We start from the raw sequence: 72,089 nt of genomic DNA, 5'->3' as shown, positions 1-72,089 counted from the left end.
TTTAGGTATTTATCGATGCAGCAGTCCTCCTTAGCCACCAATAAATCTCAACGCTGCTCTAACTTGATCTGGAATGTTATCCTTTGCTTCATTCTCCCTGACCATCAGCATCTGGACCATTAGTCGCTTCCTGAGACTTTGTGGATCCTTCAAATTAAGCATAAAAAAGTCAGAAGATATATTTAGCAAATATATGAAAGCTGTAACCTCATTACAAATGCACTTACATCAGTCCTAGGCATGTTATGAACGATGTCATTCCCGATAGTTTCATACAGATGGGCCATCTCCTGTAAAACTTTGAATCCGGAGTCCATGCTGTCACAAAAAAACACAATATTGTAATAGCTATATCAGAACACACACTAATACCTAAGACAAATTTAAAACAGTACCGCCGAGGTGAAACATGAATATTCTCTTGTTCGGGCCATTCCAGAAGTTGGTTGTTCCTATCAGGGGCCTCCTGTTGCAAGACAAAGCTCAATTCTTGCTTCACTAAAAGGGCTTCCCTTTGAAGTTCAGTGTCATGGAAGTCCTCCTCAAACTGAAATAAAGCCTGGTTTGAACAATCAATAATGATAGTCCTCTCCATTTCCATTTTCACTGCTAAAAGACCGTATGATGAATCCATGTGTGCTAGTGGGAGAATACACTGCATTTGGTAGACAAAGGTAAATGGCAAGCAAAATAACCAAACTAATTACTAACAATGAGAAAACTTACAATTGTAAGGGTGTGAAACACGTCGTATCTTGGAAAAGGTTCAAGCACGACATTGTTAATCAGCGCATTGGTGCACTGTTCTTGGCTTAACCAAGTCTGCCTTAGCGCTCGTGCTTGCCCATGGAATCCTAAATTGAAAAAATGTGTCTTTCCAACAGAGCTGGTGCCTGCGCTCCTCCCCGCTGCGTCGGTAGTAATCCTACGCACGGCAAGATTGAAGCACAACGGATGGACAACTCCATCTCCTCTGATGGTGTCTCGGATGATCCGTAGGCTAATCTCGACAGGGAATGGGCGTGGGCTATTAATCCAGATTGTGTTGTAAAAAGGAAGAACAAGGTTCATAATAGTCATAAGTTTAAATAAACGTAAACTCAAGCAATCCAACTGTGTTGGTGTCTATAACATATGACTAATTTAACGATAGTACATATCACATCAAATGACCTAATTTTTTTTTCAATCTCTACGTAAGTTTAGTATTTTTATATTATGAATGAGCAAAAACTTAAACAGATTGCAGTGTTTTCATAGTAGTTTATCACTTGTTCAATATTTTTGGGAGTGACTAGGGTGGACTTATACGATAACTTGTATAAAAATTATACATGTAAAGGGCAGTGGACCTAGACGATGAAGTGCAAACAAGATTAGATATTTAGGGCTGTAAGAACTTACTCTAGTTGTTCTTCGTCTGAGGAAAGCGTGATGAAATCGTACATGAATTCGACTGCGTGTCGCACTCCCCCCAAAATCGGCATTGCTTCATTACTGGGGCAAAACATCTGTCGTAGCACTGGAAAAGCGACGAGGGATCAGTGGACGACGATGAAGTCAAGACCCGTAGGATTTTATATTGAGTAGAGATGATGGCCGTAGGAAAGGTGCCCCTTAACGTTCCTTATTTGCATGTTTCCGTAAGAAAAAACTATCATAAATTAAGGCAAGATCTTTATTTTGATTGCACTATGCAGATAAATCAGAGACATATTAAATGTTTCCTAATATATGCCTCCCTTTCCCCATAACTTTCCCAATCGAAAAATAGAAAGAAACATGATTTACTCTTTCGCGAGCGATAGCTGCAACGCTCGATGCCCACACGGAAAGCGATCGCTGCACCCCCATCATTTAACCGGTGGGTCCTGATGTCTTTCCCTAATAAATCTTAATATTAGTTTTCAAACAGTGTGGCCTAGTGGCTTTCCTCTAATAAATCTTTCCCCCTCTGGATTCAACCGTTGGGCTCCGTGGGCATTATAAACCTTAATTTTTTGAACTAGAAAACTAATATTAACTTCCTCAAGTTGCCGAGCAAGATCGGTGGCAACAAAACCCTGGGTAAAGGTAGGGACAGCACCCGGCCATGGGTATGGGGTACCTGTCCCATTTTGGACCCGAACAGCGCTAGAGCATCTGCGACATTATTACATGCCAGAGGGCAATGTTCAATTTAGAAGGAACTAAACTCCAAAGAGAAAAAGTTTTAATCTCCCTAAAGAGCAATCCATTTGGAATTTTTGATAGCTTGGACCAGTTGCATTGAAGCCTTCTCACAATCCACTAAATTTTGATTACTGAGTCCATTGCATGATGGCAATAGGGGCCAGCTCCACTTTAATTTGCATGCAAGCATGCAACACATAAGCCTTTAACATGAGGTATTTACTTTCCATCAGCCTATGACGTATTTACCACATCTACTTTTTTTAGAGCTGATGTTGATCAGCAGGCATTGCCAAATATAATTCATGACTTTACAGTTAATTTGACATATCCTGGTTTGACTTACAAAAGTGTCGGCCCATGCTAGGAAGCATGTAGTATACTTCAACTTATAGAAGTATGAATGTTCTACACGATGATAGCGTGTGTAAAATTCAATGGTAGAGGAAGTGATAGGGGATTTATATGAATGTTCCGCTTTGTACATCTTCGAGGTAAAGATAGTAGCTGCAGAAACAGGTAGTGGAACAATGCTGCCGCCGAAGGATGTAAATATCCTGTGCACGCACATGCATTTGCCTAGTATAGGAAAAACACTAAAACCCTGGCGACTCATCTCATCTTGCGTCAAACCCTATTAGCCCTATACAGCTTCCCAAATGGGGCTCACTGCTCATTCATGGCAGACAAACGAATGATTCGTTCGTGACGTTCCAACAAAATCAATTAATAAACCAACAATATGGTAGAAAAACCAAACTTCAGTAATACCAAAACACCATAAAGTTTGGATAGTTTGATAATACCAAAACATCATAAATTTTTAAAACGTACGTGTATAGAAGACCCCATAAATTTATTATCAAACTATTCATATCAAAAATAAATTATTATCAAATCGATCCCTAACAAAGCTGACGTATAGGAAAATATTTTCAGCATAGCTGTATGCATCAGTCCATCTTCAGTTGCTTAAAACCCTCAAGGCCAATCTAATCCCTGACGGGATGTTTGCAGCTGCTTCATTGTCTTTGACCATTAGCATCTGGACCGTAACTTGGTGTCTGAGCTATATTGGATCCTAGGAAAGGTGCAAAAACTCAATCATTTAATAAATGATTGGATAATATTTAGCACACATCAACTCATCATATATGTACTTATGCTAGTGTTCATCCAGCCCATGCTACGCAAACGACCAATCTGGTGGGCCATCTCTTGTAGGACAAAAAGCCAGAGTGTTTGCTGCCACACAAAAAATGAAATATTAAACATTATAACGGTCTGCATTTATGTATGCGATCAATTTAGTAGATTACCCACGACCAGCAGAGGACATGGTATCTTGTTCCCAATCCATGATTTGGGTATTCCAACCAGGGATCCTAGTCTGCAACACATTGTTGAATTCTTCCTTCAGCAATGTGATTTCCTTCCTCATCAATATGTTATGAGTGATATCTTCAGGATCAAACGTGTTGAAGGATGGATCCATCATGACAACCCTCCTCCTCAGCCGGTTAACTACAAGTAACCCGTACGAGGAATCCGAAAGTTTCAACGGTAGTAGATACTGTGGCAGGTCGAGACATGTCAATTGCTATTATAATAAGTATAACTAACTTTAAGAACGAGCTTCTCTTACAATTATAGAGTTGAACACATCATGTTTAGGAAGAGGCTGGACCACAACATAGTTAATCAGCGTCGTGATGCGCTCTCCTTGCGTCATCCAGGAGTACCTCAGGGCCTGTGACTGAGCATGAAAATGCAAGTCAAAATAATGTTTGCTTCCAACCCAGTTGGTGCCTGCGGTCCTCTCTACTTCAGCGTTAGCAAGCTTATAAACAACAAGGTTGAAGCATTCAGGATGAAGTTTTTTATGAAAAAAAGGGTGTCCTGGATCATTCGGAGGCTGATTTCGATCTGGTACGGCTGGGCCCTTCTTATCCATATTGAGCTGCCAAAAATGCAAAACAACATTTAGCAAAGGACATTAATGGTCCTCTTCTAGTTTAACTTTATTCGGCATGTCATATTTGGAATTTTTTAATGAGAACCTCGTCTCCTTGCTTACCCGCCTGGCCATCGGAAGGAATTAATTACCTTGGTCAGTCAGCGAAAGAAAGAATTGATCCAGTTCATCATCCCAATCCTTCCTATTAGTTTCATTAAATAATTCAGCCCAGAGTGTTGGCAATCAAGGGCCAAGAAATAATCCCAAGTCTATCCTATCTCGCCACGGTCGAAAGCACAATCCCTGTCTCTTCCTAAACCGAAATCATCGTTTCATAGTCTATACTAACCTATAAACCGAATTCATGGTTAGATTGCATGACATTGCACGAGGTCAGAATGTCCTCACCTAGATGTATCCACACGTATCAAATCTAGAACCTTAATTCATGGCCTTTGCATGACATTGTTCATGTATAAGGATTCAACTAAAAAACGTATACATGTACCTATCTTAGTTTGTTGTGTACCAGAGTGTTCCTACATGATTTGTATATAGCAAAAGAATGTATAATAAGACAACTTACTTTAATGTATCTTGGTCTCGAACGCCCATGATAAAGTGAAATATGTATTGGAGTGCATCTTCCACGACATGCATTGGTGGGGGGAGAAGATCCATGGGCACAGGCACATCCTCCTGGCGCACAGGAACATCCTCCTGGTGCGCGGGCGCACCCTCTTGGGGTGCGGGCACAACGTTCCCAATTCTCGCCTCCATGGGATAGAAAATTCGTTATTGATCGGAAATTGATGATGGGATATCTGTGAAGTTGGGTGGGTGGTGAAATAGGACACTGGTGGAATTTATCAAATTGTTACCGTGACATCTAATTGTTTGGAGAGTTAATATTGCCTTCCAAATGATGAACATCGTTTAATTAAATATGTTATTCATTTCCTTGTACAAATTATTTCCAATCGTGTTAGGATCAGATCTTTCTCCCAGTATTAGATAATATCTTCCCAATCCCATTATATTCAGCCATCAAAAGGTTTATTCCCTACATATATATAACCCATAGGCAACTGCCCGTGCGTTGCAACGGGGTATATATATTTAGCTGTTCAACACCTATATCACATAATATAACCTATAACATATGGAATAATCTATAGCTTCAATTATGCAAATAATGCCAACTGCTTTTACATGCACTGTTCCATATTCTGGTCGTTGGTATATCTCCCTGGATTTCAGTTATAAAATACGTTTTTGCTAACATGTGGAATAATCTATAATAACATGTGGAATAATCTATAGCTTCAATATGAGTTATAAAATACGTTTTTGGTAATGCACATCTGGATGTGCTTTAAGTATTATTGCACATCTAAATCACATGTCATTGTTTGTTCATCAAGATTGATGTGGGTAGCTTTTTTCTTTATTTTTATGTGTGAGTGGTTCATATAAATGTGCAATAACTAAGACACATCTAGTTATGCCCTAGACATACTCATTTCACGCATTCTTGAAAGAAATATCAAGATTTATCAATAAAATACATCAGTAGTGAGTATTGTCATAAAATATTAGTGCATGAAGCACCTAACATTAGCATTTTATTCCCGCAAATCTGCAAAGTTCAAGTAAGAGTTTATAATGCTCATATTATTGCGAAAACTAAGATTAGTAAGTGAAAAATAATGCACGTATTGTTTGATATATTTTCCAATTGGAACAATATCCTTCCATGCGCGCCATGGGCGCACCATCGTGTTAGGATCAAGGACCAGAGGACTCGGGCGGATGGGGGCAAGCATGCAGCAGCGGAGGCGTGGGTGCGCGTGTGTTCTCCCCGGATCATGCCTGCATCGGGATCGCACGAGGGAAAGAAGGATTAGTTAGTTTTTCTAAAAAAATATACTGCGTGCGTGTCCTGATTCCTTTTCTGGCTCGCATAAATAAAGGAAGGGTGGGGAGAGACGGACAAAGGACGATGACATAAGAAGAAATACGGAACACTACGTTTTTTAAGGTAATGTAGATGTAGATGTAGAATTCTCAATTCGATCCCTAACAAAACTGTAGTAGCCATTTATTTGCGATATTTCAATATGCATCAGTAGATAGTCAGCCGTCCAAAACCCTCAAGGCCTCTCTAATTTCATCTGGGATGCTTCTAGCGTCCATTGTTCCTAGATTGAACCACACCATTGACGTATGCACGTGTTTCATCAAGTGTCATGAGGCTGGCTTCATGGATATCTATGAGAAAAATCAGTGTTATATAGTAGTGACATAGTATTAAAGAAAAAAATACATTCAAAACAAATTTAAAATAGAACGCAGCCCCTACCTTGTAGATAATGATGACCATCATTAATGTTAGGAGAGAAGATGAATGTGCTCTCCCTCATAGTTTGCAAGCTTCGCTGCCTCTGATTTACCTGTATGTAAGTAACAACAAGCTTCTCGAACAGATTGTCGGTGCATTGCAAATGGCAGAAGTGAGGCCCAACTTGCTCTTCACGTACACGTAAGAAAATTATCTGCCGTGTACAAACAAATACAATTGTGAGTCTATCATTGCAACAATAAAATTACAAAAATAAGCATATGAAAATCTCAAATTATAAAATGGTGCTTACTGAAAGTTCATGAGGCCAATCTCGAGGGAAGGGACGTGGCGTTTATATATTGAATCCCACTTATATTCTATCTGACCAACGTATGCAAGGATAGCAACCACATCTGCAAATTTGAAATCACAATGAGACTCTGAGTTTTACAAAGTAATATGCAATAACAAATTTAAAGATGATGCACCAGTGATGGTTTTGTCCCGTAGCTCAAATATTTCTCCAAACTGTGGGAAGCACGGTGGGCAAATTGTCGACAGTATCTGCTGTGCCGACATCCAAACATCGGTCATAGAACTTAGTGTGGTGACAAAGTCCATGGCTAGGTACCAGAAATGCCCATCTGGCATTTATGTGGGGCTAAACCCGACGCAATTGAAATCATAGGTCCTACCAATTTGTAGCATGCTGTTGAAATGGATTGCCTGGCTGTTGTACGCAATCGCTTCCATCTTTGTTCCCTAATATATTTTTATGAATCATACAAACAATGAGTAAAAAAACATGTTTATAAAAATTATATTTTGAAAATGCGGGCTATAAAGTAGATGATTAATGCCTTACATGCCGATCGAGTAGTATCCATTGAAGGTACAAGTTTCCCATGCCATTCTCTTTGATGTGAGCCTTCCACATGACCTTAGCTTCAATAATCCAGTAGTTCTGATATATGTGAACCATTTCGACTCGATGAAAATTCAAGTTCCTATGCGTAGAATAAAACAAAAGGATGAGGTAAAATTATTTTGCAAGGGAAGCATAAAATTAAACAGACAAGGAGCATAATATTCTAGTGGCTGCTACCTCTTGAGCTTGCGTTGGATTTCCCCGAAGAGGAAGGGATGATGCAGCAGAGTAGCGTAAGTATTTCCCTCAGTTTTTGAGAACCAAGGTATCAATCCAGTAGGAGGCCACGCTCAAGTCCCTCGTACCTGCACAAAACGATAGCTACTCGCAACCAACGCGATTAGGGGTTGTCAATCCCTTCACGGTCACTTACGAGAGTGAGATCTAATAGATATAATATTTTTGGTATTTTTGGTATAAAGATGCAAAGTGAAAGGTAAAAAGCAAATTAAAAAAAGCAACGCAAGATTAAAGTGATGGAGATTGATATGATGAGAATAGACCCCGGGGCCATAGGTTTCACTAGTGGCTTCTCTCAAGAGCATAAGTATTCTACGGGGGGTGAACAAATTATTGTTGAGCAATTGACAGAATTGAGCGTAGTTATGAGAATATCTAGGCATGATCATGTATATAGGCATCACGTCCGTGACAAGTAGACCGAAACGATTCTGCATCTACTACTACTACTCCACTAATCGACCGCTATCCAACATGCATCTAGAGTATTAAGTTAAAAATAGAGTAACGCTTTAAGGAAGATGACATGATGTAGAGAGATAAATTCATGCAATATGAAATAAACCCCATCTTGTTATCCTCGATGGCAATGATGCAATACGTGCCTTGCTGCCCCTTCTGTCACTGGGAAAGGACACCGCAAGATCGAACCCAAAGCTAAGCACTTCTCCCATGGCAAGAAATACCAATCTAGTTGGCCAAACCAAACAGATAATTCGGAGAGACTTGCAAAGATAACTAATCATACATAAAAGCATTCAGAGAAGATTCAAATATTATTCATATATAGACTTGATCATAAACCCACAATTCATCGGTCTCAACAAACACACCGCAAAAAGAAGATTACATCGAATAGATCTCCATAAGAGAGGGGGAGAACTTTGTATTAAGATTCAAAGAGAGAGAAGAAGCCATCTAGCTACTAACTATGGACCCGAAGGTCTGAGGTAAACTACTCACACTTCATCGGAGAGGCTATGATGATGTAGAAGCCCTCCGTGATGATGGCCCTCTCCGGCGGAGCTCCGGAACAGGCCCCAAGATGGGATCTCGTGGATAAAGAAAGTTGCGGCGGTGGAATTAGGTTTTTGGCTCCTGTTCTGGTCGTTTGGGGGTACGTAGGTATATATAGGAGGAAGGAGTACGTCGGTGGAGCTCCGAGGGGCCCACGAGGTAGGGGCGTGCCCTAGGGGGGGCGCCCCCCAGCCTCGTGACCGCCTCTTTGACACCTTGGAGTAGGGTCCAAGTCTACTGGATCACGTTCGGTGAGAAAATCACGTTCCCGAAGGTTTTATTCCGTTTGGACTCCGTTTGATATTCTGTTTCTCCGAAACACTGAAATAGGCAAAAAACAGCAATTCTGGGCTGGGCCTCCGGTTAATAGGTTAGTCCCAAAAATAATATAAAAAAGTGGAAAATAAAGCCCAATATAGTCCAAAACAGTAGATAATGTAGCATGGAGCAATAAAAAATTATAGATACGTTGGAGACGTATCAGGCATCCCCAAGCTTAATTCCTGCTCGTCCCCAAGTAGGTAAATGATGAAAAGAGAATTTTTGATGCGGAGTGCTGCTTGGCATAATTTCAATGCAAATCTTCTTAATTGTGATATGAATATTCAGATTCGAAAGATTCAAGACAAAAGTTTATATTGACATAAAAAATAATAATACTTCAAGCATACTAACAAAGCAATTATGTCTTCTCAAAATAACATGGCCAAAGAAAGTTATCCCTACAAAATCATATAGTCTGGCTATGCTCTATCTTCACCACACAAAGTATTCAAATCATGCACAACCCCGATGACAAGCCAAGCAATTGTTTCATACTCTAACTTTTTCAATCTTCACGCAATACATGAGCGTGAGCCATGGATATAGCACTATAGGTGGAATAGAATGGTGGTTGTGGAGAAGACAAAAAGGAGAAGATAGTCTCACATCAACTAGGCGTATCAACGGGCTATGGAGATGCCGATCAATAGATATCAATGTGAGTGAGTAGGGATTGCCATGCAACGGATGCACTAGAGCTATAAGTATATGAAAGCTCAAAAAGAAACTAGGTGGGTGTGCATCCAACTTGCTTGCTCGTGAAGACCTAGGGAAATTTGAGGAAGCTCATCATTGGAATATACAAGCCAAGTTCTATAATGAAAGATTCCCACTAGTATATGAAAGTTATAACATGAGAGACTCTCTACTATGAAGATCATGGTGCTACTTTGAAGCACAAGTGTGGTAAGAGGATAGTAACATTGTCCCTTCTCTCTTTTTCTCTCATCTTTTTATTTCGGCCTTTTCTCTTTTTTGGCCTCTTTTTATTTGGGCTTCTTTTGCCTCTTTTATTTGTTTTTCGTCCGGAGTCTCATCCTGACTTGTGGGGGAATCATAGTCTCCATCATTCTTTCCTCACTGGGACAATGCTCTAATAATGATGATCATCACACTTTTACTTTTCTTACAAGTCAACAATTACAACTCAATACTTAGAACAAAATATGACTCTATATGAATGCCTCCGGTGGTGTACCGGGATATGCAATATGACAATGATGAATGTGTCATGATAAACAGAACGGTGGAAAGTTGCATGGCAATATATCTTGGAATGTCTATGGAAATGCCATAATAGGTAGGTATGGTGGATGTTTTGAGGAAGGTATATGTTAGGTGTATGATACCTGCGAAAAGTGTGCGGTATTAGAGAGGCTAGCAAAGGTGGAAGGGTGAGAGTGCGTATAATCTATGGACTCGACATTAGTCATTAAGAACTCATATACTTATTGCAAAAATATAGAAGTTATCAAAGCAAAGTATTATGCGCATGCTCCTAGGGGGATAGATTGGTAGGAAAAGACCATCGCTCGTCCCCGACCGCCACTCATAAGGAAGACAATCAATAAATAAATCATGCTCCGACTTCATCACATAATGGTTCACCATACGTGCATGCTACGGGAATCACAAACGTTAACACAAGTATTCTTTAAATTCACAACTACTCAACTAGCATGACTTTAATATTATCACCTCCATATCTCAAAACAATTATCATGCTTCAATATTTTCTTAGTATTCAACACACTCAAAAGAAAGTTTCACAAATCTTGAATACCAAGCATATTATTATTAAGCAAATTACCATGCTATTAAGAGACTCTCAAAATAATTTAAGTGAAGCATGAGAGATCAATAGTTTCTTTAAAAAAAATCCACCACCGTGCTCTAAAATATCTAAGTGAAGCACATAGAGCAAAAATTATAACGCTCAAAAGATATAAGTGAAGCACATAGAGCAAAACTACATAGCTCAAAAGATATAAGTGAAGCACATAGAGTATTCTATCAAATTTTAATTAATGTACGGCTCTCTCAAAAGGTGTGTACATCAAGGATGATTTGGCATACTAAGACAAAAAGACAAAAATAATACAAGACTCTCCAAGCAAAACACATATCATGTTGGTGAATAAAAATATAGCTCCAAGTAAATTACCGATGGAAGTGGACGAAAGAGGGGATGCCTTCCGGGGCATCCCCAAGCTTTGACTTTTTGGTGTCCTTGGATTATCTTGGGGGTGCCATGGGAATCCCCAAGCTTATGCTCTTGCCACTCCTTGTTCCATAATCCATCAAAAGAATTCACCCAAAACTTGAAAACTTCACAACACAAAACTTAAAGTAGAAAACTCGTGAGCTCCGTTAGCGAAAGAAAACAAAAGACCACTTCAAGGTACTGTAATGAACTCATTATTTATTTATATTTGTGTTAAACCTACTGTATTACAACTTCTATATGGATTATAAACTATTTTACTAACCATAGATTCATCAAAATAAGCAAACAACACACGAAAAATAGAATCTGTCAAAAACAGAACTGTCTGTAGTAATCTGTAGCTAGCGCAAGATCTGGAACCCCAAAAATTCTAAAATAAATTTCTGGACGTGAGAAATTAGTCTATTAATCATCTTCAAAAATAATTAACTAAATATCACTCTTCAAATAAAAATGACAACAGTTCTCATGAGCGCTAAAGTTTCTGTTTTTTACAGCAAGTTCAACAAGACTTTCCCCAAGTCTTCCCAACGGTTCTACTTGGCACAAACACTAATTAAACACAAAAAACACAAAAAAAACAGAGGATAAATAATTTATTTATTACTAAACAGGATCAAAGAGCACGGAATAAAAATAAAATTGGGTTGCCTCCGAACAAGCGCTATCGTTTAACGCCCCTAGCTAGGCATAAAAGCGAGGATAGATCTAGGTATTGCCATCTTTGGTAGGCAATCCATAAGTGGCTCTCATGATAGTTTCATATGGCAATTTTATTTTCTTTCTCGGAAAGTGTTCCATGCCCTTTTTTAATGGAAATTGAAATATAATATTTCCTTCCTTCATATCAATAATCGCACCAACCGTTCTAAGGAAAGGTCTACCAAGAATAATAGGGCAAGAAGGATTGCAATCTATATCAAGAACAATGAAATATATGGGCACATAATTCCCATTTGCATAAATAAGAACGTCATTAATCCTTCCCATAGGTTTCTTAATAGTAGAATCCGCAAGATGCAAGTTTAGAGAGCAATCATCAAAATTACGGAAATCTAGCAAATCACATAAAGTCTTGGGAATAGTGGAGACACTAGCACCCAAATCACACAAAGCATAAAACTCATGATCTTTAATTTTAATTTTAATAGTTGGTTACCACTCATCATAGAGTTTTCGAGGGATAGAAACTTTTAACTCAAGTTTTTCTTCATAAGATTGCATCAAGGCATCAACAATATGTTCGGTCAAGGCTTTCTTTTGACTATAAGCATGTGGAGAATTTAGCACGAATTGAAACAAGGAAATACAATCAATTAAAGAGCACCTTTCATAATTAAATTCCTTGAAATCCAGTATAGTGGATTTAGCAACATCTAGATTTTTATTTCTTTCAATCCCACTTTCATCAATTTCATCATAAAGATCTAAATACTCCAAATTTTTAGAACGCCTTCTAGGTAAAGGAAGATCATATTCAGTTTCATCAAGATTCATATTGCAAAACAAAGATTTAATTGGAGACACATCAATAACTTTTAGATCTTCATCTTGATTTTCATAGGAATTGGAAGAACACGCTTTAATAAAGGCATCTTTGGAAGCACGCATCGTAGCGGTTCTTTCCTTGCACTCATCAATGGAAATTCCCATGGCTTTGAGAGACTCATTGATATCATGCTTAGGAGGAATAGATGTAAGCTTTAAAGAATCAACCTCAAGAGAAATTCTATCAACGTTCCTAGCCAAATCATCAACTTTAAGTAATTTCTCTTCAAGCAAAGCATTAAAATTCTTTTGTGAATTCATAAATTCTTTAACACTACAAATTCAGAGGGAATATTATTATAATTTCCATAAGAGTTTTCTTAGGAATTTCCATAATTATTAGAAGGATTACTAGGATATGGCCTAGGATTAAAATTCCCTCTATAAGCGTTGTTACCAAAATTATTCCTACCAACAAAATTCACATCCATAGATTTATTGTTATTCTCAATCAAAGTAGACAAAGGCATATCATTAGGATCAGAAGAAACACTCTTAGTAGCAAATAATTTCATAAGTTCATCCATCTTTCCACTCAAAACATTGATTTCTTCTATCGCATGCACTTTTTTACTAGAAGATCTTTTAGTATGCCATTGAGAATAATTAACCATAATATTATCTAGGAGTTTAGTAGCATCTCCTAAAGTGATTTCCATAAAAGTGCCTCCCGCGGCTGAATCTAAAAGATTTCTAGAAGCAAAATTCAATCTGGCATAAAAAATTTGTATAATCATCCACAAATTCAAACCATGAGTAGGGCAATTACGTATCATTAATTTCATTCTCTCCCAAGCTTGTGCAACATGTTCATGATCAAGTTGCTTAAAGTTCATAATATCGTTTCTAAGAGAGATGATCTTAGAGGGAGGAAAATACTTAGAGATAAAAGCATCTTTGCACTTATTCCAAGAATCAATACTATTTTTAGGCAAAGATGAAAACCAAGCTTTAGCACGATCTCTAAGAGAAAAAGGAAATAGCTTCAATTTAATGACATCATTATCGACATCTTTTTTCTTTTGCATATCACATAAATCAACGAAGCTATTCAGATGAGTAGCGGCATCTTCACTAGGAAGACCGGCGAATTGATCTTTCATAACAAGATTCAACAAAGCAGTATTGATTTCATAAGATTCAGTATTGGCAAGAGGAGCAATCGGAGTGCTAAGGAAATCATTATTATTGGTATTGGTGAAGTCACACAATTTGGTAGTATCTTGAGCCATCGCGACAAGCAAGCAATCTAACACATGAGCAAAAAAAAAGGCAAGCGGGCAAAAGAGGAAAATAGAGAGGGAGGATAGAGAGAGAGAGGGCGAATAAAACGGCAAGGGTGAAGTGGGGGAGAGGAAAACGAGAGGCGAATGGCAAATAATGTAATGAGAGAGATAGGGATTGTGATGGGTACTTGGTATGTTGACTTTTTGCGTAGACTCCCCGGCAACGGCGCCACAAAACCTTCTTGCTACCTCTTGAGCTTGCGTTGGATTTACCCGAAGAGGAAGGGATGATGCAGCAGAGTAGCATAAGTATTTCCCTCAGTTTTTGAGAACCAAGGTATCAATCCAGTAGGAGGCCACGCTCAAGTCCCTCGTACCTGCACAAAACGATAGCTACTCGCAACCAACGCGATTAGGGGTGGTCAATCCCTTCACGGTCACTTACGAGAGTGAGATCTGATAGATATAATATTTTTGGTATTTTTGGTATAAAGATGCAAAGTAAAAAAAGCAAAGCAAGATTAAAGTGATGGATATTGATATGATTAGAATAGACCCGGGGGCCATAGGTTTCACTAGTGGCTTCTCTCAAGAGCATAAGTATTCTACGGTGGGTGAACAAATTACTGTTGAGCAGTTGACAGAATTGAGCATAGTTATGAGAATATCTTGGCATGATCATGTATATAGGCATCACGTCCGTGACAAGTAGACCGAAACGATTCTGCATCTACTACTATTACTCCACTCATCGACCGCTATCCAACATGCATTTAGAGTATTAAGTTAGAAACAGAGTAATGCTTTAAGCAAGATGACATGATGTAGAGAGATAAATTCATGCAATATGAAATAAACCCCATCTTGTTATCCTTGATGGCAACGATGCAATACGTGCCTTGCTGGCCCTTCTGTCACTGGGTAAGGACACCGCAAGATCGAACCCAAAGCTAAGCACTTCTCCCATGGCAAGAACTACCAATCTAGTTGGCAAAACCAAACGGATAATTCGAAGAGACTTGCAAAGATAACTAATCATACATAAAAGAATTCAGAGAAGATTCAAATATTATTCATAGATAGACTTGATCATAAACCCACAATTCATCGGTCTCAACAAACACACCGCAAAAAGAAGATTACATCAAATAGATCTCCACAAGAGAGGGGGAGAACTTTGTATTGAGATTCAAAGAGAGAGAAGAAGCCATCTAGATACTAACTATGTGCCCGAAGGTCTGAGGTAAACTACTCACACTTCATCGGAGAGGCTATGATGATGTAGAAGCCCTCCGTGATGACGACCCTCTCCGGTGGAGCTCCGGAACAGGCCCCAAGATGGTATCTCATCGATACAGAAAGTTGCGGTAGTGGAATTAGGTCTTGGGCTCCTGTTCTAATCGTTTGGGTGTACGTAGGTATATAGGAGGAAGGAGTACGTCGGTGGAGCTCCGAGGGGCCCACGAGGCAGGGGGGCCCTCGTGACCGCCTCTTTGACTCCTTGGAGTAGGGTCCAAGTCTCCTGGATCACGTTCAGTGAGAAAATCACGTTCCCGAAGGTTTTATTCCGTTTGGACTCCGTTTGATATTTTGTTTCTCCAAAACACTGAAATAGGCAAAAAAACAGCAATTCTGGGCTGGGCCTCCGGTTAATAGGTTAGTCCCAAAAATAATATAAAAGTGGAAAATAAAGCCCAATATAGTCCAAAACAATAGATAATATAGCATGGAGCAATCAAAAATTATAGATACATTGGAGACGTATCAGTGGCCCAACACTAATCATGTCAAATTTATACATACTATTCTTGTTTTTCTTATTTATTTTCTTCTTATTTTTCTCCTTTTCAACTTCATCAAATTATCTCCTCCTTCCTAGTACAAGATTTTCACCACCCTCAATTGCACATATGGCGATTTTTTTTGGGGTTGCATCTCGCAATATAATGCGTATATTGATTGTGTTATATTTGGACGGGGTGTTTCGGAGCCATAGAAAAAAATTGTATATCCTACGGGGTTTGATTATAGCAATGCAATATTTTGCAACGATGAAAAAAAGCTATTATGTATTTCAGACTCACTGTCCATCTGGTTTTAACTAATAAACAAGATGAACAAGCCGACAAAAGACGCTTTAATCGCCAAGCCTATTACTATGTTCTAGTGTATGCCATGTGCTACATATTTTAAGATAAATACCAAGTGACAAAACAATGGCGATTATTTCAATAAAATAAAACATTATCTAGTGATGGCAAATAGATTTACAAAAATATTATTATATCTTGCCTGTTCATCGGAGGGGTGATGGGTTGACTGATGACAGGAGTCGGCGGCGACGTCATCACCCTCTTAGAGGTGATCGATCCGTATGAGATTACCATGGTCTTCGTGTAGGAGATGACTTTTCCTCTATAGAAAGATGGAGGCAAATATGGTGCAGCGGGGCTTGTTTATATAAGCATAGTGGGCGGCGGGAAAACGGAATATATTTGAAATTTTGTTTTTGGCAGGCTAGGTCCCGTGGGTGAAATATCTGTCAGATCTTTAATATTCGACAACCTATTAATAATTGTTTATTAATCAAGGAAACAGACATCTCAAAATTGGTCCATGATCAGCCGAATTGATTCACATCATATTTAATACATGCAAATTTGTGATTTATGATAACTTGCCTATGAAAGCGTATCTGATTTATCACATGCGTATAGAATCACAATTTGTTGCCTATGAAAGGTTGACTTTCTTCTTTATGGATATTTCTTAACCTTTCTATTTTTCACATTAAATTATTTATTTTTCCCTTTTATATTCTGTTTTTTCCATTACCTTGATGATATCTTTAATTATGTTATAGGTAATTGCCATTGCGTAAATAATGTCTTTAATTATTTTATAGATAATTGCTACGGGACAATAGACAATTTCTTTATTTTACTACAAATCATGTCTAACACATAATTTTACGATCCTAATATCTATCAAAGAATATAATTGGAATACAAATCATTCATTCGAACATAGCTTTGGAAAAGATAATATTGTTTATTATTTTTCATCACAACAATCTGTATAACATAGTTTTAGGCGGGAAACAGTCTTCTGGTGGGAAATAGAGATGCTGTTGGCGCCAACAGTTCAGAGTTGTCAAAGAGAGGGAGAGAAACAACCCCCAGTAAACACACACCTACTCCTCTTATCTGGCTCCTCTCCTCTAGCAGATCTGCTACCTCCTCTGCAGCAGATCCTCCTCACCTCCTCTCCAGCAGCTCCTCATCCACTCTCCAGTAGCTCATCCTCCTCCTCTTCAGTACAGCAGGAACCAACAACAGGCAACAACAAGGAACCAACACCTCTCCCTCCCCCTTATCCCCCACCATGCTCTGCCTTCTTTCTTCCATGTTAAGTTTTTCATTGCTTGCTGTTTTCAGTTGTTCATTGCTTCGTGCTTTGCTGGTTGCTCACTACTTTGTGCTAGCTGCTTGGCAAGTTGCTCACTGCATCTCTTATAGTGGTTAGTGGATGCCTGGATGGATAGAATATTAATGTTGGGGAGAAGAGAAAGTACAAAGAGGATGGATCCTATTTGGGCTCTACAACCAGCAGCAAGTGCAAGATGTGTAGTGTGTATGCCTAGTTGCCTACCAAATTCTACTTCACCCTACTGCTTAGAACTATATAAGATGTCCGCCTTGCCTTATGCCTTACCGCTTAGGCGGTGAGGCGCCCCCCCAGCGCCTTGCCTCGCCTCACCGCCTTAAAAACAATGCATGACTTTACTGTACTGATTGATGAGATATTTCGAGTTACAGTTGACATATATTGGATGGAGTTATACGATACGGGGAAGTAAAGGGTGCGTCGCAAAACCTACGTTTAACATAACCATAACAAAAAAAGTATTTAAACCTTTCGGGTATATATAATCCAATGCATTATATAGTTGTTCGTATTACCAAATAGATAATTATCAATTCGATCCCTAACAAAGCTGTAGTAGCCATTTATTTGCGACATATGAATATGCATCGGACCATATTCAGTCATTTAAAACCCTCAAGGCCGCTCTAATTTCAGCTGGTATGTTTCCAGCTGCTTCGTTGTTTTTGATCATCAGCATTTGGACCATCAGGTTCTTTCTTAGCTGTATTGAATCCTATAAAAGATGAAAAAAATAATTTAATAATTTGCTGGAAAAAAAATTGCACGACAAACCTTGTTATTGTGTACTTACGTGAGTGGTCATCCTGCCAGAATGAGTAGTACCATTCTGGTGGGCCATCTCCTGTAGTACAAGGAAAGCGGAGTCTTTGCTGTAACAAAAAAAATTAACTATATTAATACTATAATTTTGTGCTTATAATGTATGTGATCAATTTAGTATATTACCGCCTGCCATTAGAAGATATGCCATACGGTGACCAGTCCATGAGATTGGTATCCCAACCCGGGATTCTCATCTGCAACACATCGTTGAACTCTTGCTTCAACATTGTGATTTCCTTCCTCGTTTCAGTGCGATGAAAGCTGTATGGTCCATCATAGGTGTCGATACATGGATCAATTGGGAGAACCATCCTACTTTCCATGTTGACTACAAGTAGTCCGTATGAAGAATCAACCAAAACAAATGGTAGTAGGTACTACGGTAAATAGACACATGTTAGCTCGTAATATAATAAGCAAAATAAATGACAAGAAAGAGTCTCTTACAATGTTAGAGTTGAACACATTATATTTAGGAAATGGCCGGACAACGACACTGTCGATCAGCACTATGGTGCGTGTTTCTTGATCCATCCAAGAGTGTCTGAGAGGCCATGCCTGAGAATGAAACTGCAAGTCGAAAAAATGTTTGTTTCCAAGCATTCTTGTACCTACAGTGCTCTCTACTTCAGCACTCGCAAGCCTATGGACTGCAAGATTGAAGCATTCAGGATGAATTTGTCCAAAAAGCAAAAAAATTGCTGGAGCATTCGTAGGCTAATTTCAATCCGATACGGTCGTTCGCTTCTAATCCAAATTGTGCTGCCCAAAAAATGCAGACCAATCTTTACCAAAAAACATCACATATAGTCTAACTCTTTTGTATAGTAAAGATAAGTGAAAATCATTATTTAATTAAAAACATCCTAACTCCTGTGTGCTAATCTGGTAGCTAGAACAATGCTCATGACCAATCTTTTCTGTAACAAATTAACATGGCCATATGTACCATATGTAATAAATAGTAGCAGACAACTAACACTTATCAATAATAGTTATTTAACAATGTAGGGCCATGATAACCAAACAACATATTCATTACATAGGCAGGGCAATAAAAAAATGAAGTGTAAAGTAATTAATCAAATATAATTAATTACATGCATATTATAACCCAACATATCTGTTTGGATATATTATTCTTTATACACTTGAACATTCGAACTGTGGGATTCATCATTGGCAGGTGAGCTTTTTATTATAAGTAAACAATTAAGGAAAAGCAACAAACCAAATTGTAGCATTGATCAAATTTTTCGTAATGGTCACTACTACACAAGTCTAGATGAATAGCTAATGAGGAAATAAATATGTTTTACCTTTACATGACTTCACACTTGGATTATAAAATTATTACTATGCAATCAGAAACCATGCATATTGAAACCAAGTAATAGGCAGAGAAATACAACTTACTTTAGTGCCTCATCATCTTGGACATCAGTGATAGATTGAAAAATGAATTCAACGACATCTACTACGGCATTCACGTTGGCTGCAGCCTCCTGAGGGGCGGGCAAAGCCTCTTGTGGTGCGACCTGAACCTCCATTGCTTCGTGCACAACCTCCATTGATGAGAGTGATTTTGGGTGGGTGTTGAATCAGGAGCTCGTCGAAGGATATATGAAGGGATCACGGCCTGATTGACAGTTGCATCTTCGAGACTTAAGTGCCTTCCAAATAATAAGACAACTTCCATTTTTTAACCACAAATAATAAGCAAAGTTTTGATTCCACCTGATTTCCAACCCACATTAAATCTGACAGGATATTCTCAACTATATCCTTCCATACGTGCATGTTTCCATTATTTATTTCCTAGTATAAATTATTTTCAGCTGCGTACACAAGATATTAGGAATTATCTTATATGTTAGGACAAGATGTGGTTCCATTAGAGTGGCCCAATAATGAAATTATGTTGTGCGCTCCTCTCTGTGTACAAATGAGGAACAATAGTACAAAAAATAAAGATAATAGTAGCAGAAGTACACGCTCCCATAGATAGCACACAACATAATTTTGTCTATCTATGCGTATGCATTAGCAGCAACGGTATTAGACACATGCCCCTCTCTGTGTATGCATTAGTAGAAACAGCAGATCAGCAGCATCTCTCGGTCACGAAAAAATAATCGCTCCATCTCTCTCTCTCTCAACGCCTGAGGGCCGGTTCATCTTGCGAAACACGAAAAAATAAGTACTCTGGTTGCTGCTGCTCTTTGGCATCACAATTTTGTGCGTGGGTAAAACTGCTCTGGATGTTGGGCCTTTCTCACACATGCACGCTCTCTCTCCCATATGGAGCAGCAGAAGCCAGCAAGCCCACGCCAAGGAGAACACACTGGTAATGAGGTGACTGTTGGAGGTAGCAAGAGCATCCCAAAATTATTTTGACGTAAGATAGGAGAGGGAACCTTTTGTCTTTTATAGTTAGTGTAGATCATGTTTGCGAGTAGGCACGTGTATCGCTGCTGCCATTATTAAAAGATGTCATGGGGCTGAGAGCAAACATGCAACATGGAATTAGCATGTTTGCTAGGATAAATAAAAGATAACTAAAAATCACATTGTCATCAAGCATAAGTAAGAGACAACAAGCAAATTAAAAACCCTTTATTATTTGAATCCGACCGATTACATTGATAAATGCTCATAAGGAGCAATGCAACAACTAACATACTAAGAAATATAAATAAAAATGTAGACCCCCTCATGCTTGGTCATTTGAAGGTGGTGGTGGCTTCTTGTCGCATGCTTGGATATGCTTCACGACCACCTCCGTCAACTGATTCATTTGGTTAATCAAAGTTTGCACCAACATGCTAGTATGCTACTGTGCCTGCATAATATCATAGTTGCTGGTACCCCAACCATCTTTCCTCTGTGCGTTTGACCCCGTGTCACGCTGGATATCCCAGCCTGAGGGGACATGTGCACGAGGGATGTGATGCACCTCACGACGTCGGATTAGGTTAACAAAGTGGTTTGTGGAGAGAGTGGTTGGGAACTGAATAGGCAGATTATGATCATGCATCTTTAGTTTCTTACACTTTCGTGATGATCCCTCACCAAGACCACGATCTTGGTGCAGTTCTTCATCTTCAAGTTGACCAAGATCATCAGGGTGAAGCTGAGTCGTGTCTTCTTGATCTTGATGGTTATCCTCAGAACTATTGGATGACGACATGTCAAAGAGAATGGAGTGGCAAGGGTGGAGCGTATAGGTTTGGGTGGTGCAAGGGTGGAGCGTTCGGGTTTGGGTGGTGCAAGGGTCTAGCAATTTATAGATGTTTATAAGGAAACGCAGATTAGAAAATCCTTCTATGAAGCAACCGAAATGATCACAATCAGAAAATACAATATTTTAGAATTAGATTTATGATTCGGCGTGATCAACCCAGCAGTAGTTTACAATGAAAAACAATGAACATGCCATTAAATAAACTAACACTACCAATTTTAATGTCACCAACCCATTTGGAGAGATAAAGGAAACACATTTAAGACTGATGATACACGTTCTGATTTGATGATCACTTGCCGTAATATACAATTTGTTTCCGGATATTATATGGGGGATTTTCATCATTAAATAAACTAACTTGCCATCATCAAACCGTTTTTATATGGATATTTACTAAGTGTGCCAAAATTAAAATTAAGTTATTTCCTTTTCCGGTTTTATTAAGTTATTTTCCATTTATAGTCAATATTTTTCTTTGAACATTTTTTATGAACATCATTTTTTGCAATAAGTATCGTCAAGCACATTAATTTGAGCACGAATATAATAACTATGAACATGCGGGACAAATATTAGACACTCATACAGCTGATGGCAGTAAAAATAGTGTGAAATACATGTATGCTTTCAGCATTTTCATGACCACGTATGCTTCATCTGCTCATGAAAACTAAACAGCGTTCAACACTGATTGGGCAAACCAAAACTTAGATACTCATAAAGCTCAAGGGAGTAAAAGAATTACAAATACATAACTATATATACTAACAGCAAGCCTTGATAGCTAGAAATGTACATGAAAACTGAACAGCATTTAAAACTGGGTGGAACAAAACAAATATTACACACTCATAAATACTCATAAAGCTCAAGGCAGTAAAACAACGTGTATAATTTTAGCCTTTTCATGAGCATGTAAACAAATGTATCACACGCACTGAAATTCAATGTATCAAATGTAACCTGCATGCTAAATGATGACATGACATGCATGCTCTAGGTTTTAATCAAATTGTACAAAGTAAATTTAACATGTTGCAGGTCATGAAGCCAAACATTATTTTTGAATCTCAGATTACACATAACACGGTACGCTGTGTGACATGTACATTGCCAGAAACATTGCGATAGTGGAAAACAAATAACAGTGATGAAGGTACAAAATAAATTTAACATGATCCAGATCTTCATGAAGCCAATCATTATTTTTGATTCTCATATTACACATAACACTGTACGCTGTGTGACATGTACGTTGTCGGATTACACATAACACAGTATAAATTTATTGAAATGCAGTTATTACTTGAACTGATTGGTGTATACCTCCAACAACCAAGATACCAAATGAAAAGATATGTCATAGAACCGAATTCCAGCAATTCTTGACCATCGGAAGAGTAAATTGCATATATAAATCCAGCAGGTCTATTAAGACCAGACTTCAGCCTGTAAGTACTTCCTTGTAGACGATGTTCTTCATTGAGGTCAACAAGGACACGGTCGGTCTTGTATGCTTCTTTGGATTGTTATGTTGCTTGTTGGACTTCTCCTTTGGCTTCTCCTTCTGAATGAGTATTTTTATGTTTCTCTTCGCAGTGGCTCGAGACAAAGCAACATAGAGTTGACCATGAGAGAACACCGGATTAGGTAGATACACACCAACAATGGGGATGGTATGCCCTTGAGCCTTGTTAATCGTCATAGCAAAGCTAAGACTTATAGGAAATTGCTTCCTCTTAAACTTGAATGGAAACATGTCGTTGTCAGATGGGCACAGAGGTATTCGAGGAAGGAAGACCCTCCTACCAGCGTGTTGTCCAATCACGATTTCTGCATCAATGGTGTTCCTCTCAAAACCTCTAACAACAAGCCTAGTCCCGTTACACAGCCGATTAGGTGGATCAATGTTCCTTAGAAGTATCACCGGGCAGTTCAGCTTTAGTTTGAGTGCATGCGGAGGAAGACCATTGGGAGTCAATCCGTTCAGAAACTCAGGAGCGTAGTACCATATGGGTCGTCCTCCGCACTGTCAAAGCTATGGTAGATTACTTCATCTCCGTGGAAATGCTCTATCATGCGGATGTTTATCTTGTCGATGTTGTCATTTGTCGTGGAAAGGATTGCGCGAGATGTCATGTAACTCGAATCTGCCATGTTGTCATCTAGACTCAGAAACACGTGGTCAATCAGCTTCTCCAGGTCGTCAACCTCGCCTGTAGATGGCAGACAAATATCATCAGGGAGTAGTATGTTGCCTTGATCGTCGGCTTCCTCTGTGCCATTACCAACCCTGAGCAAGTAATCTGCAAACCACGTGTCATTATGAGCCCTCATGTTGGTGATGAGCCGAAGCTGCCACTCTTACGTAGATGAGAACTTCGGAGGCTTGCATCAATTATCTGGCCCCGTGACCCCCTTCTGACGACCGGAAGCACCTGCCTAAAGTCCCCGTCAAAAACAACAGTCTTTCCTCCAAAGGGTCGTTCGCGTATTCCCATGATGTCGCGCATGCTATTGTCTAATGCCTCAACCGCTTGTCGCTTAGTCATGCTGGCCTCGTCCCATAGTATCAATGAGGCCATCCTTAGCAGCTTGGCGGTCCCACTCTGCTTGGTGAAGCTGCATGAGGCTCCATCATCGCAACTCAGTGGGATTTTGAACCTCGAGTGGGCAGTCCTGCCGCCAGGCATGATAGAAGCAGTGATGCCCGACGTCGCGGTAGCGATAGCAATCTTGCCCTCGCGCCTCACCTTGGCGAGCATCGCCCTGTAGAGGAAGGTCTTCCCCGTACCTCCAGGGCCATCAACAAAGAATATACCCCCATCGCCACGTTCAACAGCCGCTAGTATCTCGTCGTATGCAGCCCTTTGCTCAAAATTCAGGGAAGATGACAATTTAGTGTCACTTTCGTCAAACTCAACAGTTGATTCCTCGATGATCTCTCTGGCCTCGCCCTCGGTTGGGTCAAATGCATCATCAATCGTTGGAAGAGCGACAATAATGTCTTTACCCATAGACTGCAACATACCCCTAATGTCAAGCAACACCATCTGCTCCACCTCGTTCGGGGACGTGCGTGTCCGACGGTAGTCATCAGACATAGGCTCGAGGTGTCTATCCCATAAACCGCGCACGTCTCTTGGCTTGCAGTTCACCAAGATTGTTGCAAAGAGCCTCCAAAGAGAACATGGCATAGCCCACCGCTCCGCCTCAGTAAGACAGTCGTCGAGTGTGTTGTCTGCCTCGATGAGTCCCAACCTTTCACCGACCTCTCTAAATCTCCCACATACCACTCCGTCGATGGTGAGCAAGTCCTCAAATGACGTTTCCCTAGAACATGGTTCAACAACACACAAAGGTAGTATCGCTCCCCCTCGGTAGGATTGACAGACACGATACGACCTATTTGAAAACGCTCCACCCGCCTCTTCTAGAACTTATTTTTCTTCTCCCACGTGAAGCTTCCGGGGAAATCCTTGTACAATATATGCCTTGCCCAAGGGTGTTTTTCGTTTGCCTTGAAATACTACGTTAACATGGATTTTGGAGCATTCTCGAAGGATACAATATTCTTCAAGTCAGCCTGTGCATTGAATGCAACCCTGTGCATATTCGGGACATGAAGAGGCAACTGCAAGACAGACGGGTAATTTGCACACAGCGGGAAGCCAAATATCCTCCACATAGCCTCCGGAGGGGTGACCCATCTTGCGTCAACGTATCTCTTGATCTCATCAATGTTACCATCAGCGTCTGGCTGGTCGATGCTGAAAGAAGCCTTATCCTGGCCCTTATAAATGTACTTATAAATGTATTTTACAGCCTTTATGGTAGAGCAGACCTCGATGTTGATGAGGCAATTAAACATCCGTAGAAGGTAAGGGTTATATGGCACAACCCATCGGTTGTCCAACATTTTCCCTCGAACCTTAGCGTGTCTACCATCGTCTCTACGCCGATAAACTAGGTATGAGTCATTGCCTTGTACCGTGTTGTCATTAAACGGCCGCGGTATCTACACTTGCATTCATTATATTGCATGCAAACATTATTCGGGTTGAGAGCACCGCATGGTTCGTGCATCATATGTTTTACCACCATTGCATACAATTCCGGATACTTCTACTTGTCTGGGAGCTCTGCGGAAATTAGTCAGTCATACTGCTCTGGGACAAGAAGCTTATACGTTGAATCCATGATCAACAAAAAATGTGGGGGGGGGGGGCTCTCTTCTGGAACTCGACTACGTAAACATAAGCAACAACAACACCCAGGCCATCTTCTTGAGCAACATATCTTTCATAGCCTCTAGTTTGCCATAGAACACGCGAGCCACAATATCAGGTTGGTCTTGCACCGTCTGTCCAGGAAGCAACTCATTTGTTATCTCTTCCCATTAGGGTTGCAAGTCATGGTCAAGAAGATGTCAGGCTCCCCGTATGTATGGAAAATTGCCATGGCATCAATATGTCTCTTCTTCATGTCGCGGTCGCCACCAGGGTAAGTTCTAGGGAGCACTATTCTTACCCCAATAGCGCTTGCTCGCGTCTCCCCTGATGTGATTGCATCAACAACTCCTTTATACAAATCGGCACGGATCCGCGTCTGGTTCTTCCTGTACCACCTCAACCGATAGCTCTCAATCTTGATGTACATGTCAACCGCCCATTGCTGCAGTAGGCGTGCTCCACGGAGTATTGGATTGAAGATCATAGGCCATGTTTGTAGCATGTAACAGTAGTGTCTCTAACGGAGACGCATAACCTGATATCCCCCTCTGCACATGTTTGAGTACCATCGCGTGAGCATTATTTTTAAAAACAAGAAATTATTTGTAACAAAGTGGGACACAAACGACATACCTGTATCATCCTCGTCATCATGACACAAACGAGGATTTTGTACAACCTCCCAAGAAACATTACGTTTGGGTAGCTTCAGATGCCAACCTAGCTCCCCCATTGGATAGAATAATGAATAAGACAATGGGTCATATGCCCCTGAGGTCACACGTATAGTATGCATTTCGTTGTTGTTACCACAAAGTGTTATCCTGCGGTCAAACCTTTTTGCTAGATCAGTGCCCTCAACCCAAATTCCAGCGACCTTAGATGACACCGGTCTATTATATCTTCTTTGGTCAAGCCTCTTATCGGTGTTTAGGTTTATCCTATAATCATCGAGGTTGTCCTTGTGTGCACCCAAACTCCTAAATTGCTGGGAGTATGGGTTTTCTTTGAGTATGTCTACTAACCTCTTCACGGCATCCTGGTCTAATTGCTTCGTGGCCGCCTTACAATGATTTAGGTTAGGGTCGTCATCATAGAAGTACAACTGCAGATGTTCTGGACGGGAGCTAGGCCTGAATGAATGGACATTGTGGTAGATGGTGCCCGGTGCTCGGAATGTGTACACCCCCAGACTTCATGTTCGTGTAGTTTTCATCAAGGATGACACCAAGGGTTGTGAAGGCGAAATGCCCGTTGAAGAACCGTATGTTCTCCTGAAAATGTCTAGAATTTGCATCCATGCTGGACCATTGCCTCATAAGCTCTGGGATTGGTTCCGGTTGCTTAAGCTGGATCTGGCCATTGCGACACCAGAAGCCGTCAGTCTCAGACTCAAACTTTCTGGCCTTGCAGTGTTTGCAATTTTCATCGAGTTTCAGGATGCGAGTGATGTCTGGAATGTTTGAGTAGACAGTGTCAAATGGATCAATCCCGCTAGGTTTAGCGCCAGACATGCTCGCTTCCTCGTCATCATCCAATATGTCATTATCGGATCCTACGGGCATTTGTTGAAAAATCACGTACAAAATAGTAACAAAAAATAAATGACACAACAATAAAGCTCGAAAGTGTCATAGTGTAGAGTTGGCAATACCTTCGTTGCAAAACATGTAGTACTCCTCATCAATCAAGTCGTGTGCTTCCTGCTCATCGCCCATGGTGCCGCTTTGGAATACATCGATGTCTTCTGCATTGTCGTCGTACAGAATGCGACAACAGACAAGACCATGTTAGAACGACATGCTGAGAATGAGCATAAGAAACTGACAATCGCAATGTCATACCATCGGCACCGGCAAAGTATCTCGGCATGTTCGTCCCCGGATCCCCATCAGATGAATCATCTTTTGCGGCCGAGAGACGGATGATGCGCGGCTTGGGGAAGTGGGACATTCATAGGTTGAGTTTGCTAGGTCTGTAAGGGGGATTGCGATGCATTATTTGCACAGTGTTTTTTTCCTTCTTTCATAATTGGCCTTCCTCTATGCATTTGACTCCCCCTTCTCAATCACCGACATGCTTTTGCGGTGCTGCACGCGCTTCTCACGTATTTTTTCATTCTTGGTTTCTCCGACCTCCGCCGTTAATTCGTCACTTTTCTTCTGATGGCATGCTCTGCTACTTGCATTTTTCGCCTCCCTTTGCTCGTCTGTTAAATTACGTTTCCGCTCATTGTCACTTTGCCTCCTAGCTAGAACAGTGTCCTGAATGACATACACGTGTAAAGTTCAAGGGGGACATGTTGCTCCCTTTTTCATTAATTCTGTAACACTAGGGATATTCAGGTTGTCTGGATCAATAATATTTTCAAAACATAGTTAGAACAGTTTGATTTATCGCCGCTGGAGGAGTGCCATCTAGAATGGTAGGGCCTGATGACGAAACGGATATTGAGCGTAAGCGTATACCTGAATTACCAAATGGACGTTTGTTTTGATCTTTGATACGCTTATCCTTGTTCCTCCAATAAGCAGCTCGCCGCAGGGTGTTTCTATGGTCTCTCTTGCATTCTTCTTCTGTTTTTTCCTCTGTTTCTTGTGTGTCATTCAAAATCACATCTGGATCCATTACACACATTCCCGAAAATTAGAGATCATACCACTAAGATGCAAGCAATTGCTGTTTTAGTAGGAAAAAATTTGATTACCTTGTAGCTCGTTGTCATTAACGATCCCATATGAGACCGTAGTTGTATCAGGAAATGTTGACGCATCATGCGAGAATGATGTATAGTTAGAGCTAGTGGGGTTGCCTGGTGAACCAAAGTTGTCCAGACATATTAATGCTTAATTATTAAGACGGTTCTGACCATAATGGTTAAATCATTATAATCTTACCGGCTAAATGAAGGGTCTGTGCATGTTCAACTTGGACATTATATTGTTTCTTCCGCCGATAGGAAGCCCTCCTCAGGGCGTTTGTATGGTCTCTCTTGCGTTCTTCTTCCATTTTTTGCTCTGTTTCTGGGGTGTCATTCAATATTACATTCAAATCTTTGGTCATTCGGAACATTCCCGGATATTAGAGAATAAAACAGATACATGCAAGCAATTGATGTATGAGTAGGCACAATATGATTACCTTGAAGCTCGTTGTCATAGATGAGTCCAGATGAGACCGTATTTGAATCAGGAAATGTTTTAGAGCTGGTTGGGTTGTTTGGTGAACCAGAGTTGACCAAACATATTAATGTTTATTGGTTAAGACGGTACCGACTATAATGTTTAAAACATTTTAAACCCTACCTGATAAAAGAAGGATCTGTGCATTTTCATCTCGAACATTAGGTTGTTTTTTCCGCCGATATGAAGCCCTTCTCAGTGTGTTTCTATGGTCTCTCTTGCGTTCTTCTTCTGTTTTATGCTCTGTTTCTTGGGTTTCATATAGGATTACATTTGCATCTGGTGTCATTCAGGGCAAACCCTAAAATTAGAGAATATAATAGAAACATGCTAGCCATTGTTGAATGAGTAGGCAAAATATGATTACCTTGTATTTCATTTTTCATTAATGAGACCAGATGTGACCGTAGTTGTAGCAGGAAATGTTGACGCACCATGTGAGAATGCTGTATAGTTAGAGCTAGTTGGGTTGTCTGGTGAACCAAAGTTGTCCAAACATATGTCAGCTTAACGGTTTTGACGGTACTGACTATCATGGTTAAAACACTTTAAGCTTGCCTGATGAATGAAGGGCATGTGCATTTTCATCTCGGACATTAGGTTGTTTTTTCCATCGACGGGAAGCCCTTTCCAGGGCGTTTCTTTGGTCTATTTTGCAAAAATATTTTGTCATTCGCGTATTTTCTTTGGTGTCATTAACGTCACATAATCATGACATTCATGTCATTATCTCTAAAGCCAAATGAGAAAACACAACTTGACATCTAATGACCATGTGGATGGTGAGATAATATTACCTTCTTTATCTCTCACACAAAAGACACCCGATGTGACCATAGGTTCATGAGGGTATGTTGCATCATTTGGCGAGACTGATGTATAGTCCGAGCTAGCTGAATTATATGATTCAACAAGCTTGGTCAATACTTATTTAAATTGCGTAATAAGTGACTACCTTCGTGCAAACACAGCACATACGAGACGTGGATCAATTTACCAACCATGATAATCTCGTGTTGGTTTATTTACCTCCCTATCTTCGAGAACATTTGTGATATCACATAGAGACTGGCGACGGGCTGACTTCCCATTGACTTGTTGGTTATCCAAACCATCTGACTTGTTATTGCGATAAGCCGCCCGCCTACGAGCGTTGATAAGATCCCTATGATCTAATAAGCAACATAGTATGAGCATCATATCATCTCTAATCAGGGATATAGGTTAATACAATGAATCATGTGCATACTATACGTATGCACATCAAACTAAGAGCAGCCATCAACCTCACCAGATTTTGCAAGTATCGGCTGATTCTCATCTTGTAAGCTGACAATATCCTCATTTTTTTCTTCCGATAAGCTGCACGCTTCCTTGCATTGTACTGCTCCCTTGCTTCCTCAGCGTATTTTTTGCATTCATTATTTAGAGAAACAGTTTCAAGCTGTTCGGAAGCTGTGTCATCTGCATCATGTTATAAGTACAAATCAAAAAACAAATAAAACACACTAGACCACAATCGAATACGCCGGTTGGGAAGGTGGATATCATGCCTATGGATACCTTCAGTATCATCTCGTAGCTGCATCTTATGAATAGCATGATCGAGTGTTAGACTAGTCATAGCCGCAAATGTTTGACCATCAGCATGGTATCCAGGCCTTACCCATTCTGATCCATCTGTAGAGTTCTAGTCAGCATGAATACAAAACCAATGTTTGGTTGTTATGCAGGCAAACAACAAATACATCTTCAATCAATAATGTACATGTTTCCTTCGTGTAAATTGGGTCAACATTTGCAGCTACGGTTACGATGCTTGGATTATATCCTGTCAGATTTGTCTCGCTCGTAGGGGCTGCAACACATTAAGCATGGTCCATGTCATTGTCAGATATGCACGTCAGGCAATACCTCACAGTAATTTTCACACAGTTATATACCGGGTTCTGTCGCGCAAATAGCTTCATCTTTTTCATCAACGGGTATCAAGGTTGCACTGTATTCTTCAACATTTTTACCGCTCGCCCGACCTGCAACACATTATGCAAAAAGATTGTTACTGTCAGAAATGCAAGTATTCCTAGTGCAGTGCTTAATACCTGTAGCTACGTCCTCTTCTTGTTGATGTTCACCGGCTTTGCTTTTTGCATTACCCATTCGCAAATGGAATGACTGTTACCTCCGACTTGTGTCTGGCTGTGGTGTTCTTGAGGCCTGGAAGAAACATAAAAGAAACCTGAATCGGATGGAGATAGTAGGTGCAAGATGAAAGCAAGAGAGATGGCGTAGATGATGGTAATTTACTTGAAGGCATGCACAAGATGGTAATTTACTTGAAGGCATTCACAGTTTATCATTCAGTTCCTAGACACAGTTTTATCTTGAACTTTAAGCACAATTGCTTATGCACATTCTCATATGTAGGGTGCTTTATCATATTCTTGCCAGCCACAATCATTGTTCATTGAAAGAAATATAATTCTGGTAATCAATTGCTCCCTTGTAATTAATCATGCTAGACAAATCAATTGCTACATTTAAGTTTTATCACAGTTTATCATACAGTTCCTTTACACTGTTTTATCATAAACTTTAAACATAATTTCTTATGCACCATCTCATCTGTAGGGTGCTTTCTCATAATCTTGTCAGCCACAAATCGTTGTTCATTGTAACAATATAATTCTGGTAATGAATAGCTCCCTTGAAATTTCTGGTTGACACTATAGCTATTCTCTCTGTACGATTGTGGATGAAAAATGCATAACGATTTGTGACATGCACTGAACCTTACTTGCTACTATTTTAATTTGCAGTTTTGTCAAAGTTATCTTTTGGATGGCTGGTAGATTGCAAGATCTACAGATCTCTAATCATGTATCATTGATGGCTGGTAATGAATTGCTCCCTTGTAATTAATCATGCTAGACAAATCAATTGCTCCATTTAAGTTGCTTATGCACCATCTCATGTGTAGGGTGCTTTCTCATATACTTTTCAGCCACAAATCATTGTTCATTGAAACAATATAATTCTGGTAATGAATTGCTCCCTTGAAATTTCTGGTTGACACTAGCTATTCTCTCTGTACGGTTGTGGATGAAAAATGCAAAACGATTTGTGACCTGCACTAAACCTTACTTGCTGCTATTTTAATTTGCAGCTTTGTCAAAGTTATCTTTTGGATGGCTGGTAGATTGCAAGAACTACAGATCTCTAATCATGTATCATTAATGCATCGTCCTGTGGTGCCTGTGATGCCTGTAATGTATGTGATGGTTGTACATTCTTATCTGTGGTGCCTGTGATGGCTGTAGATTTCATGGGGTGTGTGTATGAAATGCGATGGATGTAAATTTCAGATTTGACCTAAATTCTGTTCATAAGATGACTGTTCGAAAGGGATAGCCGATGGCGGATCTGTGATACCTGGAGTGAGTGTATCTGGTGGCGGATCCTGGAGGCCTTCGGCAGTGGCTCGTGAAAGGGATAGCCGGCGCCACATCCTGGACCTCTCCGGCGACGGGTCCTGAAAGGGATCGGCGCCGGATCCTAGAAGCGCTCAGCGGAGGGTCCTGCATGGGACCAATGCCGGATCAAATGGAGTCCGCGGTTTTGATGTGCGAGTTACGCACCGGCGGTTTTGATGTGCCAGGGCGGCGGTGCAGGGATGGATCGGTGGCGTTGAAGGACCGAAGGGCGGCGACGGGCGAAGGAGGGCAGTGTCGGGCGACTGTTCCTCGCAAGAGGAACACGAGACCTCGCTCGAGGGCACGAGACCTCGCTCGAGGATGCATAGTCGGGCATCTTTTTTCGCTGGTTAATTTTCGCCAGTTTGTGCTCGGTGGTTTATTTTCGATCGTCTCAGTTAATTATGACGGGAGGTTGGGCGTGTGCGGGACTCGATCGCGGGGTTTTCATTGGTTTTTCGCGGCTGAGCGGGAGGTGGGAGCAAGTACCAAAGAAGTACCAAAAAAGACCATATTAGGTGGGACAAAAATAAAACCCGGAACGCGGACTACCAACTGAGACTTAGGAGTAGAGATAAAATGAAGTAGTACTTACTAAAAATAAACTACTTCTATAGTAAAATAAAGTAGTTTTATTAAATCAACTAGTTCAACTACTAAGCACTTACTATAAATAAAATAAAGTAGTACTTACTAAAAATAAATTATTTCTATAGTAAAATAAAGTAGTTTTCTTAAATCAACTAGTTCAACTACTAAGCACTTACTATAAATAAAATAAAGTAGTACTTACTAAAAATAAACTAGTTTAACTAGTTCTATTATTTATCGACCCCCCTCATGTCGAAGTTATCGGGGAGGGGGTATATCGACAACGACATACCCGATAAAAAATAAGAAGAGGAAGAAGACAAAAAAAGAGGAGAAGAAGAAGAAGAAAAAGAGGAGAAGAAGAAAGGAATAGAGGAGAAGATCGAAGAAAAAAAGAAGAAAAAAAAGAGCAGAAGAAGAAAGGAGTAGAGGAGAAGAAGAAAAATAGAATACCTCATTTTTTCTTCTTCTTTTTTCCTCTTCTTATTTATTTCTCCACTTCTTCCTCTCCTCTTCTTCTCCTTCTTCTTCTCCTTCTTCCTCTTCTTATTTTCCTTTTTCCTATCCTTCTTTTTGTTTTTCTTCTTCCTTCTTCCTTCTTCCTCTTTTCTTCCTTTTCATTACTTTACTTTTTCCTCTCCGATGCGCATCTTTCTACTAATAAATTAAGGTGTGTTTCTTCGGTTTTCTTCATCCGTCCACCATCCATCGATCGATACTAATAAAGTAAGGTGCGTTTCTCCGATTTTTTCATCCATTCACCATCGAAAAGATTTTTTCTACTAATAAAGTAAGGTGCGTTTCTTCGATATTTTTAACCCATTCACCATCATTTATTTTCTATTCGAGATGGTACTAAAATGTTATCCGTTCTCTTTTAGGAAAGAAAAAACGCCAGAATTTCGTACATGGGCCGCACACAGTGTGGCCCAGCAAAGCAAGCCCATTTAGTTTCTAGCCATGCAGCTGACAAAACTGAATTTATCGCAGCAAGCGTCAAATAGTCATAAATTCGCACAGGCCCCCCAAGCTGGGCTGAAATGTTTTTTTATTCTGTGTTATGTTCCTATTTTCATTTTTCCGTTCCTTTCTGTTTTTCTTTCCGGTTTTGTTTGTCTATTTTTCTTTCAAGTTTATTTTTCTGTCTCCCTTTTTCGTAAATTATTTGTTTTAAAGAAGTTTATAATATCAGAAAAAATCAACACATTTAAAAATGTTCTGAATTTTGAAATACATTCCATTTTGAAAAATGTTCAGAAGATTAACTCTTTGTTCTCATTCTAAAATAACTGCAAATTCATATAGGGCCCCAAGCTGGACTGAACCGTTTCCTTTTTTCCTTGTTAGGTTTCTATTTTTCTTTTTCTGCTTTTTCCTGTCTTTTTCTTCCCTGTTTCTTCTGTCTTTTTCCCTTTCAAGTCTATTTTTCTTTCTTTCTCTTTTTCATAAATGAAAAAGTTTGAAAAAGGTTCATAGTATTAGAACATTTTTCAAAAAAGATAATAGTATCAGAAAACTTGGAATTGTTTAAAAATGTTCAGAATTTTGAAATATAATCCATTTTGAATAATGTTCAGAACATTAAATCTTTGTTTTCTTTCCAAAATAGTCACAAATTCGCATAGAGTGTCGAAGCTGGTCTGAACCATTTTCTTCTTTTTGTTTTGTGTTATATTTTTATTTTTGTTTTTCCGTTTCTTTCTCTTTTTATTTCATATTTCTTTTGTCTTTTTTCCGTTCAAGTTTATTTTTCTTTCTCCCTTTTTTCATAAATCCACATTTTCAAAACAGTTCGTAATATCAGAAAAATCCAATTTTGAAATAAATGTCCAAATTTTTAAAATATATTTCGTTTTGAAAAATGTTCAGAACATTTAAGTTTTGTTTCCATTCCAAAATTGGTATAGATTTATAAAATAAGTTCCATTTTTCTATTTTTTCAAAGTTGTTGGAGATTTTTCAAAAAAATATTTGTATTTTAAAAATGTACCGGATACGAAAAATATTATTGTTTTAGTGAAATGTTCCCAAATTTTGAATATGCTATTGAAACGAGATTTATGCGCTACAATTAGTAATCCAGTCGGTTACGCAATCGTAAGAGATAATGGTCGAGGCAACCGTGCCCCGAAGGTCGTCGCGTAGCTACCAAATGAGGAGGCAGACACAACCCCAAGACAGAGGAGGATCCGGAGGAAAAAAACGAGTTGGATAGTTGCCGCCACGCTAACTAACCCCACCACTATTAAGATCTCGCAGGACAAACATGACTCGCGAGAAGACCAGAACTCCTCTCTTTGTCACACCGCCATGAAGATCATTTTGGGTGGACGCAACAATAATCTCACTCATTGCTTCTCACAAAAAAATATCTCTCTCGTTGTGACGCACAAGCATATGTGCTAGTATATATATATATATGAACATATACATAAATTGACAAAAAAATCTATGAGCAAAAAACTCTTACATCAATGCATACATTTCCATGGATCATGCATATATCTGCATATATATACATATACATACAACATCCATATATGCATAAATCAATGAACAAAAAAGTGTATGAATAAAAGCACTAGAGAGCAGGCCGGGCCGCGGCTGCGCGCGCGGAAAAGCAGAGCAGGCCGGGGCGGTGGCGGCGGCGCGTGGCAAGCAGAGCAGGCAAGGGCGGCGGCACGGGGGAAGGGAGGGCTCACTGTGGGCGGTTACGACGAGGCGCGGCAGAGGGCGGCGATGGCGAGGTCGGGGCAGGGGGCGGCGACGTCGGGGCAGGGGTGGCGCGGGGCGGCGCGGGACGACGTCGGAGGCAAGGGGCGACGACGGCGAGGGTGAGGCAGAGGGGCAGCCTGGCGACGGCGTCGGGGCGGGATCGAAGAACTGAATGAAAATTTTCACAAGTATTGATTATATAGACAAAGCATTAGTCCCGGTTCGTGCCACCAACCAGAACCAATGCCCACCCTTTAGTCCCGGTTGGTGCTACCAACCGGGACCAAGAAGGGTGGGCATTGGTTCCGGTTGGTACCATGAACTGGTACCAATGCAGACCTTTAATCCCGGTTGGTGGCACCAACCGGGACTAAAGGCCTTGTGCTGCCCGCGTCGCGACACGGAAGTTTAGTCCCACCTCGCTAGTTGAGGGAGCTCGAGAGTGGTTTATAAGCCCCACTCCCGCTGCCCTCTCGAGCTCCTCTCAGATGCAGGCTTACGGGCCTAAACACACTGTATCTGCCTGTGGCCCTACTGGGCCGTCTACGGGCCTGAATCCTGGCCCATGGGTGGGTTTCTAGTCGTATTCAGGCCGTGGTGGCCCAGTAAGTGGCAGTTTTTTTTATTTTTTTCCATTTTTTGTTTTCTTTGTTTCTTTATTTTTTATTTTGTTTCTACTTACAACAAAATACTTACTGTTGCTATTTTCATTTATTTTATTAAGGTTTATTTATTTTATTTTATTTTATTTTATTATAGTTTATTTTATTTTATTTTATTTCAACTTATTTATTTTATAAAAGTTTACTTTATTTGGTTTCTACTTATTTATTTTATTTTATTTTGTTTTGTTTCTACTTATTTATAAAAGTTTATTTTGTTTATACTTTTTTATTTTATTTTATTTTTTGATTTTTGTATTTATTTTATGAAAATTCTTTTTGCTTTTAATGTTTTGAACAGAAAATACTTTGATAATTTTAGTTGCATAAATTCTATATAATTTTAGTTTCAATAATACTAGAGGTTTATAAAAGCTTTTTAGTTGATTTCTTTAGTACCGGTTCTAAGGCTGGGGCCCCACGAGCACCTTTAGTACCGGTTCGTGGCATGAACTGGTAAAAGAGTTTTTTAGTTGATTCTATTTGCAGCTGTTTTTTAGTCCCACCTCACCAAGCGAGAGGCACTCGCAGCGATTTATAAGCCCTGAGTGCAACATTCAAAACATTCAAAGCATTTACTGATGCACTCGCAGCGGTTTTAGTCCCACCTTTAATAACTTATTACAACTCCGGACTCCTAGTGTGTTCAAAATGCAACATTCAAAGCCACATCATCAATTTTCAACCCTTTCTGACTTCATTTGTTATTTTTCATGCATTTACTAATTTTTTGAGCTATAAGACCCTGAAATTGAAAAGCATTTCAAATGAACTACGAAAAGGTTGAAAGTTCGCATGGTATCATAATTTCACCCATACAGCATGTGCTGAAAAGTTGAGAGGGTTACGGCAAAAACTGGATGCACTTCGTGCACAAAACAGACAATCTGTTTCGAGATATCAGGGTTTCATACGGAAAATTGTCTGCTACAACAGGCATTTCAAATGAACTACGAAAAGGTTGAAATTTGGCATGGTATCATCATAATAGTTATGGAGAGAAAGTCTTCACTTTTTCTTCGCTTGTGTCCTTTGCTTATTGCACCGTAACCATGGATAATCTTCATCGTTTATCAGGATGCTTGGGTCAGTCTTGACTTTGAAGGGAGGAATTTCATGAAACTTTTCATAATCTTTAGACATGTCTGTCTTGCCCTCCACTCCCACGATGTCCCTTTTTCCTGAAAGAACTATGTGGCGCTTTGGCTCATCGTATGATGTATTCGCTTCCTTATCTTTTCTTTTCTCGGATTGGTAGACATGTCCTTCACATAGATAACCTATGCCACATCATTGGCTAGGACGAACGGTTCGTTAGTGTACCCAAGATTGTTCAGATCCACTGTTGTCATTCCGTACTGTGGTTCTACCTATACCCCGCCTCCTGACAGATTGACCCATTTGCACTTAAACAAAGGGACCTTAAAATCATGTTCGTAGTCAAGTTCCCATATGTCCATTATGTAACCATAATATGTGTCCTTTCCCCTCTTGGTTGCTGCATCAAAGAGGACACCGCTATTTTGGTTGGTACTCTTTTGATATTGGGCGATCGTGTAAAATGTATTCCTAATTATCTCGTATCCTTTATAAGTCAATACAGTTGAAGATGGTCCCCTGGACAACGAGTACAACTCATTACAAAGAGTGTTGTCACCTCTGAGACGTGTTTCCAACCAACTACTGAAAATCCTGATGTGTTCACATGTAATCCAGTCGTCACATGATACGTCTCCATCGTATCTACTTTTCCAAACACTTTTGCCTTTGTTTTGGACTCTAACTTGTATGATTTGAATGGAACTAACCCGGACATCAGCAGAATTGCCATGGTGTTGTCTTATGTGCAGAAAACAAATATTCTCAGAATGACCTGAAACTACACAGAACATCTTAGAAAAAATAATAAAAAATCCTCGCCAAAGATGAAGACCAGGGGGCCCACACCCTTCTCACAAGGGTGGGGGGTGCCCCCCTAGGGCGCGCCCCCTACCTCGTGGGCCCCCTGGATGCCCTCCGACGCCAACTCCAACTCTATATATTTGCTTTCGGAGAGAAAAAAATAAAGAAGAAGAAATCATCGCGTTTTACGATATGGAGCCGCCGCCAAGCCCTAAAACCTCTCGGGAGGGCTGATCTGGAGTCCGATCGGGGCTCCGGAGAGGGGGATTCGTCGCCGTCGTCATCATCAACCATCCTCCATCACCAATTTCATGATGCTCACCGCCATGCGTGAGTAATTCCATCGTAGGCTTGCTGGACGGTGATGGGTTGGATGAGATTTATCATGTAATCGAGTTAGTTTTGTTAGGGTTTGATCCCTAGTATCCATTATGTTCTGAGATTGGTGTTGCTATGACTTTGCTATGCTTAATGCTTGTCACTAGGGCCTGAGTGCCATGATTTTAGATCTGAACTATTATGTTTTCATGAATATACGTGAGTTCTTGATCCTATCTTGCAAGTCTATAGTCACCTACTATGTGTTATGATCCGGCAACCCCGAAGTGACAATAATCGGGACCACTCCCGGTGATGACCATAGTTTGAGGAGTTCATGTATTCACTATGTGCTAATGCTTTGTTCTGGTTCTCTATTAAAAGGAGGCCTTAATATCCCTAAGTTTCCAATAGGACCCCACTGCCACGGGAGGGTAGAACAAAAGATGTCATGCAAGTTCTTTTCCATAAGCACGTATGACTATATATGGAATACATGCCTACATTACATTGATGAATTGGAGCTAGTTCTATGTCACCCTATGTTATGACTGTTACATGATGAACCACATCTGGCATAATTATCCATCACTGATCCGGTGCCTACGAGTTTTTCATAACTGGTTCTCGCTTATTTACTTTCCCGCCACTACTGTTACAATCACTACAAAATACCAAAAACATTACTTTTATTGTCTTTAATTTTGGTGCCGCTACCACCAATATCATATTACTTTGCTACTAAACACTTTGCTACAGCTATTAAGTTTCCAGGTGTGGTTGAATTGACAACTCAGCTGCTAATACTTGAGAATATTCTTTGGCTCCCCTTGTGTCGAATCAATAAATTTGGGTTGAATACTCTACCCTCGAAAGCTGTTGCGATCCCCTATACTTTTGGGTTATCAAGACTAATTTTTGGCGCCGTTGCCGGGGAAGCATATCTCTATTCTTTGAGTCACTTGGGATATATATCTTCTTATCATTATGAAGAACTTGAGAGATCCAAAAACCAAGATCTATCCCTCAACTACGAGGGGAGGTAAGGAACTGCCATCTAGCTCTTCACTTGATTCACCTTCTATTATGAGTAAGCTTGCGACACCTACACCTGCTTTTTCTATTCGTTCTGATATGTCGCATGTTATTGATGATGCCACTTCTGCTATGCATGATACTTATGATGAAACTGCTTCTATGCCTGATACTACTATGCCCCTTGGTGAATTTCTTGATGATCAAATTGCTAGGGCTAGAGAAAAAGAAATTATTGAATCTAAATACGATGATGATAGTGATGATGAAAATATGCTTGTTATTCCTGAGGGCTATCATTTTGATATGGAATCTTCTGCCGCTATTTTAGCTTGCAAGGATAGATATGATCTTAAGAGGTTATTAATTAAATGGAACAAAGAATCACTTAGAGATAAAATGAAACCCGACCCTGCTTTTGCTACGTCACCTATATGTGTTCCTGATAAGGATTATGAATTCTCTGTTGATCCTGATATAATTACTTTGGTTGAATCTGATCTGTTTTATGGCTATGAATCTGAAACTGTTGTGGCACATCTTACTAAGTTAAATGATATAGCTGCCCTGTTCACTAATGATGAGAGATCGCGTTACTTCTATATACTCAAAATATTTCCATTCTCATTAAAGGGTGATGCTAAGATATGGTTTAATTCTCTTGATCTTGGTTGTGTGCGTAGTCACCAGGATATGATTTATTACTTCTCTGCTAAATATTTCCCTGCTCATAAGAAACAAGCTGCTTTGAGGGAAATATACAACTTTGTGCAAATTAAAGAACAGAGTCTCCCACAAGCTTGGGGGAGGCTTCTCAAGTTACTTAATGCTTTGCTTGATCATCCTCTTAAGAAACCTGAAACACTTGATATCTTTTATAATGGACTAATCGATGCTTCCAGAGATTACCTGGATAGTTGTGCTGGTTCTCTTTTCAGGGAAAGAACACCGGATGAAGCTGAAATTCTATTGAATAATATGTTGACAAATCAAAATAATTGGGCACCTCCTGAGCCAGCTCCTGAGCCAACTCCTGCTCCAAATACCGAGTCTATTCCTAAACCAACTCCGAAGAAGTGAGGTGTTCTATTTCTCAGTCCCGAAGGTATGCAAGAGGCAAAGAAATCTATGAAAGAGAAAGGTATTAAAGCTGAAGAAGTTAAGAATTTACCTCCTGTTGAAGAAATACATGGTCTTAATATACCGCCTGTTGAAGAAGCATATGATCTCAATTCTTTATTTACCGAAGAACCTCCTGATCCTGATATCCCGACACAGGTAGTAAAGGTAAATTCTCTCTATAGATATGATAAAGCTGAAGTCCCTCCTACTAAAATTGCTAGTCAATGCTTGGATGAGTTTGATAACTTTATGTTTAAGCAAGACGACTTCAATGCTTATTTTGGAAGACAATTAAAAGAAAATGCTTATATGATTAGATGCTTGGGTGATTATATGGCTGATATTAAAGGTGAACTTAAACTTGTTAGCAAACATGCTTCTATGGTTACCACTCAAGTAGAACAAGTACTTAAAGCTCAAAAAGAAGTGCTTGATGAAATGAATAGTAAGAAAAATGATTATGCTATTAGAGTGGCTACTAGAACTAGTAGAATGACTCAGGAACCTTTGTATCCCGAAGGACACCCTAAGAGAATCGAGCAAGATTCTCAGATAAATAATATTGATGCACCTAGTTCTTCTAAAAGGAAGAAAAAGAAAAATGATAGAACTGTGCAAACTTCTAGTGAACCTATTGCTGAACCACCTGATAATCCAAATGAGATCTCTAGGTCTGATGCTGAAACACAATCTGGTAATGAACATGAACCTAATGAAAATATTAATGATGATGTTCATGATGATGCTCAACCTAGTAATGACAATGATGTAGAAAATGAACCTGTTGTTGATCTTGATAACCGACAATCAAAGAATCAACGTTATGATAAAAGAGACTTTGTTGCTAGGAAACATGGTAAAGAAAGGGAACCTTGGGTTCAGAAACCCATGCCTTTTCCTCCAAAACCATCCAAGAAAAAGGATGATGAGGATTTTGAGTGCTTTGTTGAAATGATTAGGCCTATCTTTTTGCGTATGCGATTAACTGATGTGGTCAAACAAATCCTTATGCTAAATATATGAAGGATATCATTACTAATAAAGGAAAGATACCGGAAGCTGAGATTTCCACCATGCTTGCTAATTATACTTTTAAGGGTGGAATACCAAAGAAACTTGGAGATCCCGTAGTACCTACTATACCTTGCTCCATTAAAAGAAATTATATTAAAACTGCTTTATGTGATCTTGGAGCCGATGTTAGTGTTATGCCTCTCTCTTTATATCGTAGACTTGACTTGAATAAGTTGACAACTACTGAAATATCTTTGCAAATGGCTAATAAATCAACTGCTATACCTGTCGGTATTTGTGAGGATGTGCCTGTTGTGGTTGCAAACGTTACTATTTTAACGGACTTTGTTATACTTGATATTCCCGAGGATGATATTATGTCTATTATTCTTGGAAGACCTTTTCTTAATACTGCAGGGGCTGTTATTGATTGCAACAAAGGCAATGTCACTTTTCATGTTAATGGTAATGATCATACGGTACACTTTCCAAGGAAACAACCTCAAGTTCATACTATCAACTCCAATGGAAAAATTCCATCGATTATATATGGAGGTTTTGAATTTCCTCTTCCTACTATCAAAAAAGAAATATGATATACTTATTATTGGGGATGTGCATATCCCCATTGAGGTAACTTAGTGTTATTCGAAATTTCTCCGGTTTCATGATTATCGGAATGAGTTTGTTAACAAGACTTGATCAACCTTGTTAGTGGATTCTTTTTTATGAGCATGAGATGGATGAAACTAGAAGCACAAAACTTCTGTACCCTCTCTATATTTTATGTTAATTAGTAGAAATAAAGTAAAAATAGTATTTTTCTGTCTGTTTCCTGACTTATCCGTGCAATATAAAAATATCCTGAAAATAAAAGTCCTCAGAATGCCATGCCAATTTAATATGATTTTTTTGGGAATATTTGAGGATTTACTGTGCAAAAATTACTGCGGGAGGAGCTGCCACCTGGCCACGAGGGTGGTGCCCCCCCTATAGGGCGTGCCCCTGCCTCGTGGGCCCGTGGTGGCCCTCCTCCACTTATCCCAGCACCCATCTTCTTCCTCTGTCTCACACAAACCCGAAAAACCAACACAGGCACGAGTTCCAGCCACTTTTGCTATGATTTTCAATCTCCTTGCTCAAAGCACCTCTCGCAAAACTACTTGGGGAGATTGTTCCTTGGTATGTGACTCCTCCATTGGTCCAATTAGTTTTTGTTCTAGTGCTTTATTCTTTGCAAATTTTTGCTGCATAGGTGACCATTTTCTTGATCTTGCATGTCAAATTTATATGGTTCCAAGTAGTTCTAATGCTTGATATAGGCTCTAGGCACTTGTAGGAGTAGTTGCTATCAGTTTTATTGAAGTTGGTTCACTTTTGTTTGAAGTTACTAAAAATTTCGGAATTTTTCAGAAAATGATGAGGAGATTATTGAGGGGCTCATCGAGCCAAAGCTCGAAGGAAAAGGCACCGAAGCTTAAGTATAATTTGCCGCGCACCGCGGAGGTTCGGGCGTGTGAATGGCCTTTCGAGGATTTCTTGAGAACAGCCGGGATTTATGAAGATTTTCATGAGTAGGCTCATAATGAAGGCCTCACCGCTTTCCTCCACGACCAATGCGATCAGTATCTCTTACTCACAAATACCTTTGTGCAAAACTTTCATTTTCATTCTAGGAACTCACCACCTACGGTGGAGTTTCATTTATATGATGAGCATAAGGAGATGTCACTTTATGATTTCTGTTGGATTGTTTAATCCCATTTGAGGGCAAGACAGAAGAACCACATTATGATGATGTGGTTGGGTTTATTGATACTATCACTGTAGGAGAAACTAGGAAGGTTTCCGATGCACGAATCACTAGCATACATTTTCCTGTTTTACATTACTTTGCATTATTTGCTAGTCGTTGCTTAATTGGATGCGGAAACTGTGGGAACCGTAGTATCCCTGATATTATTATTTTTCTCCAAGGTTTATACAGTGATAACACTTTTAGTATGGGTGGCATTATTGCTAGACAGTTAAGTATGAACCGTACTAAGGGTCCCATCTTTGGAGGCATCTATGCTACGTGCCTAGCTGCACATTTTAACATACCTATTAGGCATGCTGAGAAGGAAGAAAAAGTGTTGCGTCGTGTTTATTTAGATTATAAAAGTATGGTGGCGCATGATTTTATTGTTAAGAATAGGGCAGGAGAGCTTAAATGTCAATTGTTCTTTAATAAACATCATCCTGAGATTATTACCTTGCCTGCTCCTTCTTTGTTTGATTTGACTGTAGGCAAGTACCTTGTTCCGTTGACGGCTATCCACGCTTACTGGAACCCTACACGAGCCAAGGAGCTAGAACCGGAACCACAATTTGATCCTTCACGACAGTCTAACTATCAGTGGGATCCAGAGATGATTGCCAGCCAGTGGCAATCGGAGCCTTCTTCTTCCTCATCACAGTATGACCCCAACAACTATTATTATGGATATCCGCTAGGCCAGCCGTGGCCATAGACCAACTTAGGCCAAAAGCCTAAGCTTGGGGGAGTACATATTTCTCACCGACATTACATTTATGTTCACACACACTCATTGCTAGATGTCGGTGCTCATACTTTTTCATTGTAATATCCATGCTAGTTTATTTTTCTTTTTCTTGCTTTCTTCTTGTGTGTTTGTTAAACCTTAAGAAAAAAATTAGTAGTAGTTTATTTTTCTGCTGTAGGAGTAATAATTAAAAAGAAGACCCAAAAATATTTCCCGTTCTTCTTTTGCTTGTTGGGAGCTTTCTCGTGTAAATTGTTTTATTTCTTTTCTTTTCTTTGGGGGTCAGTAGGAGAAGACCATAATTAAATTGTTGAAGTGGCTCTTATATGCATTATTGTTGATTTAACCCCGAGCCCATATTGCCTTGTCTTCTCCTGTTTATTGAATGCTCGCATATTCCAGCTTAGTCCAATGCACGTACACTCTTATTATTATTCACACCGTTCGGTCGTGCAAGTGAAAGGCAATTATGATGATACATGATGGACTGACTGAGATGAGAAAAGATGGTATGAACTCGACCTCTTTTGTTTTTGTAAATATGATGAGTCCCTCGTTCTTGATTCAGCTTATCATGAATAAACATGTTTGCAATGACAATTAGAGATCATAGTTGCTTGTGCCATGCTTGATTAGCTATGAGTTATAATGGTTTACCTTGTGTGCCAACATGCTATTAAGATGATTATGATGTTCTATGATGGGGTGGTATCCTCCTTTGAATGATTTAAGTGACTTGACTTGGCACATGTTCACGCATGTAGTTGAAACAAATCAACATAGCCTTCACGATATTTATGTTCATGGTGGATTATATCCTACTCATGCTTGCATCCAATGTTTATTAATTTTAATGCATGTACATGGCTGTTGTCGCTCTCTAGTTGGTCGCTTCCTAGTCTTTTGCTAGCCTTCACTCGTACTAAGCGGGAATACTGCTTGTGCATCCAATCCCTTAAACCCCAAAGCTATTCCAGATGAGTCCACTATACCTTCCTATATGCGGTATCTACCTGCCGTTCCAAGTAAATTTGTATGTGCCAAACTCTAAACCTTCAAATAACATTCTGTTTTGTATGCTCGAATAGCTCATGTATCAACCAAGGCTGTCCTTATCTTTCGTGTTAGGCGGGTTATTCTCAAGAGGAGTGGACTCCGCTCCTCACTCACGAGAAAATGGCTGGTCACCAGGATACCCAGTCCCATGCTTTATGCAAACCAAATCAAAATTAATTGCAAACAAAACTCCCCCTGGGACCTGATGTATGTTGGAGGCACTCATTGTTTCGCGCAAGCCATGGATTGATGTTTGTTGGTGGAGGGGGAGTATAAACTTTACCATTCTATTTGGGAACCGCCTATAATGTGTGTAGCATGGAAGATATCGCCATCTCTTAGTTGTTATGTTGACAATGAAAGTATACCGCTCAAAATACAATTTATCTCTATTTCAAAACCGAGCTCTGGCACCTCTACAAATCCTTGCTTCCCTCTAAGAAGGGCCTATCCATTTACCTTTATGTTGAGTCATCACCCTCTTATTAAAAAGCACTAGCTGGAGAGCACAACCTTCATTTGCATTCGTCACTATTAATCTATGTTGGGTGTGACTATGATTGGATCTCTTTTACCATGAATTACAATGTCTAGTCAGTCCTTGATCTTTAAAGGTGCTCTGCATATATGTTTTGCGGTCTCAGAAAGGGCTAGCGAGATACCATCTTGTTATATCATATTATGATTGTTTTGAGAAAGTGTTGTCATCCGAGATTTATTATTATGACTTGCTAGTTGATTATGCTATTGATATGAGTAATTATGAGACCTGAGAATTATTGCAAATGTGGTTAGTTATGATCTATGCTGAAAACTTGAATGCTGGCTTGACATAGTTACAACAACAAGAGCAAACAGAGTTTGTAAAAGTTTTTCTTTCTTTCTTTCAGTTTGTTAACTGAATTGCTTGAGGACAAGCAAGGGTTTAAGCTTGGGGGAGTTGATACGTCTCCGTCGTATCTACTTTTCCAAACACTTTTGCCCTTGTTTTGGACTCTAACTTGTATGATTTGAATGGAACTAACCCGGACTGACATTGTTTTCAGCAGAATTGCCATGGTGTTGTTTTATGTGCAGAAAACAAATATTCTCGGAATGACCTGAAACTCCACAGAACATCTTAGAAAATATAATAAAAAATCCTCGCCAAAGATGAAGACCAGGGGGCCCACACCCTTCTCACAAGGGTGGGGGCGCCCCCCCTAGGGCGCGCCCCCCTACCTCGTGGGCCCCCTGGATGCCCTCCGACGCCAACTCCAACTCTATATATTTGCTTTCGGAGAGAAAAAAATAAAGAAGAAGAAATCATCGCGTTTTACGATACGGAGCCGCCGCCAAGCCCTAAAACCTCTCAGGAGGGCTGATCTGGAGTCCGATTGGGGCTCCGGAGAGGGGGATTCGTTGTTGTCGCCGTCGTCATCATCAACCATCCTCCATCACCAATATCATGATGCTCACCGCCGTGCGTGAGTAATTCCATCATAGGCTTGCTGGACGGTGATGGGTTGGATGAGATTTATCATGTAATCGAGTTAGTTTTGTTAGGGTTTGATCCCTAGTATCCATTTTGTTCTGAGATTGATGTTGCTATGACTTTGCTATGCTTAATGCTTGTCACTAGGGCCCGAGTGCCATGATTTCAGATCTGAACCTATTATGTTTTCATGAATATATGTGAGTTCTTAATCCTATCTTGCAATTCTATAGTCACCTACTATGTGTTATGATCCGGCAACCCCGAAGTGACAATAATCGGGACCACTCCCGGTGATGACCATAGTTTGAGGAGTTCATGTATTCACTATGTGCTTTTGCTTTGTTCCGGTTCTCTATTAATAGGAGGCCTTAATATCCCTATGTTTCCAATAGGACCCCGCTACCACGGGAGGGTAGGACAAAAGATGTCATGCAAATCTTTTCCATAAGCACGTATGACTATATACGGAATACATGTCTACATTACATTGATGAATTGGAGGTAGTTCTATGTCACCCTATGTTATGACTGTTACATGATGAACCACATCCGGCATAATTATCCATCACTGATCCGGTGCCTACGAGTTTTCCATATACTGGTTCTCGCTTATTTACTTTCCCGCTGCTACTGTTACAATCACTACAAAATACCAAAAAAAATTCCTTTTGTTGTCTTTACTTTTGTTGCCACTACCACCACTATCATATTACTTTGCTACTAAACACTTTGCTGCAACGACTAAGTTTCCAAGTGTGGTTGAATTGACAACTCAGCTGCTAATACTTGAGAATATTCTTTGGCTCCCCTTGTGTCGAATCAATAAATTTGGGTTGAATACTCTACCCTCGAAAGCTGTTGTGATCCCCTATACTTAAGGGTTATCATCACACTGCTCCAGGTGTTTGAAGCGCAGACTGTTCTTGTGTTCATCGACATATGGGGTCACCAAGGTAGAGTTCTGTAGAACTGTGTAGCGTGCTTGAGACCAAGAATGCCCGTCCCTGCATATTATTGAGTCCCATCCAAGCGTGCCTTTTCCAGTCAGTCTCCCGTCATACCGCGATTTAGGGAGACCTATCTTCTTAAGGCCAGGAATGAAGTCAACACAAAACCCAATGACATCCTTTGTTTGATGGTCCATGGAGATGCGTCCTTCTGTCCTAGCACGGTTACGGACATATTTCTTTAAGACTCCCATTAACCTCTCAAAGGGGAATATATTGTGTAGAAATATGGGGCCCAGAATGACAATCTCGTCGACTAGATGAACTAGGACGTGCGTCATGATATTGAAGAAGGATGGTGGGAACACCAGCTCGAAACTGACAAGACATTGTGCCACATCACTCCTTAGCCTTGGTATGATTTCTGGATCGATCACCTTCTCAGAGATTGCATTGAGGAATGCACATAGCTTAACAATGGCTAATCGGACGTTTTCCGGTAGAAGCCCCCTCAATGCAACCAGAAGCAGTTGCGTCATAATCATGTGGCAGTCATGAGACTTTAGGTTCTGGAACTTTTTCTCTAGCAAATTTATTATTGCCTGCCAGTCGGGACCTTCATACTGAGCAGGCATTTAAAGAAGATTTCCTTCTCTTCTTTGGTAAGAGCTTAGCTGGCAGGACCTTCATACCGCTTTGGAGGCATGCCGTCTTTTTCGTGCAAATGCTGTAGGTCTTCCCGTGCCTCAGGTGTATCTTTTGTCTTCCCATACACGCCCAAGAAGCCTAGCAGGTTCACGCAAAGGTTCTTCGTCATGTGCATCACGTCGATTGAAGAGCGTACCTCTAGGTCTTTCCAGTAGGGTACGTCCAAAAATGTAGATTTCTTCTTCCACATGGGTGCGCGTCCCTCGGCGTCATTCGAACAGCTAGTCCGCCGGGACCCTTTCCAAAGATTACGTGTAAATCATTGACCATAGCAAGTACGTGATCACCTATACACATGGCGGGCTTCTTCCGGTGATCTGCCTCGCCTTTGAAATGCTTGCCTTTTTTTCGACATTAATGGTTGGTCGGAAGAAATTGACGATGGCCCAGTTACACATTCTTCCTGCATTTGTCCAGGTATATACTTTCGGTGTCAGCTAAAGCGTGCATGCTGGTATCCCTTGTTTGTCTATCCTGAAAGGTTACTGAGAGCGGGCCAATCGTTGATGGTTACAAACAGCAATGCGTGTAGGTTAAATTCCTCCTGTTTATGCTCATCCCACGCACGTACACCGTTTCCATTCCATAGCTATAAAAGTTCTTCAACTAATGGCCTTGGGTACACATCAATGTCGTTGCCGGGTTGCTTAGGGCCTTGGATGAGAACTGGCATCATAATGAACTTCCGCTTCATGCACATCCAAGGAGGAAGGTTATACATACATAGAGTCACGGGCCAGGTGCTGTGATTGCTGCTCTGCTCCCCGAAAGGATTAATGCCATCCGCGCTTAAAGCAAACCATACATTCCTTGGGTGACCTGCAAACTCAGCCCGGTACTTTCTCTCGATTTTTCTCCACTGTGACCCGTCAGCGGGTGCTCTCAACTTCCCGTCTTTCTTACGGTCCTCACTGTTCCATCGCATCAACTTGGCATGCTCTTTGTTTCTGAACAGTCGTTTCAACTATGGTATTATAGGAGCATACCACATCACCTTCGCAGGAACCCTCTTCCTACGGGGCTCGCCGTCAACATCACCAGGGTCATCTTGTCTGATCTTATACCGCAATGCACCACGTACCGGGCATGCTTTCAAATCCTCGTACGCAACGCGGTAGAGGATGCAGTCATTAGGGCATGTATGTACCTTCTGCACCTCCAATCCTAGAGGGCATACGACCTTCTTTGCTGCGTATGTACTGTCAGGCAATTCATTATCCTTCGGAAGCTTCTTCTTCAGTATTTTCAGTATCTTGTCAAATCCTTTGTCAGGCACAGCATTCTCTGCCTTCCACTGTAGCAATTCCAGTATGGTACCGAGCTTTGTGTTGCCATCTTTGCAATTGGGGTACAACCCTTTTTGTGATCCTCTAACATGCGATTGAACTTCAGCTTCTCCTTTTGACTTTCGCATTGTGTCCTTGCATTGACAATGACCCGGCGGAGATCATCATCATCGGGCACACCGTCTGGTTCCTCTTGATCTTCAGCAGCTTCCCCCATTGCAGCATCACCATATTCAGGGGGCACATAGTTGTCATCGTCCTCTTCTTCTTCGCTGTCTTCCATCATAACCCCTATTTCTCAGTGCTTCGTCCAAACATTATAGTGTGGCATGAAACCCTTGTAAAGCAGGTGGGTGTGAAGGATTTTCTGGTCAGAGTAATACCTCGTATTCCCACAATTAGGGCATGGACAACACATAAAGCCATTCTGCTTGTTTGCCTCAGCCACTTCAAGAAAATTATGCACGCCCTTAATGTACTCGGAGGTCTGTCTGTCACCGTACATCCATTGCCGGTTCATCTGCGTGCATTATATATAATTATGTGTGTCAAAAGTAAGAAAATTAGACAAGTATCTATCTAAAGTAAGAATTTTTTCTTTCAGAAAGAAGATAAGTACAATAGGCTCACCACAGTGGTGCCGGCGACGAGATCGGTGCGGGCGGTCGACGGCGGTGAAGATGGGGATGGGGCGTGACGGACCGCTAAACCTAGACAAATCTCGGAAAAATGGAGCACGGAGGTCGAGCTTCGAGAGGAGAAAGCTTAACTAGTGTGGCTCGGGCATTTCATCGAACACCTCATGTGCATAGGAGGTGAGCTAGAGCACCCAAATTCCCTCCCCTCGCCGGCCAGCAAAAAATAGAGCACTGTGGAGTGCTCTTCTGCGGCGATGGGGTATATATAGGCAACTCATTTGTCCCGGTTCGTGGCTGGAACCGGGACTAAAGCCCAACCTTTTGTCCCGGTTCGAGCCACGAACCAGGACCAATGGATGTGGGCCAGGAGCGAGGCCCATTGGTCCCGGTTCGTGCCTAGAACCGGGACAAATGGGTCCAGACGAACCGGGACCAATGCCCACGAGGCCCCGGCCACCCCCCCTGGGCTCACGAACCAGGACAAATGCCCCCATGGGTCCCGGTTCATGCAGAACCGGGAGTAATGGGCTGGCCAGGCCCGAACCAAAGCCCTATTTTCTACTAGTGTTTAGCCAGCCGATATTTCTTTGTATCGCTATCTCCTTGCCAAAAGTATCTTGACCGAAAGTAGTCCAGTCTATGTAAAACTCCGTTTGGCAATTGGAAGAAGGAAATCATATACATTACCATGTTACTTAGTACTGAATTTATGAGGACTAACCTCCCACCCAGAGATAGCAGTTTACCTTTCCAACTAGTAAGCCTTTTTTGTAGTCTCTCCTCGATGTGTTTCCATTCAGCATTTGTGAGTCTCCGATAATGTATCAGTATACCCAAATAAGTGATCGGAAACTGGCCCAACCCGCATCCGAACAGGTCGGCATACAGATGGGCCTCGTCTTGAGCCTCGCCAAAACCAAACAATTCACTTTTATGGAAATTTATCTTAAGCCCTGAGAGTTGCTCGAATGCTGATAAAATTAATTTCAGATTTCTTGCTTTTTCGAGGTCATGATCCATAAAGATAATCGTATCATCGGCATATTGAAGGATAGAGAGGCCAACATCCACTGGATGATTCACTACCCCATCAATTTGGCCATCAACCTTGGCACGCTCAATCATGACCGCTAACATATCTGCCACTATATTGAATAGCATGGGCGATATTGAGTCACCTTGTCGCAATCCTTTCTTCAGTTGGAAATAGTTGCCAACGTCATCATTGAATTTAATGGCAACACTACCTCCAGCCACAAAACTATGGATCATTGCGCACCACTCTGCAGAAAATTCTTTCATTCTAAGAGTCTGTTGAAGAAAAATCACTTGTCTTTAATATAAGCCTTTTCAAAGTCAACTTTAAAAGCCACCCCATTCAGTTTTTTCCGATGCAATTCTTGGACTGTTTCGTGAAGGACAACAACCCCATCTAGAATGTTCCTGCCTTGCATAAAAGCAGTTTGAGAAGGACGAACCACATGTTCAACAACCGAATTGAGCCTAATAGTCGCTATCTTAGTGAAGATTTTAAAGCCAACATTAAGGAGGCATATTGGACGATATTGTTGTATCCTTTCAGCTCATTAACCTTAGGTATTAGAATAATTTCACCGAAGTTTAAGCGAAACAACTCTAGTTGACCAGCGTGAAGGCAGCCAAACAAGAGTAGGAGATCATGTTTGATGACCTCCCAAAAGTTCTGGTAGAACTCAGCGGGAAAACCGTCTGGACCCGGTGCTTTGTTATGCTCCATTAGGAAAACTGCCTTTCTAACTTCCTGCTCAGAAAATGGAGTTGTTAGAAGGCTATTTTCCGCATCAGAAACCTGGGGGATGTCATCTGTTCGAGACTCATCCAACGAGAAGTTTCCTTCCTGAGGCATCCCGAATAGATTTTTATAATAACTAGTGATATAAGACTTAAGTTGCTCATGCCATTCAATCATGCCCTCCTCCTGTTGTAGGGAATGAATAAGTTTCTTCTGGTGTCTACCATTGGCGACACCACGGAAATATCTCGTATTCAAATCACCTTTGAGGATAAACTGAGAGTTTGAATGTTGGTACCACTTGAGTTCCTCCTCGCACAGCATGCGAGCTAACTGGGCATTTGATTGACTCTTGATCTCTAATTTGATGTTAGAGAGAGCTCTAATCTCTGCCAAAGCTTCTAAATCATCAATAATGGATGAAAGACAAAGCTTCTCCTTTTTGAGGATACTCACAGTGTGCCTAGCCTAACCACGAAGGAACTTACGTAGTGCACGCATTTTTTGTTCCATTTGTGTATTGGGGTAGGCCCGGCAACCGGTTTATCCCGCACCTCCTTGACCGTTTCATAGAATCCATCTTGATGCAACCAACCCAGTTCGAACTTGAACTTGTGTCGGTGTTGTGGTTGTGGTGATCCAGTGGTTAAGAGGATGGGTCATGGTCTGAGATAGCCTCTATACGAGGAAGAGCGCGAATAAAAAATATAGGGAATTTGGATTCCCAGTCGGTATCCATTAAAACGTGATCTAGTTTCTCATATGCCGGCTCCGGAAGACTGTTCACCCAAGTGAACTGTCTTCCAATCATGGAAACCTCTCCCAAATCTAGACTGTCTATGACAGTGTTGAAAAGGAAAGGCCAGTGATTATCAAACCTACATCGGCTTTTCTCATTTGGAAATCGTAGCAAATTAAAATCCCCGCCAATAAGAATGGGGTATGGATTATCTTTCGCTAGATTAACCAGTTCACGGAGAAAAGCGGCCTTGAGTTCATCCTGGGCTGCCCCATACACAGCGACAAGGGTCCATGTGAAGTTGTCAGCTTTGTTTCAGATATGGAGTTTAATATGAAACTCTCCTTCCGAACTAGCCAGAACATCCATAGTCTCTGTGTTAACGCCGAGTAAAATGCCCCAAGAACGACCTCGAGGTGGTCGTGAAATCCAGTTATAATCTATCCCGCCAGAAAGGCGGTTAAGTAGACTTACTGAGAAATCACGTCTCCCCATTTTAGATAAAGCCAACACAATCTAAATTGTACTCCCTATTACATTCCGCAATGAATAGATGTTTAGCCAAGTCACCAAGACCTCTGCTATTAAAGAACATGCCATTCATGAGGAAAAAATAGGAGATTTAGAAAATTTCGCCCTTTTAATTAGAGGGTTTACGACCTTTTTCGACCGATCGGAATTGGATTCACGACCGGAAGCTGTAAGCTGAATCAATGAACTAAGCCCGAGTTCCTCCAAACCCACGTCTGAAACCTCCCCTACTACATGAGCGAGTAGCTGACCATCTGATGTGGCATGCAGCTCCTCCTCATATAGATGTGAGATAAAATATTTGCTAGAAACTCATGGAGTAACCTTCAATCGGTCATATTCCAAATGTCTCAAAGCGTTTGCAGAAACAGAAATATCATTCTCATTATTTCCTAGACTCACACCCACATTATTTAACTTAGCAACAATGGATGTAGTAGAAAAAGATAAGAATGATTTGGGCGATGACGAAGTACCTTGGTTGTCAAGGTTCTGCACAGCTTTATGCTGCATAGCCTTGGTCAAAGAGTCCTCGTCGGTGTCCGTCCTTCCATCATCGGCCACCGCATGACGACCACTTCGGCGTGTGGGTGTCACCCACGGTGAAGGATGTCGCGCATGCACCGCTGCAGGAGGAGGGGATGAGGGTGGAGTAGCAACCCCCTCCCCTGCAATCTCGATCACCGATACACGTGGGGCCGCTGCCAAAGATGGCCTGACTATAGGCATGGGTGTGGCAAACACGTCCAGCTCTGCCTGAGACCGAAGAGTAGCCTCGGACACGTCCGGCTCAGACTGACACCAAACAACAGCCGCAGGTGCTACTATGCATGGCTGCACACCCCGGGGTAGGCCTTCACGCCCAAGCCCACTAGCAGCATGCATGTCTAGCTCCACGTGAGCTGCATGCATGTCTTGTTCCACGTGAGCTGCCAGCTTGTCCTCCTCAACCCAAGCCATGGGTTGTCGGCTCACCACAGGCGTAGCCGGACATCCCGCTGTGCCTTCGGTGGCCTGCACCAGCTTGAAGACAGCCGGCTTCGCCGCTGCCGTCCGCGTCGTCGACGGCGGCTGCGACGCCACCTTCGTAGCAGGTTGTAGGTGCACTGAGGAAGATTCCGGGCGCCCCACTGAGCCGCCGGTGGCTTGCACCGGCTGGAGGGCAACAGACTACGATGATGCCGGCTGAGAATGCGATGACAGTTGCGATCCAAACAAAGCACATGGTGTAGAAGTTGAGGACGACTCCTGTCTATGATCCCGTGGAGATCTTTTGAGAGAACTACTCAAAGTGGAGTTGACTCTAAGATTCACGACAAGCTCCATGCCTCTCGGCGTCTACTGCGAAGAGTTAAACAGAGTGACCGCCAATAGCACAGGACCCCCTACCGTCGCACCACCAGAGCCAGCACTCGACAGTTCTCGACGTTGAACTTGAGTGACATGAGTGTTATCCTTCGTGGCTAAACTAGACGACAGATGGTTCGATGGATTTCCAGTGTGTTCCGAAGTGTCCATCTCATCATGCTTCTCCTTAGCGCAACTATCATCATCAGCATCATCACCCTTGTGTCTCCAAATGAACGGGACAAAGTCAGGGTCCGGAATGTATCCTGCCGACTCCCTCCTGAACGTGAACGTGTAGCCCTTGAGCTTAACCACCACATCTGATGCAACAAAAGGCCCAACGTCGTCCTTGTCCTTTGAAAAAATCTAAGAGTTAGTCATACCCACGATAATACGAACAACTCCACGGGGACGCAGGCTAATAAGATCCACGTCCAAGGTCTTGCCCATCAAAGTACCCACGGCCCATAAGCCCCAAAAATGGCGCACCATATGGGGAACCCCCTTGACATGGAGCCAAATCTTCTGGAGCTCTAGCTTATGTGGGACCTCCTGAGACCTCCATGCGGTAACGATCATTTGAAAATTAACAAACGGCACGGTCATCTGTATGCCATCCACCCTATCCAAGTCCGCGAAAGACGGAAAGCTAACAATAGGACCGTGGGATTGATCATGAGATATTGTCATAGTTTTAAATAGCGTGCTATTGGCGTTTAGAGAGATCCGCTGCTAAGAAGCAAATCCTGCTATTTAAAGCTATGACAATATCTCATATGCACCTCAGATTTGCTTTATAATCGTTTTATTGTATTGCTTGCATGTTCTAAAATGTTTGAAACAACACTATTTGCTGCGTTAAGCGCCAAATAGGACTCGCACGGTAAGAGACGTCTTAGTTAGCGCCTTCGGTGTTTCCTATTTAGTGATCGCGCACCTGCTAAGCAGGCTGACAAGCTATAGCGCTCGATATCATTCTCATCGCTGGAATTCGCTTGCCTGGCACCAATGACCTTTGAACAAAATTATTGATCGTTGACTATCTAAAAAAAGCTCACAAAGTAAACATGTCATCGCAACGAGGCTCGATGCACACAGTCCAAAAAGAGGTTGTCGTTTAACCAAGGCGCTACAATGGGGGGACAAAAAATAAGGGGGCAAGACCGTACTAGTGCTCGCCTATAGCACCTGCACCAAAGGGCGGGCCCAGGAAATTGTTCTCAAGTTGGATTGGTGATCATGCTGAGTGAAAAATCTCATTCTTCAGTTTATTCTACGATGGCTCCACTAGTAGAAAAAGGGCCATTTGTCTCGGTTTATAAGGCCCATCTGTCCCGGTTGGGGAATCAGGAGTAAAGTGTCGTTACTAACGCCCTAGGCCTTTAGTCCCGGTTCTTATATGAACCGGGACAGATGGGCCTCCACGTGGCCGCTCCGGCGAGCTTAGGTAGGAGGGCGTTTGGTCCCGATTGGTGACCAATAAGCTTCCATGCGTCAGCATTTCAGGGACTGGGTTTTTTTTTCAAAGGAGGTGCTTTAGGGGTTTTGGGGGTTAATTTAGGTTGTTATAGGTAGCTAATAGAGAGTTGTGTCCTCTCTTACCTCCGTGCTACTGCTACTGCTATGCCTAAACATGACTTAGGTTGAAGTGAGGCAACATGTGGTGCATGTCTAAAGTAATACTAATCCTAACTTGATCAAGTTTGGATTGTACTACTTTCGACATGCACCACATGCATGTTGCCTTCACTTCAATCCAATCCATGTTCATTTCACCCACCTATATATAATAACTCTTCATGCTTGCATCATGCATCATCATAATAACAAGTCCTACTAATCATCATCATACAACTTCTACTCGTTTTTAATAACAAGTCATACGATCATCATCCTGATAGTCATCAAACCAACTCTACTTAATTGTTCTTAGCACATGATCATCGGTATTAGGCAGGACATAAATACCCTCTTTAAGGTAAAATAGCATAACACAATATAGACCCTGACTCTCCATTATGGAGAATGGAGATCATCCTATCTCCAATTCTTGCGCGGCGCTTCCTTTTGCTTCCAAGAACCTCCTTACAACTGTCCATGCATTTCTTCCATTCTCTGATTAGCATATCTCCACTTCTTTTAGAAATCCGGTATGGACAGTTGAGATTCGTAGGATGACCTGATTGTATGTTCAAAACATGAAGGCTACCATACTCATACATCAAATGAGGCACACAATCCATCGGGATTCTCTGTTGAAAAACATAGTAATAACTTCAGTTAGCAATGATGTACTAGTTTTAGAAGTATGCAAAAGATGAACGGATATCGTAATAGTAAAAAATCTACCATGGTATCTCCATGGTAGTTATAGTAGTTCAACACGTGCACTAGTGGCACGTATTGACCATAATGTTGAGGGTTTTGTCTACCATCTTCCGCACATTCTTTGAAGAATGAAAATAAGCTGTCAATTGAAATAAGCTGTCAACTATTTTGAAATAAACAAGATTAATTAGTTAATAACTATGTTTGAGAAACTCACATAGCGGTAGAACTAGAAGCGTATCAACAAGGACCCAAATGTCCATGTTGTCTTCGTCGATGTCAGGATCACCAAGATCCATGGTGATAAGCATACCCTCATGAAAACCATACATCTTGCAAAGTGCTTCCCAATTTTTGCAACCAAAATGGGTTACGCTCTCAGAATTATATAGATTTACTTTAAAATCCACATCATGATGAGTCCTTAGGTGAATTTTCTTTGTTTCATAATTTTCATGGTCTTCAAAATCCATCCTCTCCAAGACATAGCGTCTTGAATGGCATGGGATAAGCTACTCGAATTGTAAAAGATGAAAATTACATGTTGAAATAGTTGAAGTCATGCTTAATTATGAAAAAAAAACTTGTCGTCGTTGCGTACCATTTCAATTTCGAAGGTCTCCTTGAGCTTAATGTTGAAGCGTCGATCATCGTCCAGGTGAGGCCTGTCGCACAGACCTCGATCATCGTGGCACCAGCTGCACTCCCCCGGGAGACTTTCGTCGTCCGATGATGACATTTCCTACGTTCATAATTCAAATATTAAACTTGTACAATTAAATATATGTACTACAAAAACTAAATTACATCATTATTATTCATCACGAGTTGACTATCGGTCTGTCGAGTCTTTTCTTGAAAACTCTCAGCTCACTTGGTGTATACATTTGACCGTTGGTGATGGTCGCTCCTCCCTGCCTCCCCGACTGCATTACATCAAAATGTCTAGCACACGGGAACGAAGGAGAAGCGACCCCCACGACAACAGTCGCGATTTTTCGTCCTCTCATATATATATATATATATATATGGTGGAACTCTCCCTCATTGATTCCTCTCGGACATTTGTGACCGTCGGTGATGGTAGCTCCTCCTTTCGTTCCGGAGTGCATTACACCAAATTGTCTAGCACACGGGAACGAAGGAGAAGCTACCCTCATGACAACGGTCGGGATTCTTCATCCTCTCATATATGGTGGAGACTCGACAGACCTAAAGTCAACCCCGAAATATCGTTTAATTATCTTTCTAAAAACGGATTTGGCTGGTCTCACCTCGAGGTCAGAGGGGGTCAGTGACGGGGACGATGGCGAGGATGATGGAGGGGGGCTCCTAGATTTCTGGGAAAACGAAAACCCTATAAGCTATCAACTAATCATATGCACATGCCTTGCATAGTGCTCTCCAATTTTAGCATTCAAAGTAGGAGTAGTTTTCCAATTTGAGCATTCAATAAGCAAAATCAAATCACAAAATAAAGTAGTATTCAAATTAGGATGCATTCAACTATAAGCAAAACTACATCATCTCTTGCGTTCGTACATCGTCGAATATTATCACTAATACACCTCGAATACTATCATAGATATAGCATCGCTAGTACATCTAGAACCGTAGTGCCCGACGGGTATCGGCGCGGGCGGTGGACACCCAAAGAGAAGGAACCATCACAGGATCATAGCTCCAGTGAGATCCCTCAAGAACTTGCCCTCCAACGCAACCATGTAGCGACGGACGTGCTCGTCCTCCTCGTTGACACGGTGACGTACCACCTCCGCGGCGTCCGGAAGCCTCGGCACTGACACTGGCCCACGCGACCGCCACCAAACAAGGATCGGGTCAACGACGGGTTGGCTCCTCACTAACCTACGCCCCCGGAAGGTAGCACCTCCCAATACCAGCCCGGCGGAGCCCAGTCCCGGACATGGCCCCTCTGATCAAGCCGGCCTCCTCTGCCGAGTCGACGACGAGGATGCGGGATAGGCATCGTCGACGTCGATGCGGGAATAATTTCTTGAACTAAAAAAATAAACTAGTTCTATTAATTTTCTTGCTAAAAATAAACTACTTCTATAGTAAAATAAAGTAGTTTTATTAAATCAACTAGTTCAACTACTAAGCACTTACTATCAATAAAATAAAGTAGTACTTACTAAAAATAAACTACTTCTATAGTAAAATAAAGTAGTTTTATTAAATCAACTAGTTCAGCTACTAAGCACTTACTATAAATAAAATAAAGTAGTACTTACTAAAAATAAACTACTTCTATATATAGTAAAATAAAGTAGTTTTATTAAATCAACTAGTTCAACTACTAAGCACTTACTATAAATAAAATAAAGTAGTATTTACTAAAAATAAACTACTTCTATATATAGTAAAATAAAGTAGTTTTATCGGGGAGGGGGTATATCGACAATGACATACCCGATAAAAAATAAGAAAAGGAAGAAGAAGAAAAAGAAGAAAGAAAGAAAGTAAAGAAGAAAGAAAGAAGAAAAAAAAGAAGAGAAGAAGAAGGAATAGAGGAGAAGAAGAAAAAATAGAATAATCAAGAAAAAATAGAATAGATTATTCTATTTTTTCTTCTTCTCCTCTATTCCTTCTTCTTCTCCTCTTTTTTTCCCTTCTTTTTCCTCTTCTTTTTCCTCTTCATTTTCTTCTTCTTTTTCCTCTTCTTTTTCTTCTAAATATGAACATATACATAAAAGACTTTGATCATACACAATTTTAATATGAGTTTTAACTTAGTAAATTCTATGAACAAAAAAAAATTCCACAAACATCTCATCTCGTCTCCACAAAACACATCTCATCTCATCTCATTTCATCCAAAAATAATTCTTTGCACATTCTTTGCATATGAACATACATACATTTACTTTTTTTCTTAAATGTAACATATGAACATTTTCTTAAATTAGCATATGAACATACATATCACCAAAAAATAGACCTTTTTCTTTGCATATGTACATAAAAAAATCTATACACATCAATCCATCCAAATATATAAATACATCAATCCATCCATCTATATATATGAAAAAAATTAAAGAAAAAAAAATTCTATGAACCTAAAAAATTCTAGAAGCAGGTGCAGGGGCAGCGGCGGCAACGCGTAGGGCAGGGGCGGTGGCAACGCGCAGGGCAGGGGCGGTGGTAGTGGCAGCGCAGGGCAGGGGCGGCAACGCACGGCGGCGGCGCAGGGGGAAGGGGAGCGGAGCTCACTGGGGGCAGCAACGGCAGCGCGCAGGGGCAGGGGCAGCGGCGGCGCACAGGGGAGCGGTGGCGGTGGCAGCGCATGGCAGGGGCGGCGGCGTAGGGCATGGGAAGTGGGGGCAGAGCTCACTAGGGGCGGCGGAGCTCACTGGGGGAGCGTGCAGGCTCGGGGAAGGGCGGCGCAGCAGTAGCCTGGTGGCGTCGACATCGATCGACGTCGGGGCAGTGCGTCGGCGTCGAGAGGAGTGTGGGAGGTGGGGGAAAATTTCCTAAGTGTTTTCTTATGTAGACGAAGCTTTGGTCTCGGTTCGTGGCACAAACCGGGACTAATGCCCCCATTTAGTCCCCGTTGGTGCCACCAACCGGGACCAAAAGCCTCTTTTCAGCAGCCCAAAGGGCGGCAAGCAGAGACCTTTGGTCCCGGTTGGTGGCACCAACAGGGACTAAAGGGGGCATTGGTCCCGGTTGATGCCACAAACCGGTACCCATGCCCCACATTAGTCCCGGTTGGTGGCACCAACCGGGACCAATGGCCCTTGCACAGCGGCGTGGTGGTGGGAGTTTAGTCCCACCTCGCTAGTTGAGAGGGGCGCGCAGTGGTTTATAAGCCCCACTGCCGCATCCCTCTCAACCTCCTCTCCATTGCAGGCTTACGGGCCTAATTGTGACTGCTATTCCTGATGGGCCTGCTGGGCCTACTACGGGCCTGAATCCTGGCCCATGGATGGGTTTCTAGTCGTATTCAGGTCGTGGTGGCCCAGTAGGTGGCATTTTTTTTATTTTTCCTAGTTTTTTGTTTTCTTTTTTGCTTTATTTATTTTGCTTTCTTTCTACTTACAACAAAATACTTATTTATTTTATTTTATTTTGTTTGTAATTACTTATTTATTTTATTTTATGATAATTCTTTTTGCTATTAAAGTTTCTAACAAAAAAATTTCTTTATGAAAATTCTTTTTGCTTTTAATGATTTTGAACAGAAAATACTTTGATAATTTTAGTTGCACCAATTTTATATAATTTTAGTTTCAATAATACTAGAGGTTGCTTATAATGTTTTAAACAGAAAATACGTTGATAATTTTAGTTTCATAAATTTTATTTATGTTATTGAAGTTTATTTTATTTTATTTTATTTTGTTTCTACTTACACTACTAGGAAAAGGGATATAGATAGGATTGACACTAATGGCACACTAGGGAAGTAGTGCGCCACTACTATATACTAATGGCGCACCAGTTGGTGATGCGCCATTAGTGTGGAAGACACTAATGGCGCACCAGAAAACAGGTGCGCCACTAGTGATATTTTTTATTTATTTTTACATACATACTAATGGCGCATCCTATGTCTGGTGCGCCATTACTAGTTCTAACTAGTAATGGCGCACCAGACAAGGAGTGCGCCAGTACTGAAATTTTTTATTCTTTTTTTTGCAAAACTACTAATGGCGCACCGCCTCACCGTGCGCCATTAGTAGTTTAAACTACTAATGGCGCACCCTGTAAAAGTGCGCCATTAGTAACCTGGGACCCCAACAAGATATTTTGGACAACCCCACACCTACCCACTCACTTTCCCCACTTCATTCCCTCCACCTCCTTCTCCAAGCTTTCGGCTGCCTCCTCCTCCTCACCTCATTTCCACCATAGATTCATCAAAATTAAGTGGTGAAATTACCTTTTTTTTGATAGGTAAGTAAGGGGAAAGCTATCTTCATGATGTAGATCTACTTTTTTCCCTAGCTCGCTCCAACAACATGCACATGCACTTTTTGTGGCCTAGCTAGATCTATGTATGTTTGTGGTGTTGCATGTGTTTCTGGTGTTGCTTATTTGTTTGTGTTTGCAGGTACCGGTATTTGAAATGCGATAGTTGCCAATATTTTGCCGGAATGTTGATTCATTTCCGTTTTGGCAAGAATTTTGGCACTATGCATTCTTTTTGGTCCTATTTTTAGGGAAGGTCATGCCAAATTTTTTCTTGGTTCTAAAATATCATTTTGCTCTACCCCGCAGGCGACCATGGTCCGCACGATGACCGAAGGCATCGTGAATAGGTTTTTGAGCTCCACGAAGACCGAGATACTTCAAAAGAACGAGACGGAGATAAGATGTCCGTGTCGAAGATGCAAGCTGAAGACCTTATTGCGGACCCAGATTCCGGGCAGGTGCGGGACCACCTGCTCTTGCGTGGTTTCATGGATGGCTATCGGTCGCAAGGTGATGAAGATGAGTATGAAGTCGTCCATGGGGGCCGGGCAAGAAATGAGGAAGGGCAACAAGACAAGTACCATCGCGGCGAGGGCGGGCGAGAAGACGAAGAATCTCCAGGACATGATCACGATGGTGATGCTGTACACAGTCATCATGTAGAAGATCATGTCGTACATGATGATGAGGAAGATCAAGACGAAGGGCATGATCATGAAGATGAAGATGCCAGAGCAGACGACGATGGAGGCTGGGTGCAGGACCCTCATATTCAAGAGCTGCTTCTCAAGCAGACGGATAACGCAAGAGCTGCCGCCAGAGAGAAAGCCAAGCTGGATCAACTGGAGATAGACGCGGTTACTCCATTGTATGAAGGATGCAGGCCCGAGGATACCCGCCTGAAAGTAACGCTCATGGCTCTGGAGATGAAGGTAAAACACAAAATGACCGACGCATGCTTCGACGAGAACATGTCATTCTGGCACGAACGTCTTCCCAAGGGGAACAAGTGCCCGACCAGTTTCGAGGAGGCGAAGAAAATCGTGTGTCCTCTGGATTTACCACACGTGAAATACCATGTGTGCATGAACAATTGCATCATTTATCGGGACGAGCACGCAGAGTCTACCATATATCCGGTGTGCGGCGTCACTCGATACAAGAAGAGGAAGAAAGCTCCTCGAAAATCAGTGTGGTACTTTCCAATCACTCCTCGTCTGCAGCGGTATTTCGCGGACCCTATGGTAGCAAAGCTCCTGCGTTGGCACGCGGATAGGGAGGAGAAGAAGCGGGAAGATGACGGAAATGATCCGGAGATAAATAAAAAAGACAAGATGCTGAGTCACCCTAAGGATGCGAGCCAGTGGCAAGCGTTGAACTTCGAATACCCAGAATTTGGGAAGGATCCAAGGAACATCATTCTGGGCACGAGCACCGATGGAGTCAATCTGTTTGGCAGCCAGAGAAGCACACATAGCACGCGGCTTGTGTTTGTGTGGATGTACAACCTTCCCCCCTGGTTGTGCATGAAGAGGAAGTACATTCACATGAGTATGCTAATTGAAACGCCGAAACAACCAGGGAACGAGATCAATCTGTATCTGGGGCTGCTGAAAGAGGAGCTAGACATGCTGTGGAAAACGCCAGCCAATACGTGGGACGCCGCAGAGAAAGAATATTTCCCTATGAGAGCCGCACTGCTCACGACGGTGCATGACTATCTCGGTTACGGATATCTCGCGGGGCAGGTAGTCCACGGATTTTCTGGATGCGTAAGGTGCATGGATGACACAACGTATCGCCAGCTAGATAGAGATCCCGGATCTTCGAAAACCGTGTTCATGGGACATCGAAGGTGTCTTCGCGACGATGACACGTGGAGGAAACGCAAGGATCTGTTCGATGGTGAAACCGAACCCCGGAAACGCCTGCGTACGAGGAGCGGTGAGGAAATAGACGAGCTGTTGAAAAATTGGAAAGATTGCCCACTGCCGGGAAAGAAGCAAAAGGCGCCAGAGCCGGGAAAGAAGCGAAAGGCGCCAGAGCCGCTGCTGAAGGTATGGAAAACGAGGTCTGTTTTCTGGGACTTGCCGTACTATAAGATCCACCATGTGCCTCACAGCCTTGATGCCATGCATATCACGAAGAACGTGTGCGAGAGTCTACTTGGTACCCTGCTCATCATGCCAGAGAGGACCAAAGATGGGCCGAAAGCAAGGGCAGACTTGAAATCAATGGGCATCAGGCAGGAGCTTCACGCTAATGATGATGATGATGATGATTATGGTGATGATGATTGTGATGATGATGATGAAGCAAATCAGGACACAGAAACTCGTCGCAAAGGCAAAAAGGCCAAGAAGACCGGAAGTGACTACCCTCCCGCGTGCTTCACTCTAAGTCGGGAGGAGATCGAGCAGTTTTTCACCTGCCTCGTAGGAGTAAAACTTCCTTACGGTTACGCGGGGAAGATAAGCAGATACCTAGACCCAGCGAAGCAGAAGTTCAGCGGGATGAAGTCTCACGACTGTCACGTGCTGATGACGCAGATACTTCCAGTTGCAATCCGTGGGATCATGGACGCGCACGTCCGTGAAATGCTATTTGACCTATGCAACTTTTTTGACGTGATCTCTCGGAAGTCGATTGGCGTGAGGCAACTCAGAAGGCTACAGGAAGAGATCGTGGTGATACTATGCGAGCTTGAGATGTACTTCCCGCCCGCATTCTTCGACGTTATGGTGCATCTGCTGGTCCATATCGTGGAGGATATAATCCAACTCGGGCCGACGTTCCTGCACAGCATGATGCCATTCGAAAGGATGAATGGTGTCATCAAAGGATACGTTCGCAACATGTCACATCCATAGGGAAGTATAGCCAGGGGCTTTCTGACCGAATAGTGCATCTCCTACTGCACGAATTATCTAGGCATCGAGAACCCCGTTGGTCTGCCCGTCAACAGGCACCTTGGCAGGCTCGCTGGATGGGGTCACCGTGAGGGTCGCCACGAAATGCATGTCGACTTCGAGGGCCGACTCGCCGACTTTGAAAGAGCAAACCTAGTCGCACTACAACACATAGACGTGGTCGATCCTTGGGTGGTAGAGCACAAAACCTTTATTGAGAAGACGTACAATGACCGAGGCCAACAGAGAACGGACAGAGATATAATCAAAGAGCACAACTCATGTTTCACACATTGGTTCAAGCAGAAGCTTCTGTCGTACCCTTTACCTGAGGATTCTACCACGGAAGAACAACTCATATTCGCCTTGTCACAGGGCGCCGAGCACAACCTGATGACCTATGAGGCATACGATATCAACGGCTACACATTCTACACCAAGAACAAGGACATGAAGAGCGATGGTTATCAGAACTCCGGGGTAACGATGGAATCCTACACCGGTAACGACAAGGACAGATACTACGGAAGGATCGAGGAGATCTGGGAGCTGAGCTACGCTGGAGAGAAGGTCCCGATGTTCCGTGTCAGATGGGCCAAGAGCGTCCTAAAAGAAGACCGGTATTTCACCACCATGGTTATACCCGAAGCCAAATCCAAGACCGCGGGCGCAAACGTCACCGCGAAAAATGAGCCATGGGTACTGGCTTCCCAAGTGGACCAATGCTTCTTCATTACCGACCCGTCAAAGCCCAGTTGTGTTGTCGTGAGGAGAGGCAAAAGGAAGATCATCGGAATGGATGGAGTAGCCAATGAGCAAGACTTCGACAAGTACGGCGACCCAAAGATCGAACATGACGACGACAATGAAGTAGCAGCACACACCACAAGAAGAAGCAGGACCACCCTACCTAAAGGACGTCCGTTCCACAGAAGAACTCCATTTGCAAAAAAGAAGGGCAAGAAGATTGTGAATAGATAGCTAGCTAAGATCGATTGTATTTAAATCGTAGTCTTCATTTCTTGATTGTATTTCATGGGCACTTTTTGATACCATGAATATTTTTAAATTTCACAGGCACTTTTTGAATTCATGAGGACACTCGATCTCGATCCCCCTCCACCTCCGCCGACGAGCACCCCCCCCCCCCCCCCGCACCCTCCCCCGCTCCCCCGCCGCCAACGGGCACCCCCCGCACCCTCCCCCGCTCCACCGCCACCGCCGATGATATTTTCAAGTAACAAATTTGAATATATTTTTTAAAAAATTATTACTGTTTTTATAAAAAAATATTACTGTTATGATTTAAACAAGTTTGAATATATTTAAACACAAATAAATATCAAACAACATTTAAAATGCAAAAAAAATATTGCGGAGCCTGGGAATCGAACCCAGGAGCTCCTGGTGTGTGTGCTGCGTGCTGACCAGTCGTGCTAGTGGGCAGGTTCTAATGTGGATTGGGTTAGGTGCAATATAACCTGTGGTCGAACTGTAATAAAAAAATTCTAATGGCGCACCGCTGCGGGGTGCACCATTGCTATCTAAAAAAAGATTTCTAATGGGCACCGCTGCGGGGTGCGCCATTGCTATCTAAAAAAAAGTTTTCTAATGGCGCACCGAGGTGTGGTGCGCCATTAGTAAGCTTCCCCCTAGCTATCTCCCTCTCCCTTGCCAGATCGATCGACCCACCCCCAATCCTCTCTCCCTCGCCACCAGATCGATCGACCCACCCCCAACCCAATCCCAGAAGCGAGCGAGCGACCGCCTAGGGTTTCGACCGCTGCCGTCCGCCGCGCCTCATCCTCCCGTCCGTCGCCTTCGCCGCTCCGTCGCCCTGTCGCGCTCACCGCTCCGTCGCCCCGTCGCCCCATCGCCCTCGCCGCTCCGTCGCCCCGTCGCCCTCGCCGCTCTGCCCCAACCAAGGTGCTCCCTCCCTCTGCTTCTCCTCTCCCCTCCCACCCCAAGGTTTCTCTACAATTCTTCCCTTCCATCTGGTACCTAGGTCTAGGTCTAGGTCTAGCTGCCACCCGACCCGACCCGACCCGACCCCAGTACGTAGTGGTGAAGGAAATGGGGTAGCTCGTGCTAGGGATTCTGTGATTATCTTCTGCTAGGGATTGTTTATTAGATGCAAATCTATCTGTGCTCGTGCTAGGCATTTTATCCAATCAGCAATAAATCTTTTTTTTGCGGGACCAATCAGCAATAAATCAATGGAGATGTGCCCTCAGTTTGCTGCCGCACATTTTCGTGTTTGGTGTACTGCACATTGTTTTAATTATCTTGAATAATCAACCAAATAGATGCCCTGCAAATACATTTTAGATTAGTGGTTTCATGTCTTGGTCTCATTGTTCTTTGTATGTCCTTGTGAAATTGGACATGGCTTGCTGTGTTCTACTTACTACTGAATCAGATGTTATTCCAATTCAATCAATCAGGAATAGACATGTTCATATTTTTTCAGTTTAATATATTTGGTAGCAGTCACATCGTTATGTGATTGAGCTATAGGGCAGTCGGGAGTGCTAATCTTCACATCCTAGAGGGATACTGAGGTTTTGTTCTCATAGTAAGGTTTGGCGTAGGACCGCAGGATTTTTTTTAAATGGTTTAATTTTTTTCGAAACGGGGACTGCAGGATATTGATCAGTGTCATATGCTTTGATAATGGACTAACAAATTGGGCTCACTATCCTCCTGTTCATTCAGTAGCCAGATTTTTATTTAGTCTGATTGTATATAAAGAACCAGCTATGTATATCTTTGTTCCAGTAGTTATGACAAATGCTGAAGTAAAGAAGTGTTTAAAGTAAAGTGTCAAGATAATCCAGAAGGGAAATTTTCATCTTATTAGTGTATGTTTCAAAAAGAGTTGCAGTGCATTTTTATGATCTTTGGGAACACATTTATTGAGTTGTTTTGATGGACATTAACATTTTTTATGGACAGTGGGTCATATATTGTATAAAAATATATTGAACTATTGACCAGAAACACTGAAGTCGGAGATTACAAGACTGCTTTTGTAGTTTCTAAAGAGATGAAATCTGCACATTTGTATGCTGTCCTGACTAGCTCGTTTCTCTATGTTGGATTGGAAGGGTGGCTTAGATGCAAACTTTTTATTATTTAAGATTTCTTTTCTTTTAGGATTTATTTTCTTCTAGGACTAGGTTTTTATTATTTTTCTGTTGTGATTGTTTTTTGAGATCTTTCTTTTTTATTTCCTACTATCCTTATCCTAATTATCTTAAATTGTTATGATGTGTGTAACTGGATTAGATCTTGGATTTGCTAGTGGACTTTGGGAGTTTCTTAGCCAGCTTGGTGACTCCATATTTTTCACTATTTCAGCAAGTCTTTTGTAAGCATTAAACTTTCAGCACTACATTTCTATCTTATGTGTACAAAAAAATTGTATAGAAATATGCTGAATTTTCTGCTCTAATTGTTGCTCAAAGAAATTTAGCAAAAAAATGGGATCCTGGGAGACGCCGCTGCTGCTTGAGGCCCTTGAGAGGCCTTTCGTGTCGTGATGATTTTGCAGGTACCCCGAGAGGCCCTTGAGTTTGCCGGAATGTTGATTAACTTCCATTCCGGAAAATTCGGGTACTCCATATGTCCTATTTTCAGCAAAGGTCATGCTGAAATTTTCCATGAATTTTAGCATGACTTTGCTAAAAATCGGACATATGAGGTACTTGCTACTAATGCATGGGCCGGGGTATCTTAGTACTTAATTAAGTAGGATAAAGTGCCCCTTTATTCTTGCTGCATTAAACCATAGGTGGCAATAGAGCCAAGTGATTAGGCCCAACTTAGAAATTCTCCTCAGCATCGATAAACCCTAGATGATAAACCCAACATAGGTGGCAATAGAGCCAACTGATTAGTGCCAAGTGATTAGGCCCATCCTAGGGTGCCTCGGCATCGATAAACCCTAAATGACGAAAACTTAGCATTTAGGGTGCCTCGGCGTCGACAAACCCTAAATGATGAAGCCTTGGCTTTTAGGGTGCCTCGGTGTCGATGAGAACCTAAATGATGTACGCTTAGGCTTTTAGGGTGCCTCGGCGTCGACAAACCCTAAATGATAAAAGCTTAGCTTTTAGGATGCCTCGGTGTTGACAAATCCTAAATGATGAGACCATGATCTTGTTCCTTGACAATAACCAACTTTTTGACCAAACTTTTTTCCTATTTAGAGCGAAACATGGCCCACAACGATGAGGCCGGCGGTTCGGGCCGCAAGCAATTCTGGGAGCTGTCCCAGGAATTAGAGGAAGAACCTCACCGCTACGAGGACTCCGCGAAGACACCGATCCTGACTACACAACCCCTAGTGCGTCGGGGATGACACCACTGATGATGGCGCCGCGGATGCCACCACTAATGATGGCGGCGCACGCACAGATGGCAGCCAACCGAAGAGGCAACGGAAGGACCGGCGCCCGAACGTGCTCGACACCGTCAGGGAGGAATTTACTGAAGTGAACTCCGACGGGCATCCAACGGCGCCCAAACATGTAGTCAAGGGGTACTCGATTCAGCTCGGGTGCATTCTCCGGAGCACCGCCTCGATCAACGCCGAGAACCTAAGGCATAAGGACCAAGGGAATTTGCGCAGCCTCCTCTTCACGAAGCTGCACGAACGATACAAGTTCCCCGCTGAGTTCGCAAACACACGCCTCTCGGGTAATAAAGTGAACGGTGCCGCCCTCACGGCGATGAGCACGGCCCTTTCTACTTGGAAAAGCACGGTGAAGGTAATGATTGACAAAGGTGATAGTTATGAGAAGATCAAGGCGAAATATCCTTTGATGAGAGAATATGACTACAAGGAGTTCAAGATCAAGTGCGAGAGCCCCGCAGCCTCTGAATCAAGTAAGTGGGGGAAAGAAATGCGGCAGTTGAACATAGGGGTCCACCAACTCGGTCCCGGCGGTTACAGAGTGGCGGAGCCTGTATGGGACAAAGAGGACGCGGAGCGTGCCGAGCAAGGTCTACCGCCCCGCTTCGAGAAATACAATGACAAGCAGACCAGGAACTTTCTCAGGGCCCGGTACAAGGAGGACCCGGTAACAAAGGAGCTTACCACGGATCCGAAGACCAAGGAGCTTGAGCTTGTTCTGGTAAGGAATACACCCCCGCGTAATTAGCTCCATATGGTTGCATTCTAATTAATCCCCAATATTTCTAAATGGTTCACGTTCCTTCCGCAGGACAAAGAAAGCAGTAGCGCGGGGTTGTCTCAGAGCTCCCCTTTCGACACCCCTTTGAATAGGGTGTTGAACGTAATGAAAAACAAGGATAAGCTCAGTAAGCCAATGCCAGCTGGTCGTGTGGCCGGCAAAGGCTTGTCCACAAAATGGTCGTCATACTATACCGCTGGTGGGCGAAAGGAGAAAAAGACCAGCTCGGAAAGCCAGTCGCGTGAGGTTGAAGCACTCAAGGCGCAAGTGGCGCGGATTCCGGAGATGGTCCAAGAGCAAGTGCAACAACAACTGGGATCGACGCTCACCGGCATTATGCCTACCTTGATTTAGGGAATAACGACGTGGATTGCGGGTGGCCAACAGGGGCCACCCCGATTCCCAGCTTCACGGCCAGCAACTCGCACAACGCGCAGGCGGCGCCATTGGTGTCTCCGGCGGCGGCGGTATTGGTGTCTACGGCGGCGGTGCCATTGGTGTCTCCGGCGGCGGCGGTATTGGTGTCTCTGACGCCGGCATTGGAGCTTAATGCACCCGGGTGTACGCCGGCTGGCACCTCGCCAGCAAGCGGCCCCTCCGTCAGTTTCATGCCCGCCGTTGGCGGTGCCTCGACATTAGCCGAGCTCGACGGCATCACGGTAACTAAGCCTCTCGGCCGAGGACTTCATCTTCTTGCCTTTGACTGGGCATCCCTGACGCCCTACATGTTTCCGCAGGGCGCCGCCGACGTTCCTTGCACTCTCCTGCACTTCGTGGGCGGCGAGTTGGTCGATGTCGCCAAGGGCAGAATCGTTCAACCGGGCAACCCCGTGTTCCACGGTAATCCGATGCCACCCACAATGTATAGGGTTGAAGTGGTTCGGGTGCTGCCAGGCTGCGACGAGCTGTTACCTCTGATTCGACCCGCTGGGGCTGACGAAGAAGATGAGATGACCCTCAGCGCCTGCGTAAGCTGGCCCCTGCTTTGGCCGAAGAGCCAGATTCATTTGGGGCAGGGGATACCACCCCACAGACAGGACCGCCAGTCATGCCGGCGCCAAGCCATGGCAAGAATGACGCAACGCTACCGGACATGCCGGACATCCCTATGGCACAGGATCCGGACATGCATATGGCACAGGATCCGGACAACGACGACAACGACGATGGTACATTTACCAACGTCGATAAGTACTTTGCCGAACATGGGTACGGTGATGAGTTCTGCGGGCCTCCTTGTCAAGAACCCAAACAAGACGACCGCGATCTAGCTGGTACGGCGGAGAAACCCAATTGCAACAGGCATCGTCTGGCATTCAGTTCCCAGGAGACGCCTCCAGCTACCGCCTTCACCGAGCCTCAGATAGCGGAGGTGCCAAATATTATCAGCCCCAACACACTCAAGAAGGCGGTCTGTGAGCAGAACTCGGTCCCATTACAGCAGATCAAGAAGAAGGGCTGGAAACGGCCGACTAAAAAGGGCGCCGGTGCGAGCCAGCCAGCACCGAGTACGATCTGTGCTCAGGACGGGCCACCTTCACCTAAGGATATCTCGAGGAGGGTGCATGTGGCGGGTAGGGCGATGCTACCGACAAATATGCTCAATGCTGCAACCGGTGCTATGCGGAGTCTGCACGACAGTGTTCTTTCTTTGGAGAAGCGGCGTCTCAGAGAGAATGATGTGGCATACCCGGTTTTCGTGGCCAAGGTGCCATAGGGCAAGGGCTTTGTGGATGGCGCCATCGGGGGTACGATCGTCCTGCGGTTTGATGACATCTTTGCTATGTTCAACCTTCATCCGCTGCACAACACCTTCTGTCGGTGTCAAAACCGGCGGATCTCGGGTAGGGGGTCCCGAACTGTGCGTCTAGGCCGGATGGTAACAGGAGGCAGGGAACACTTTGTTTTACCCAGGTTCGGGC

At 42.2% G+C, this 72,089-nt stretch overlaps 2 protein-coding genes and 2 pseudogenes across 2 annotated transcripts; all 4 read right to left on the bottom strand.

Moving 5' to 3' along the window:
• Nucleotides 1-22,946: 22,946 nt before the first annotated feature.
• LOC147960696 (uncharacterized) lies at nt 22,947-23,839 on the bottom strand. The gene is made up of 2 exons (XM_087533498.1): nt 23,512-23,839; nt 22,947-23,335 (listed from the first exon to the last, which is right to left on the bottom strand). The coding sequence occupies exons 1-2, from the start codon at nt 23,837-23,839 to the stop codon at nt 22,947-22,949; spliced, it is 717 nt and encodes a 238-aa protein (XP_087389624.1).
• Nucleotides 23,836-25,373, bottom strand: LOC147960695 (uncharacterized). The gene is made up of 2 exons (XM_087533497.1): nt 25,036-25,373; nt 23,836-24,835 (listed from the first exon to the last, which is right to left on the bottom strand). The coding sequence occupies exons 1-2, from the start codon at nt 25,371-25,373 to the stop codon at nt 23,836-23,838; spliced, it is 1,338 nt and encodes a 445-aa protein (XP_087389623.1).
• A 960-nt stretch (nt 25,374-26,333) lies between these two features.
• On the bottom strand, nt 26,334-27,452 carry LOC125527516 (uncharacterized; annotated as a pseudogene).
• A 26,307-nt stretch (nt 27,453-53,759) lies between these two features.
• Nucleotides 53,760-55,484, bottom strand: LOC147960694 (uncharacterized; annotated as a pseudogene).
• Nucleotides 55,485-72,089: the final 16,605 nt, after the last annotated feature.

Source organism: Triticum urartu, chromosome 7A, assembly GCF_056163025.1.
Source record: "Triticum urartu cultivar PI428250 chromosome 7A, HENAU_Tu73, whole genome shotgun sequence".
Lineage (NCBI taxonomy): Eukaryota > Viridiplantae > Streptophyta > Magnoliopsida > Poales > Poaceae > Triticum > Triticum urartu.
Note: the sequence above shows the minus strand (reverse complement) of the source record. Positions and strands in the feature narration are given on the sequence as shown.

Bases quoted from the DNA above. Each gene is read 5' to 3' on its own strand.
- LOC147960695 (XM_087533497.1), bottom strand. From the start codon at position 25,373: ATGTTTAATTGCCTCATCAACATCGAGGTCTGCTCTACCATAAAGGCT. The intron at 24,836-25,035 runs GTAGTATTTCAA...ACCATGTTCTAG, and splicing joins GCTCCAAAATCCATGTTAAC to GGAAACGTCATTTGAGGACT.
- LOC147960696 (XM_087533498.1), bottom strand. From the start codon at position 23,839: ATGAGGGCTCATAATGACACGTGGTTTGCAGATTACTTGCTCAGGGTT. The intron at 23,336-23,511 runs GTACTACGCTCC...CCATTGATGCAG, and splicing joins TGCGGAGGACGACCCATATG to AAATCGTGATTGGACAACAC.